The 70,931-nt window shown below is 44.9% G+C and overlaps 2 protein-coding genes across 3 annotated transcripts; both read left to right on the top strand.

Annotated features, from left to right (window-relative positions):
• The first annotated feature begins 794 nt into the window (after positions 1-794).
• Positions 795-6,665, top strand: RGS16 (regulator of G protein signaling 16). 2 transcript variants are annotated; one of them, XM_004767913.3, is made up of 5 exons: positions 795-980; positions 1,923-2,033; positions 2,833-2,894; positions 3,180-3,346; positions 4,754-6,665. In XM_004767913.3, exons 1-5 carry the CDS (start codon positions 937-939, stop codon positions 4,973-4,975), a joined length of 606 nt encoding a protein of 201 aa, XP_004767970.1. In that variant the 5' UTR covers positions 795-936; the 3' UTR covers positions 4,976-6,665. The 2 variants fall into 2 exon arrangements, with proteins under 2 accessions (XP_004767970.1, XP_004767969.1); XM_004767912.3 differs by having other exon boundaries at positions 2,830-2,894.
• Positions 6,666-13,406: 6,741 nt separating this feature from the next.
• On the top strand, positions 13,407-39,552 carry RNASEL (ribonuclease L). The gene is given in 8 exon segments (XM_004767910.3): positions 13,407-13,527; positions 16,609-16,821; positions 16,824-18,251; positions 30,716-30,801; positions 31,986-32,191; positions 33,262-33,394; positions 36,426-36,562; positions 37,229-39,552. Coding segments are annotated over 7 exon segments (2,178 nt in total). The 5' UTR covers positions 13,407-13,527; positions 16,609-16,778; the 3' UTR covers positions 37,374-39,552.
• The last annotated feature ends 31,379 nt before the right edge of the window (positions 39,553-70,931 follow it).

The raw sequence follows: 70,931 nt of genomic DNA, 5'->3' as shown, positions 1-70,931 counted from the left end.
CTGCTTAAACCCAGGATCATTCATCAGTTTACAGAGAAGTGGGGATTCTAATTTCGGCCGGGAGGGCAGTGGAAAAAGCGTAGTAAATTCGTATTTGAATTCTGGTTGCGTAACGCTGAGCAAATTATTTAACCTGACTCTTAGTAAAGATGCCTGGCGCACAGATGCTCAAGAAAGCGTCCAGCCCCGCCCCCACCCCACCCCCGGCCATTGATCTGCTAATTCCAACCCTCTGATCTTGGGTAGGTCTCTAACTTTCTGACTGCGTTTCTTCGTCTCCGAAACGGAGGAGAGGCGATGACGAGCTGCGGTAAAGGGCTTCCTTAGTCCCACGAGCGTGAAGGAGCACAGTAAAGGGGAGTAATCAGTGTAACCCCGACGCCGCCTTGCGCCGCTTGCGCCTCCCGCTCCTGTCCGCGCGGACCGGGCAGGTTCGGGCGCAGGCTGCGATCCCCGCGGTGCGTGCCTCCCCGGCTCGCCACCCCCTACGCAAATCCGCCCGCTGCCGCTGAGCGGGTTTTCTGCTTTTACTAGAGGCGGACGGGTTTTTTTCCTACTAAACTGAGTGGGCGCTTCTCGGGCCGTGTGACTTCCCCGCCGCTTTTCCTTCCGCACGCCGGCGCAGCCCGGAGGAGAGGGCAGCCGCGTGCGCCCAGCTGGGGGCAAGTTGCGGGCGCCCCGCCCCGTCGAGCTCCTGGGCCCCGCCTCCCTCATCCCCGCTCGCCGTCCCGCTCTCCGATTGGTCGGCAGCCCTCAGCCCCGCCCTGCTCCCTCCGAGGGAATAAAAGCCGCGGGGTAGCGGTGAGTCCGCGCGTGCAACCCGATAAAGCCAAGAAGCCTTGGATAGTGCCAGCCGCCGGCCCTGGTTCTCGTTCGCCGTGACCGCTGGAGCCCGTCACCATCCTCCCCGCGACGTGCTGCCCGGAACCCGCAGCCATGTGCCGGACCCTGGCCGCCTTCCCCACCACCTGCCTGGAGAGGTACGAGGAGCTTGTCCGTGGGTCTTCCAGCTGCCCGCAGCAAGTCCAAGTCCCACCAGTCCTTAGGGAGTGGAGGGACAGGCTTGGGGACCGGGCGGGCAGGAGAATGGGACTCTAGCGACTTGAGTGGAGAGGCAGAGGTCACCTTGGTTCCAGGTTTTCAGATGCCTCCTTTAGAGTCTTAGAGCAGCGACGGGCCGAGAGGAGGGAGAAGGAAGAACCGCGGGAAGCAAAGGAATCACTGCTCTGTCATTCCCCATCTTCTGAGGAGTGGCAGTCCTCAGCCGACCTGCGGAAGACGGGGCTGCAGAAGAGCTCAGTGGCACCGGCAGGCGGAACTCCCTTTTCTAGTTTCTTCAGCACTCGGTTTTCATTCTATTTGTGGGCTCTGAATCCCATTCACAGCCCAGGTCTAGGAGCGTGGTCTGTCTGGGCCCTGAGAAGGCAGGGAGGTGTTTTTTTTTTGGGGGGGGCGGGGGGACCCGGTGAGGAATGTGCCCACTTCCCAGGGAGCTACTGAACCACGTCTCGTCCTTGCTGGAGCTGGTGGCTGGGAAGGAAAAGATGAAGAAGGTGAAAGCAGGAATCAACTTCCGCACAGTTCCCAAAATATTCATAGAGGGTGCTGAACTGCCTTCTGCTCACCAACAGCCACAAAGATAGAGCAGTGTGGCTTAAGTGGGGAAAAGCCCACATGTGCTGTGCTCTAAACTCATAAAGTTTAAGCCCTACTGAGAAACAGCTAAAGGATTACTTTCATTGTTCTGGGTTGGTGATATTAAGAGCCAAGCAGAGTTTAAGCCCTGGGAACAGCTGAAGTTTCCCAGGGACCCTTGAGGCTGGAATGAGGGGACACCAGTCTAAACTCTTTGGGACCCCATAAACCTTTTTGCTTTGGCTGAATCAGTGTAGGACCCTACATGTTCCTGCTTTGTCTTTCAGAGCCAAAGAGTTCAAGACACGACTGGGGATCTTTCTTCACAAATCAGAGCTGGGCTCTGATACTGGGAGCGTTGGCAAGTTTGAGTGGAGCAGCAAACACATCAAAGAGGGGTAAGCCCCACTAGCCGGCCTAGGGCCCTGGAGGGGAGGGAGCCAGATTTAGGGAAAGAGCCACAAGAAAGAAAATACAAGGAGAAATTAGGACATGAATGGTGGGTCTTGGTGACCCCTTCCTGGAGATTTTAGTGAAGATTCCTGCTTGTCTGCCATGGGTGACTGGATAGGGGGCGCCTGGGTTCTGAGGTCACCGACAGACCAGGGCTGTCTAGTTACCAGACAGGGTTGGAATGTCTAGTTACCAGACCCCCCCACCTGGAGATGTCATTGTCCATGCAGCCAGGGCTAGGACAGGGTCTGTGAACACTTGAGGCTTTTCAGTCAATGACTCTTCCTCCATTAGCGTGCACTCTGCCTACAAGCCCTTTCACATGAACACCAGTGTTCAATTGCCAGGTACTGCTCTGGTCTCTGGCGCTATGGGTAGAGTTCATCTCTATCCCTGAGGTCCTGCTTTTCATGAGGGAAGTGTAGAAAACAAAGTTCAGAGTCAGAGGAAGAGAAAAAATTTTGGACAACGAAGAGACCATCTTAGGGTTATTTACTGAGGGGCAGAAGGTCCTTGAATTTGGTCTCTTGTTACTGAACTGTGCTCTAGAAAAACACCTATAGCCTCAATTAAGAGTTCGAGAAGTCAGCTCCAATAATCACCCAGCGATGTGAATCCTACAACTTCCATCAGAGTTCCAGCTAGGATTTATGCTATGCATTCCTGTGCTGTTTTTTGTTTTTTTTTTTTTTTTTTTCAAAATGAAAATCTTGGCTTTTCTTTTTTCTTTTTCTTTTTTAGCAGAAACTTCTCAGAAGATGTTCTGGGGTGGAAAGAGTCATTTGACTTGCTACTGAGCAGTAAAAGTGAGTAGGACCCTGTTGTGTCTGTCTGTGGATGGCACATGTGTACCCATGTGCTTTGGAGCCAGCCTGAGGGATGCTGAAAAGCGTGGGCAAAATAATAGTCGTAGTAATAATAATAATGATCCCCTAGTGTGCCAGCCTCTGTTCAGAACACAAAGGCAGGTCCTTGTTCAAGAAAATTACATCCTAAAAATAGAACCATTAACCACAATTGCCGTCTTTCTTCTTTTATTCCCTGCTGTCCCGCTGTCTGACCTGTCTCTCCCTCTCTCCCCTCAACCCTAGATGGAGTGGCCGCTTTCCACGCCTTCCTGAAGACGGAGTTCAGCGAGGAGAACCTGGAGTTCTGGCTGGCCTGCGAGGAGTTTAAGAAGCTCCGCTCGGCCACCAAGCTGGCCTCCCGGGCTCACAAGATCTTTGAGGAGTTCATCCGCAGCGAAGCTCCTAAGGAGGTCAGAGCCTCAGCAGGTTCCGGGGCTCCTCCAGACCCTGGCTGCCCCTTCCCCGCCGAGGATTGGGGCTGGGGGTGGTCTAGTCAGGGAAGGGTTGACTTTAGAGAGCGAGCGATCTTATGTGGCACAGGGCTGAATGGGCTTCTGTGGCCGGAGACTAGGAGAGCCAGGCGCCCTGGGACTCCGGGCTGCTGTCACCCTCAGACTCGCTGAGGGGGGCTGGAGGGCTTGGCAGGGAGGGGTTCTGGCTTCTGTTCATACCCACTTTTGCAAAGAGGCTCAAAACACACGAGCGGAGAGACGGGTCAACCTGGGGACCTCGTGTGACCCGGTTCCGTCTCCTGACTGACCTGCCTCGGGCTGACTGGTCCGTGGGTGGTGAATTTTTGCACTTCCCTCTGGTCTTGGCTCCCTGCCACCAGCGTTTGGCAAAGCGAGTGGGGCCACCTTGTGGAGAGAGAATAGTAACGCCTTGCTTTTGTAGCCTTCTCTGTATTTTTCTGAGCCCTTTAATTTTTTCCACATTATTCCATAAAGACTTATTGAGCACCAATTACATGCAAGGCACGGTTATAGTCACTGGGGACATAGCAGGGACAAGAAGTCTCTACTATTGAGAGAAGATGACAATAACCGATTAAATGAGTAAATAACGTGTCAGGGGACGGTGCGTGTTCTGACCCAAGCAAAGCAGGATTTGAAAGGGAGCCCTGGAGTACAGGCTGGCCGGATGTGAGGTCTTTTTGTTTTACAAAGGGAAGTGAGGGGTGGGTCACCCCTTTAGGTGACAAATGAACAGATGCACATAAGAAGGGAGGGAAGAACATTGCAACACTGGAAATGGCAAGTGCAAAAGCCAGCAGGAAGGGGGCCTGAGGAGCTCAGAGAGGGAGGGAGTCCGAATAGGAGAGGTCAGACCAGGGGGCAGGGGGCCAGATGTGGGCCCAGCACACACGCTGGCTTTTCCTCTGAGTGACACAGGAGGACAGCACTGCTGCTGGCAACCTGACTTGAGTTTTCCCAGGCTCACTCTAACCGCTGGCTAGGGAACCGGCCACAGGCGTGAGGGTGAAGGAGAGAGACCAGTTAGCAGGCTCTGGCGTTAACCTGAGGAGAGAGGCGACGGAGAACTGAACCAGGACTGTCCGAAGGCAGGGAGGAAAAGGCGTTAGATCTGTATACCTTCTTCATACATCCTTGATAACGTTGGGAGATCGGAGGGCAGATCCTGCGTCCAATTGCATGGACGGGCCCAGAGTTGAAAAGCCAGTTAATGGTCAGTTCAGGAGACCCCAGGTTCCTGGTTCAGGCCTGTCAGCCTCCCCCACCCCCACCAACCCCGTGGCCCTCTGGACCCCTTGCCTGGCCCACCCTCCCCTCACCCACGTGCTTGCCTTCCTTCCGCAGGTGAACATAGACCACGAGACCAGGGAGCTGACCAGGATGAACCTGCAGGCTGCCACGGCCACGTGCTTTGACGTGGCTCAGGGGAAGACTCGCACCCTGATGGAGAAGGACTCCTATCCACGCTTCCTGAAGTCCCCTGCTTACCGGGACCTGGTGGCTCAAGCCTCGGCTGCCTCTGCCTCTCTGGCCAGCAGCAGCCACGCAGAGCCCCTGCACACCTGAGCCTCGTGGCCGTGGCCGGGAGGGAGCCAGCCCGGGGGGAGAGGTGGAGTCACCCGTCCCTAAGGCAGATTCCACCAAGCAAGCGAGAGAGGACAGTGAAGAAAAAAGCCCTTTGGCAGCCTGTTTTGGAAGCGGCCTCTCCTCCAGATACTGTGGGACTGGGCTCCATGCACGAGAGGGCCCCCTCCACCCCCACTTCCAGGACCGGCGGATAAGGGCCGAAGATGAGGGTCTCGTGGGGCTCTCTGGGGAAAGGAAAGGCGGCGTAGGAGTTACCCTTGCTCTTGTCGTTCTCCACGGGGCAAGAACTATTCCAGGGTGGACTGGGAAACACCGATAAAGGAAACTTGAAAAGGAGAGCAGGACAGTCAGACCAGCTCTTCCTCCGGGGAGGAGCTGACTCCGGCTACATCCTGTTTTCCTAGTTGCCGGGTGCCCGGGCCCAGGAGGGAGCTGCGGATGCGGTGCCTTCCCACTCTGCCCTCCTCACCTGCCTCCGGGCTGCCTGGGGCTCCCTTAGCTTGCCCTTCCCCACATGTGTCCAGCCTCATGGTCTTTGCAAGGCCAGAGGACAATTTGACACTTGCCCAAAATGAGATTTTTTTTTTTTTTAATACATCGAAAACTGGCCTTTTGAGCCCCTTTCCACATCAGTAGAGAGCCTGGAAAAGGGGCCATTGTGCTCCTGTGAAATTAATCTTGGTGCTCTTGGTGACCTTTGTAGGCGGTCCCCGGCCCTGTGCTTGAAGCAAGGTCCATCTGTGAGTAGGGCCCCCCGAGGGCCTGATGTGGGGGGGGGGCGGTGTGCCCTCTCCTGGCCCCGTGCTGCCCTAGACCATAGGGCCCATGAGGCAGAAGGTGTGGGACCTCTCAGTGAGTGGCTAGTTCAGCTCTTAGGCTCTGCAGTATGGAATGAGGAAGAAAAGGATCCTAAGAAATCTCTTGGCAGTTCCCAAAAGTTCCGTTGAAATTAAGCCAGCATTTTTTCTGGGTGTGAGAACAGGGAAAGAAAGATGCCCAGAATGGAAGGGGAACCTTATGTTTCCTTCCTGTGGATGTGAGGTGCACTTACTGGAGTGTTGGGGGAAATTGGACCAGGGACCACGGTGGCCCTTGGAAGATGGAAGCCAGGGGTGCAGCTGGAGAGAGAGGCTGCTTGGAAGAACCTAACTGGGGTGGGGGCGGGGAATCAGGACCTGCTTGTCACCTCAGGGCAACCCCAAACACGCATTTTCCTCACGGAACTTTTGCGGGAGCCCAGGCCCAGGAACTGAATGAACCAGGCGACCCCTTCGACCCCAGGAGAAGCCACACTGTTCTCTCTACGCTCTGAGCTCCTCCAGGAGAAAATTATTTAAGTATAATGTGTTGTTGGTTTTGTGACAATTGTCATAGCATATTATTTTTATTACTGTTGTGTTTTTGGTGTTGTTATTTATTATTGTAATTTCAGTTTGCCTCTGCTGGAGAATCTCCGTGGGAGCTGGTAGCCTGTCTCCCTCTCCACCAGACTCTACCTCTGAACGTGCTGGGAACCTCTTCGCGCCTGTCAGGGACTCCTCACTGCTTAACTATTTATTTATTGTTGACAATGGAGCTGGTTTCCTAGATAAGAAGGATGTACTTTACCCCTGTTTCCCTGTTTTAGCATGTTATATTCTTGTAAAATAAAAATAAAACCCAAATACGAGATCCTGGCTGCAAGTTCTGTGCAGGTGGGAAGAGGGAGGGCAAGCCTGGGGCAGGAGCTGGCCTCCGGAGAGCCCTCCCCGCGCATGCCACAGCTCTCGGGTCAAGGCAGAGGCCCAGCGGGAAGACCCATGTTTGTCTGGTGACTGGCAGAGTTGATGAGAAGGGCCCAGGTGCTAAGGGGGGCCCCCGAGATTGGTAACTTCCTTTAGCCGATGATAGTCCCAACTTGCGTCGGGCAGTTGTGTTGTGTCAAAGGGACCCAGTCAGCCTGCTGTCATTGGAGAGCCCGTGTCATTCGCCCAGTAACCATTCCCAACTTGGCCTTTCACAGCACGAGGGGAGGCTCCCCTTGGTCCAGTAGCCGCAGGTGACAAGTTAGACAAGGTAGCTTTCAGGGCAACTCACTTTGGCCCATTTTTAATTTGCATTAGGATTTCATAGAAATTCAAAGCATTAGTATTTTGCAAATAATTTCATAGACAGGTTCTGAGATGAGCTGTGGGAAGCCGCTCTGTACCATGACACTGTTCCATCCCATGGGCTGAGGATGCCAGAGGGTTGAGCTGGGCTTGCACGGATCGTATCAATCCTTCCTTCGCCAATAGCCTATTCGTTCTCTCTCTTCTTACCCCTCTGGTCCTCTCCCCCACCCCATTACCACTATTTAGAAATTCCTTTTCTATCGAATTATCTGTCTGTACTCTCTGGTTTATCCACTTGCAGGTAGATGATATCTAGTTGACCATGTGGGACAGGGTGAGCCCAGGGTCTTCCTACTGTAATCCTCCCAAGCCCTTTCTTGAATTACCTGTTTATCCACAGATCTGGACCTTCTCTTGGCTTTTATTTCTCCCCTATTGTTCGTCTGAGTAAATGACCAGACTGCAGCCAGGAATGTGGGCTGGAAAACCAGGTGGATTCTCTCTCTAAGCCCAGGTCTAAGGGATGTTTCTGTGGGCATCTCCAGGAGGGACTCAGAATTGAGGGTCCCGAGAAGGAAGATACGGTCAGGGGCTATGGAGGGGCCCGATCTCAGGGAGTCTTTCCACCAGCTCCGTGAGGTTTGTTAGCCTGTGATTCGGGGAACTGGAGCTCATGGAGCAAGGAACGGACCCCTGGCAGCTGGCTGGAGAGAGCAGTGGGGTTGGATGGGAGTGATGGGAATCCAGTTACAGCATCAGGAGTCATCTGGTGTGCAAGAGATGGGTGTGGGAAGGTGATTGATGGGGGAAGAAGAGAGCTGGGTACCCAGGGAGGCAGGGAGGCATCCACATGTCCTCTTTTCCTTCCGTCTTTTCACCGTTTTACATGCCTTCGAGTGCATCCCATGTGCCTGGCAGAAAACCAAAAGCAGTAGCTACTTTTATTCAATAGTGGGCAGGGATCCTGAATATGGTGAGACAAGGGCACAGACGTGTGCTTTCTGAAACTATGTGGGCAGCCAGGAGGAGAAGGCAGGTGTAGTCAGTGAGTGATAGAGAAAAGAACCGGGATGACGGACAACCAGGGGCGGGGCGGGAGGTGTGTGCTAGCGGGCCACACAGTCCAGGGAGACCATCCTCAAGGGCCGTCCCCATCCCCCTAACCCTCCCTCTCACATAAAAAGTGGTCTTGGCATCCGTGCTGTGGCTGAAGGTAATAGGTCCACATTAGAGAGGAGAACAGTCCTTTGCTGACCTACATGTCCCAGGTGCCAGGTTCAAAGCAGTCCAGGTTATAATGCTTTACTGAGGGTTTAAGGGATTTCCTGAAGATCAAACTGTTAGCAAGTGGCTCTGATGTCATCAAACCTCTGCCCCCTCCCCAGGACCCTCTAGGCTTTGGCTCAGCAGGGAAAGCATTTCCTAAGGAGGCTGTGGCTGGCCTCTGAGACCTCACTTGCTACTCTCGACCCTGTCCCTTGAAAACAAATCTGTCCCTATTCCCAGATTCGCTGTTACTGTCTCACATTTCTTGGCTTTCTTGTCCTGGACCACCCCGCTGTCTCATTGCTGTCCTCTACCTCCTTAATCAGCTAAGGAGGCATCTTCCAAAAGCCATCAAGGGTCTTTCTGGGTAGACTTTCCTGAGCCTTTGGGTCTGATTACGGACCTCTCCATGTCCCACCGCTGCCAACGCTCACCTGAACTGGAGCACTTAGATTCCTGCTTTCTGCCTTTCTGTCCCTGTGGTGAGCTCCTGGGACTAGGCAGGTCTCTTTCTCCCCAGGGCCTTGCAAAAAAGCGTTCAGCAAATCTCTCTTAAGTTACTGATTGGTTTTAAATCCAGCAGGAGGAAAGTTCAGATTACAACTTTGAGCTTCAGACCTGTCCCACAGGTTCTTTACACATAACACATTTGAAACCAAGGTCACTGTCGTCCCCCGCAGATGCACACTGCTTCCCGTTTCTCTAACCCTGGTATGTACACAGAGGCACTGGCCACCCAAATTCAGGCTGCACCATCTCTTCTGCATGTCAGCTCATCCCGTTTTGGAAATGGGTCGTATCCAGCTTCTCTTCTCCGGGCCTAAAGACTTCGTTAGAGGAGCATTTTGTCCTCTCCGGTCTGAGGCATAAAGATAGCTTTCTACCTGGTCTCCCGCCCCTGGCCTCCCCCACCCATTGCCCATGCTGCCAATCTTTATCCCTAAAGCACAGATCTGACCACGTCGTGGCTGCCCTCAAACTCCTTCAATGGCTCCCCTTGACTCCAAAAGAAAGTCCGGATCTGACCACGGCATCTGAGGCTCACCCTGAGCGGACCCAAGTCCCTCTCCTGAGCTGTCTCCTGCCCAGATGGCCTCTATGCACATCCTGTTCTCTCTACTTGGAATGCCCTTTTCCTCTCTTATTTTTTTTGAACTGGGAGTGATGTGGAGGGGAATGCCCACCTCTAAATGCAACAAAAGCATCACCTCCTGTGTGAAGCCCTCCCAGATGTCTACTGCGCCAAGTGAATCTCCCCCACATCTGTGATTCTAGGACACACTCTTGACTTTGCTGCCCATTCTGCACGGAGCACTTCACATGTTTTCCTTCCCCTAAACTGGCCTCTTCAAGATCAGAAGCCATATTATTCACCTAGATAATATGTAGATTGCACCTACATCTGCAATATCACCATATTGCAGATGTAGAAATCAAGGCCTGGAAGGTTTAAGAAAATTGTCCAAATTCAAAAGACCGCAGCAAAGCAGTTCACAGGCCTGGCCATGGAATCATGATGGTCTGAATCCTGGCTCATTTGCTCTACGACCTTGGAAAGTTACTAGGGCCATTCCCTCATCAGTAAAATGAAGACAGAAGAGTCCCACGGAGGGCCGAGGGGACACTGAATGAAGTGAGTGTTTGGCACAATGTTGTCCCATGAATATTAGTTATTATTATGATCATCTGATTCCTAGTACTCAGCACAGTGCCTTGTATGCACAGGTATCTGACAGTCATCTTTTATTGACTTCTTGATTAGAATGCAAGAACCAGATTCCAAGTCTACGTTTCTTTCAAGAATAGTACAGCTGTTTTATATCGTGTATCATCTGACATGCAGAGCATCACATCAGATTTTTCAAATGAGGAAATTAAGGGTTCAGCCATTCATCAGCTCCTTCAAACCCGGGTCAGCCAGCACTTTCCAAATTCAGGCTGTGGCTCCCACCTGACAGGAAGGGCCCCCAACTCTGGCCCATCCCTCAGCCCTCTGCTGCCTCCCTGTGGCCATATCAGGCAATGCAAACGTTTTCCTTGGTATTGCTTGACTTTTGCCCTACTTTGTTTGGCTTCTTCCAGAGGAATGGTATCCAAGAGATATAATTTATAGTTTTGTTTACTGACGCATTTTAGTAAATATGTGAACGTTTAATATAGATGATAATAATTAGAATAACTGTTAAGAACCAGTGGGTACAAGGTTTAAAACAAGAGTTCTTTAGTCAATAGGGCAAAATTAACTTTAGAAACTGAAGTTTTTAGGTAAAGAGAGAAAGGTGTTCGGGGCGTATTAAGGGCTGATCTCAAGGTAATTCCCTTTCACTGAAACTTTTAAATTGGTCTAGCTCTTCAAATTGCTTTCGGGAAGAAAAGAAAGATTTGAAATTTAAATAGCGGAGAAGAAATCCCAAGGGTGAGGGATGTAATGCCGTCAGCGGCTAGATAATGAAGTTTGAATCTCCATCATTTAAAAACGATACCTCTTGACTTACAGTTTTGGTGATTCCCAAGCTTTGGTCACCAACCTAGACAAGGATTTGATTTAAACTTCGAGAAAAGCAATAATGTGTGGATTAATCCTTTATTTGGATTATAATTTGGGCCCCCAATTAAGAGAGAGTTCTGTGCTGGACAGTATCATTGCCTTAACTTACTCCGTCTTGCCAGTTCCCAGAGATGGTTCCACAGATAAGGTAGTATCAAGCTTTAGACAGCAGGCCCTGAATTCAGTCCCATATCTGCTCCTTACTAGCCAAATGATCTCAGCACATTATTGGATTTCTCAGAGACTCACTTTTTCCTGTAACCTGTGAATAAGAATAGGACTGGCTTCATAGGACTTTTGTGATGATTGAAGGAGGAAATTTATAGAAAATACTCAGCACAAATTGTAGCTATGTACGTGTGAAGGACACTATTCCAAGTGCCTCACGTAGGTCCATTTCTGCAATCTGTACCCTATTCCTGTAAGGTAAGTTATGTTATTGTTTAATATTGTTTAATATCACCATATTGCAGATGTAGAAATCAAGGCCTGGAAGGTTTAAGAAAATTGTCCACATTCAAAGAGTTAGCCGGTGGCTGTATGGTGAGCTATTGCTGCATGACAAGCCCTTCCACAACTCTGTGGCTTCAGATAATAAGCATTTATTATTCTCGTGACTCTGTGGGTCAGCTAGGCACCTCTGCTTATCTCGGCCAGGCTCAGCTGATCTCCACTGGCTTGTTCTTGTGTCTGTGACCGACTGGAGGGCTGGTGAGAGTTGACGGGAGTGGGCTGGTCTAGGATGGCCTTCGTCATATATTTAAGGAGGATGGTTGTTGGCTTGGGCAATGGTGGTGTCTGGGCCATGTATCTCCTATCACCCAGCAGGCTAGACCAGACTTCATTATATGGTGGCAGGGTCCCCAGCCCAGATTCAAAGAGGGGGAGTAATGAGAGTACTTAATGAGAAAAAGCATGAAATTAAATTGTGGAGGGCATGGATATAGAGAGGGTTGAAAAAATGTGGCTATTTTTTCTAATTATTCTATCATAGTGGGAGAGTCTAGATTTGAAGCAGGGTAGTCTGGTGCCAGAATCCTTGCTCTGAAGCACTCTGGAGACTTAATGCCTTGACCTCTGCTAGCAAGAGTCTCGCCATTTCCTGCTCCTGCCCATGGGCATGGAATGCCCTGTCAACAGCCTCATTGCACCGGCAAGTGCTGGAGAGTTTCTAGCTGTGCCAGCTGTTTTGCTTTGCCTACATTTCTTGCTACTCTTTTGTTTATTCCTTTGGAGTTCTGCTTTATGATCACTTGGGTCCTGAGCAATTCTGGTTTTGTTTGTTTTGTTTTGCTTGCAATTGTTAGTTTCCTATCTTAGCTGCACCTCTACTTCCTCATCTTTTTATTTTGAACGCGTCACAGAATACATAAGATGAATGTTTACTGCAGTCACAGGAAAGTGGGAAAATCTGGATTTAATTAGCAAAATTATGATGAAGCTGTGAGAACGTCAGTAATACGTCTGATCCAATTGGACCCCATTGTCTCCTGGCCAAGATTGAAGAAGAGCTTCTGGTGAGCCAAATGCTGTTTTCTTAGAGCACATCCTTGCAGCCTGAGGGATCTTTCTGGACCAAAGAAGGGGAGGGTGAGGACACTGTGTCCACATATCAACATGTTGTGTGTGGAAAGGGGACGCCAAAGGGATGGAGGGGGACAGCCTTACATTTATAACCTTGGCCTAGGCTTCTCTGCATGTTCTCCCCCTTGGTTTCCCACCGGCTCCTGGGCCTGCTTGCCTGCTTGCTTCTGCTGTTGGAGGTGGCTCCTTCTTCGGTCTGGAGCTCTGGACCCAGCCCTGTGGCTGGGGTCTCTGGGCATTCTCAAGTCTCGTCCTACCAGAACAGGTGTCCCTCCCCACATGTCTCTTGGGATTCTCCTGGCTCAAGATGGTCAGGAGTTGGTCTCCCCATCAAGACTGGCTATTCCTTGAGGACCGGAATATTTCCCACAGTGGCCTTCAGTACACAGTACGCATCTCCGTGCTAGGAAAGTGGCAAGAACAGAACTTCTAGACCAGAAGGAATGTTAAAAAACCATGTTGCATGAGAGACCCTGAGACTCCACATGGTTAAGCCATCCACCCACCTGAAGTCACTCCCCTGGAAGGCCACCGCGCTGGCTACAGGACCAACTCTCTAGACTGCCAGGCTGGTGGCCTTCTGGGCAGTGAGAGCGTTGTGTGTGCCCAGAGGAGTGAGCAAGCTTGGGCTCTGAGTTTATTGAGCTTCTCTGAGCCTCAGGGGTGTCATGATCAGGACTGTCAGGGGTCAATGGGGGTCATGTCACTTGCAAAGCAATGGGCAGGACATGTTTCTTTACTACTCATTTCCCTCAAGCAGGTAGGGGATTTGGAATAAGGTCCAGATGACGCGGGAAGCTGTGGCCTGGAAGCCTCAAGGGCGAGAAGGCGATGGGCTGGGAGCCGGACCCTCAGCTGGGCCCTCCGCCGTCCCGCCAAGGGTTAAATGCGCCCGGCTCCTTCCTCACTCACTCCCGCTCTCTCAACCCCGCCCCGCTGGCCGGGCACCGCCGGAGGAGGTGCTCTCCTGCGGGCCCCCGCCTTCGGCGACCGAGGGCTCTCCGCGGAAGAGCCGAGGGCCGCGCGTCCGAGTCCAGGAGGTAAGAGGGGCCCCGGGAGGGCAGCGGGGCGGCTCGCGAGGTGGTTCCCTCGGAGGGATTCCCTGGGGTCCGGGGCGGGCAGCGGGTGCGCGGCCCCCCACCGTGCAAGGTCGGGGTCGACACAAACCTCGACCCCAGGACCGTGAAACCATGATTTGAGCCACAGGTAGACGCTTCACAGACGGAGCACCCCGGGGAGTGCCGGGTTCGGCCGCGGCCCCCGCGGCGCCCAACCAGCGCCCCCCCCCCGGGAAACCCCGCTGCGGAAGCGAGAAAACGGAACCGGAAGCGGCCCCTTCCTCGAGGCGGGGTCTCCTCGCTCCCGCGGGGCGCGGGGAGGAAGCGGGGGCCGCGGCTTCCTGCCCTGCGCCGCTGGGTGATTCGCTCCTGCAGGCCTCACACCTGTGGTAGCGCAAACCCGCGTCCCAAGTTTTCATGGCCGGGTGATGGCGCTTCTGCAGCACCCTCGGTCTCGGGCTCTGCCGGCGAGGGCTCGGCGAGTGTCCCCGCGGCCGGGTGGCAGGAACGCGGGCGCTTCCGGGCTCCGGAGCCGGTGGAGTCGTACCGATCTGCGGGCAGCGGGGCGTGGGTGCTGACCGATGGCTGAACGGCCGCTCTGTGGCCCAACAAGGGACCGAGGGCGGCTGGGCTGCGCACCAGCAGCCGCTCCGTGTGAGCAGGGTGTGCGCGCGCTCGGAGGGCGAGAGAAGCAATCGCTGAATTTTGTGTTTCCCGAGGGGACGTGATTCAGTCTATCATTTAGCGAATGCCTCATTTTCGCCATACGTTATAGCAAGAGGGAGCGGAAAATTGAGAATAACCTAATGTGACAACAGTGAGGAAGTAACGGTCTGAAGTTAAATGAGCAGGGGTTCAGACTTCAGTCTTGGGAGGTTGGAGTCTAAGCTCTTTCCAGTTCTCTCTACTCTTTGAAAAGAAGCGCACCTGCCTGAAGAAGACAGGCCGGAGCCAGCACACGCGCTGAGAGCTCTAAGACAGGCAAATAGGTGTAAGAAATGCAAACGGACACAAAACACATTCCCTCCCCCCCCCATATATGAGGGTACTTTTTCTTTTAAGAGACCATCTATTTCTAGTGAGAGTATGTGAATATGGAAGATATTTATTAATATAGCCTGAGCATTTTTGAAACAATGATATTGTTTTGTTACCGGACATAGAATGGGTTCTAGACTCAGGTTTGGCTGTGGGTTGCTCACGAATCTGTACCGGGAGGCTGGTGATGGTGGGAAGGAAAGGCTGCTTTATTCAGGATGGTGGCAGCCTGGGAAGATGGCAGACTTATGTCTCCAAGGCCATCCTCCCAGGGCGCCTGGGTGGCTCAGTGGGTTGGGCTTCTTGCCTTCCGCTGGGGTCATGATCCCAGGGTCCTGGGGTTGAGCCCTGCATCGCATCAGGGTTCTCTGCTCAGCGGGGAGCCTGCTTCCCCCTTTCTCTCTGACTGTCCTTCTGCCTTCTTGTGCTCTCTGTCTCTTTCTCTCTGCCAAATAAATAAATAAAATCTTATAAAAAAAAAGAAAAAAGGCCATCCTCCCCATCCTAGGGGAAGCGGGAGGGCTTTAAAGGGCAAGGGATGGGAAAGAAAGATGGTGGGGGTGGGTGGAAGCTGTGAGCAGGAGTTGCAGGTGGCCAGTCAGTCCTGTCAGTATGACCCTAAACAGGTGGTCCGGCATCTCTGGCAGCTGTTCGGGAATGTAGTCAGGACTTATCTTCTGGGAAATTCTGGTCCTTCACTCCTCAAGGCCAGTGGTCTGCAAATCTCAAGGAAAGTACATTAGTTCTGCTACAGGTCAGGGAACTTAGGTCGGCAAGCAAAAAGCAGATAAGCTTGAAGTCAATTAACACTTCAGACCTGTTGGTGTGCTGTTACACTTTGGCCAGTCATTCAGTTCTTGGAAATCTATCATAAGAAATCTATGATAAGATTTAGCATAAGAAAACAAGCTTTAAAACATGAAATTTACTGCAACGTTATTTAGAATTGTTAAAAAATCCTAACTTTAAAAATCATGTTCAAAAAATGTTTTAAAAAACTGTTCAGTAATAGGGAAATGAAACAAGTGATTGGTGGCATATTGCAGAGCCATTAAAAGTGTTTGCAAAGACTTTGTGATAAATAGGAAATTATTTATACAATGGCATTAAATGAAAGAAAGCAGGATATTTATACAGTATCCTCACATAACGTGATCTCAGCTATTTTTTTTTAAAGATTTATTTATTTAGTTGACAGAGATTAGGTGGACAAGTAGGTGGAGAGGCAAGCAGAGAGAGAGAGGAGGAAGCAGGATCCCCCCTGAGCAGAGAGCCCAATGTGGGGCTCAATCTCAGGACCCTGGGATCATGACCCAAGCTGAAGGCAGAGGCTTTAACCCACTGAGCCACCCAGGACCCCGATCTCAACTATTTTTTAAAAATTTATAGAAATTTACTAAAATAGGGTGGTTCAGTTGGTTGGGTACCCGACTCTAGATACCGGTTCAGGTCATGATCTCAGGGTTGTGAGACTGAGCCCTGTGGCAGGCTCTATGCATACTGCAGAATCTACTTGAGATTCCCCCTCCCTCTCCCTCTGTTCCTCCCCTGCTTGCACACTATCTCTCTTTAAATAAATTTTAAAAATCTTTAAAAATAAAGAAATATACTAAAGCCTTAAAAAAAGTTTTTTTTTTTTTTTTTTTTTTTTTATGTCAGAGCACAAGCAGGGGGAGCAGTGGGCAGAGGGAGAAGCAGGCTCCCCACAGAGCAAGGACCCCCAACACAAGACTCAATCCCAGGACTCTGAAACCATGACTTGAGCCAAGGTAGACACTTAACTGACTGAGCCACCCAGGCATCCTCTGAAATCTTAACAATGCCTATTTCTGGGTGGTGGGACTACAGTGTCATAATTTTCTTGTTTTTAATTTATATATGTTCACAATATTCTATAGTAAAAAGTTCTATATAAATCAGTAGATGTATTTTGAAGAAGTCGCTAGTAAAATTAACTTTTCTGATTCAAATGCTTTCTCACTTTTATAAAATTACAAAATGGCTCATCTCCTGGTGGAATGTCAGAAGACTTCCAAGAATATTTCCTTCCTCATATTGCTGGTCCACAGCCAGATAGTCCCTATTTATCCTGATGGTTCAAAGAGCTCCATGTCTCTTTGATCAAGTCCCAAGGAGAGAAGTTTTCATTTTCTCAAAGAAAAGGCACAGAATCGTAGCCAGTGGTAATTACCGTCATGGAGACCAAGAGCTCTAACAGCCTTCAGGAGAGTTCCACACCTCCGGCACTGAGAGGACATCAGGGGATGGCATTCAGTTACTCAAAGCTGTTAAAGAAGGAAACATCGAGCTGCTCCAGCAATTGCTGGAAGGAGGGGCTGAGGTCAACTTCCAGGATGAATGGGGCTGGTCAGCTTTGCATAACGCCGTACAAGGTTGCCGGGAGGACATGGTGAATCTTCTGCTTCACTATGGTGCAGACCCTTGTCTAAAGAAGAAGAATGGGGCCACTCCCTTCATCATTGCTGGGATTGTGGGAAATGTGGAGCTGCTCAAACTTTTCCTTTCTAAAGGAGCAGATGTCAATGAGTGTGATGATAACGGCTTCACAGCTTTCATGGAAGCTGCTGAGCATGGGGAGGAGGAAGCCTTAAAATTCCTGTATGAGAATGGGGCAGAGGTGAATTTGAGTCGAAAGACAACGGAGAATCAGAAGAGGCTTAGAAAAGGAGGGGCCACAGCTCTAATGGATGCTGCTGAAAATGGACATGCAGACATCTTGAAGATCCTCCTTGATGAGATGGGGGCAGATATCAAAGCCCGTGACAATATGGGCAGAAATGCTTTGATCTATGCCTTTCGGAAGTCTGATAATGGAAACTTGGTGGACATCATTTCCCTTCTGCTGTACCACGGGGCTGATGTCAATGTGAGGGGAGAGAAAGGGAAGACACCCCTGATCCTGGCAGTGGAAAGGGGGCACTTGGGTTTAGTGCAGATGCTTCTGGAACAAGAACATATAGAGATTGATGACACAGACAGTGAGGGCAAAACAGCGCTTCTGTTGGCTGTCGAACTCAAACAGAAGAAAATTGCTCAACTCTTATGCAACAAAGGAGCCAGCACAGACTGTGGGGATCTTGTGATGATAGCGAGACGCAATTATGACGCTCCCCTTGTAAAGCTGCTTCTCTCTCATGGGGCCAGAGAAGATGGTTGCCCTCCTGTGGAAGACTGGAAGCCTCAGAGCTCACGCTGGGGGAAGGCCTTGGAACATCTCCGCAGAATATACCGCCCTATGATTGGCAATCTCAAGATCTTTATTGATGAAGAATATAAAATCGCTGACACTTCTGAAGGGGGCATCTACCTTGGGTTCTATGAAGGGCAGGAAGTAGCTGTGAAGCGATTCTCTGAAGGCAGCACACGCGGACAACAGGAAGTCTCCTGTCTGCAGAGCAGCCGAGTAAACAATGACTTGGTGACATTCTATGGGAGTGAGAGCTACAAGGACTGTCTGTATGTGTGTCTTGCCCTCTGTGAGCAGACCCTGGAGGAACACTTCGCCGCGTGCAGCGGGGAGGCTGTGGAAAATGAGGAAGATGTGTTTGCCCGAAATGTCCTCTCATCTGTATTTAAGGCTGTTGAGAAACTCCATCTGCTGTGTGGATACACACACCAGGATCTACGCCCACAAAACATCTTAATAGGTGAGTCCCCAGTCTTCTCTTAGAAATCGTGGGGTCTTTATTTACAGAAAGAAAGGAGATTCATTACAGGTCGGAAAGGAGTAGAGTAAATGTGGATCATTCAGTTTGAGGATTAACACAACGGATTCAGGATTATAGTGCTGTCTCTTCTGCTACCAGGTAGAAACTTACCCCACATGGAGGTCGCAGATGCCAATGATACCAGGCTAACTTCATATTTCCTTTGGCAAATACAAGTATGAAGGTTATGTCTTGGATGGAGTCAGCTTCAGAATTTTGAGTTCCTCAAGTAGCCGGCAAATCAGAGAATCCTGAAGGTGTATTCCTTCAGCTAAGATGGTAGCCACTGTGATTTTTTTTTTTTCTTTATTTATTTGTCAGAGAGTGAGAGAGGGCACATAAGCAGGGGAAGTGGCAGGCGGAGCAGGCAAAGGGAGAAGCAGGCTCCCCACTGAGCAAGGAGCCCAACATGGGACTCGATCCCAGGACCCTGGGATTATGACCGGAGCCAAAGGCAGATGCTTAACTAATTGAGCCACACAGGCACATTTAATGGCAAAACCAAGATCAAAATTGGGCATGCCAGGATAAGATACAGCAAGGGGGCAGACGAGTCAGCACCCACTGGCCTCAGCCAAAACCAAAATCAATGAAAGCAACATTAATGGAAAGAAGCAGAGCTGAGTGTCAGTCCCAGGCCATGTGGTGCAGCTGGAAGAGTCTTGGCTTGCTGCACCATGGGGTGCAGCAGAAAGTCTGGTCACGTGTAGGGAGGCTTGCAGCCTAGTCCTGCCGCTTTGTAGCTTTGCACCCTCCAACAAGTCACTTAGTTCTGTGAGCCTTAGTTTCCTCACTAAGATGGACCATATGTCTATCATAAGGTCGCTATGAGGTGCAACGTGTTAGACAAGTTACCTGTATGTTGTAGGTTAGGTACTCAGCAAAGGCTAGGTACTTGTCCAGGGGGCTAAGCTGAAACTGATACCTAATCTACAGGCATGCACTGAGATTTAAGGTAGGTATAAGGGAACAAGACAAAAAGAGGGTTCAGGTATTGAGAGCAGAGAACAGTATTTAATTAAGGTCCTGGATGAGACCTGGAAAGAAGTATGTGGACATCAGAATATAACTGGAATCTGGCTTTTAGTTTGAGGACAAGGGCTAGCGGCATTCCTTCCTGGTTTTAAGCAACTTTGCTGGGGAGACTGACGAAGGCCAGAAATATGTGCAGCTTTACAAAGTGAGGCAGAGTCCTCAAGATGCAGCCAAGGGCAGGGTCCTTTTCAGTTCTAACCGCTCATCTTGATACAGAAGAGTCACATATGTTCACATATCAAGTTCACAGCCACATATCACTACCTCTTCTTCGGCATTTCTGATACCACATCTTCTGTTCTTTTTTTTTTTTAAAGATTTTATTCATTTATTTGACAGAGATCACAAGGAGGCAGAGAGGCAGGCAGAGAGAGAGAGAGGAGGAAGCAGGCTCCCCGCTGAGCAGAAAGCCCGATACAGGGCTTGATCCCAGGACCCTGGGTTTATGACCTGAGCCGAAGGCAGAGGCTTTAACCCACTGAGTCACCCAGGCGCCCCCACCTCTTCTATTCTTAACCTTGAACAATAGAAAATTGAGAATTGATTATATTTCTGCCTCCAAGTGGTGAACCTAACACATACCACAATCTGTTCCTTATATTAAATCCCTAAAACGACAGGAGAAGATTGTTAAATGAATTCCTAGCTGGAGTCAAAATAACAAAAGAACTTTTACAGGACGAAATCTTTGAGGAATTGTAAAGAGACTGAACATGGTAGGATGGGAAGAGAGAAGGACACAGGAGCCCGCACAGATGCAGGGTGCCACAACTAAACATTGCTCCTGAAAGTGGGAGTAGTGCAAAGAAATGCCACTCGGGAGTAATGGAAGCCAGAAGCAGGAGAGGACACAAGACCAGCTAACAGGCAGGTTGCTGCATCAGTAAAAACTAGGAAGATCACACCCTGTGCATTCCCCACAGACCAAGCATCTGTGCCCAGCCTGTCTGTCTGTAGACTGGGCTACTACTTGAGACACTAGAGGTTGATGATTGCAAGAGAAACAAAGAGCAGTTAAATCCACAGGATTTCTGCCAAAATATCCTACTAAGTGGCACATCCTGCTTACCCCCCAAGTTTCACTGAGCAAAACGCAAAGCAGAAGTTCTGACAACTGCCTCCATCTCTGCCCTGTGTTGGGTGGCATTAACAGAAGCAGTTCAAATGGCATCAGGGATTCTCAGCTGCGAAGTAAGGCTTACGGTCAAAAATCACTGAAGATATTTATCATGTGCTGATAACCATAAAAGGGGTGCATGAAAAAGAAGAACTTAGACCCAAAGAAACAAAGCTAACTGAGTATGTTAGTTTCCTATGGCTGCTGGAATAGATTATCACAAACATGGTGGTTTAAAACAGTAGGAATTTATTCTCCATATCAGATACATGATTCATAATTTTTCCCCCATTCTATACATTGTCTTTTCATTTTGTTGATGGTTTCTTTTGCTGTGCAGAAGCTTTTAGTGTGATGTAGTCTTTTTTTTTTTTTTAATTTTAATAAATTTTTTTATTTTTTATAAACATATATTTTTATCCCCAGGGGTACAGGTCTGTGAATCACCAGGTTTACACACTTCACAGCACTCACCAAAACACATACCCTCCCCAATGTCCATAATACCACCCCCTTCTCCCAAACCCCTCCCCCCAACAACCCTCAGTTTGTTTTGTGAGATTAAGAGTCACTTATGGTTTGTCTCCCTCCCAATCCCATCTTCTTTCATTTATTCTTCTCGTACCCACTTAAGCCCCCATGTTGCATCACCACTTCCTCATATCAGGGAGATCATATGATAGTTGTCTTTCTCCGCCTGACTTATTTCGCTAAGCATGATACGCTCTAGTTCCATCCATGTTGTCGCAAATGGCAAGATTTCATTTCTTTTGATGGCTGCATAGTATTCCATTGTGTATATATACCACATCTTCTTGATCCATTCATCTGTTGATGGACATCTAGGTTCTTTCCATAGTTTGGCTATTGAGGACATTGCTGCTATAAACATTCGAGTACACGTGCCCCTTTGGATCACTACGTTTGTATCTTTAGGGTAAATGCCCAATAGTGCAATTGCTGGGTCATAGGGCAGTTCTATTTTCAACATTTTGAGGAACCTCCATGCTGTTTTCCAGAGAGGTTGCACCAGCTTGCATTCCTACCAACAGTGTAGGAGGGTTCCCCTTTCTCCGCATCCTCGCCAGCATCTGTCATTTCCTGACTTGTTGATTTTAGCCATTCTGACTGGTGTGAGGTGATATCTCATTGTGGTTTTGACTTGTATTTCCCTGATGCCGAGTGATATGGAGCACTTTTTCATGTGTCTGTTGGCCATCCGGATGTCTTCTTTGCAGAAATGTCTGCTCATGTCCTCTGCCCATTTCTTGATTGGATTATTTGTTCTTTGGGTGTTGAGTTTGCTAAGTTCTTTATAGATTCTGGACACTAGTCCTTTATCTGATATGTCGTTTGCAAATATCTTCTCCCCTTCTGTCAGTTGTCTTTTGATTTTGTGAACTGTTTCCTTTGCTGTGCAAAAGCTTTTGATCTTGATGAAATCCCAATAGTTCATTTTTGCCCTTGCTTCCCTTGCCTTTGCCGTTGTTCCTAGGAAAATGTTGCTGCGGCTGAGGTCAAAGAGGTTGCTGCCTGTGTTCTCCTCAAGGATTTTGATGGATTTCTTTCTCACATTGAGGTCCTTCATCCATTTTGAGTCTATTTTTGTGTGTGGTGTAAGGAAATGGTCCAATTTCATTTTTCTGCATGTGGCTGTCCAATTTTCCCAGCACCATTTATTGAAGAGGCTGTCTTTTTTCCACTGGACATTCTTTCCTGCTTTGTCGAAGATTAGTTGACCATAGAGTTGAGAGTCTATTTCTGGGCTCTCTATTCTGTTCCATTGATCTATGGGTCTGTTTTTGTGCCAGTACCATGCTGTTTTGATGATGACAGCTTTGTAATAGAGCTTGAGGTCCGGGATTGTGATGCCACCAACGTTGGCTTTCTTTTTCAATATCCCTTTAGCTATTCGAGGTCTTTTCTGGTTCCATATAAATTTTAGAATTATTTGTTCCATTTCTTTGAAAAAGATGGATGGTACTTTGATAGGAATTGCATTAAATGTGTAGATTGCTTTAGGTAGCATAGACATTTTCACAATATTTATTCTTCCAATCCAGGAGCATGGAACATTTTTCCATTTCTTTGTGTCTTCCTCAATTTCTTTCATGAGTACTTTATAGTTTTCTGAGTATAGATTCTGTGTCTCTTTGGTTAGGTTTATTCCTAGGTATCTTATGGTTTTGGGTGCAATTGTAAATGGGATTGACTCCTTAATTTCCCTTTCTTCTGTCTTGCTGTTGGTGTAGAGAAATGCAACTGATTTCTGTGCATTGATTTTATATCCTGACACTTTACTGAATTCCTGTATAAGTTCTAGCAGTTTTTGGAGTGGAGTCTTTTGGGTTTTCCACATATAGTATCATATCATCTGCGAAGAGTGATAATTTGACTTCTTCTTTGCCGATTTGGATGCCTTTAATTTCCTTTTGTTGTCTGATTGCTGAGGCTAGGACCTCTAGTACTATGTTGAATAGCAGTGGTGATAATGGACATCCCTGCCGTGTTCCTGACGTTAGTGGAAAAGCTTTCAGTTTTTCTCCATTGAGAATGATATTTGCGGTGGGTTTTTCATAGATGGCTTTGATGATATTGAGGTATGTGCCCTCTATCCCTACACTTTGAAGAGTTTTGATCAGGAAGGGATGCTGTACTTTGTCAAATGCTTTTTCAGCATCTATTGAGAGTATCATATGGTTCTTGTTCTTACTTTTATTGATGTGTTGTATCACATTGACTGATTTGCGGATGTTGAACCAACCTTGCAGCCCTGGAATAAATCCCACTTGGTCGTGGTGAATAATCTTTTTAATGTACTGTTGAATCCTATTGGCTAGTATTTTGTTGAGTATTTTCGCATCTGTGTTCATCAAGGATATTGGTCTTTAGCTCTCTTTTTTGGTGGGATCCTTGTCTGGTTTGGGGATCAAAATGAGTTTGGAAGTTTTCCTTCCATTTCTATTTTTTGGAACAGTTTTAGGAGAATAGGAATTAGTTCTTCTTTAAATGTTTGGTAGAATTCCCCCGGGAAGCCGTCTGGCCCTGGGCTTTTGTTTGTTTGGAGATTTTTAATGACTGTTTCAATCTCCTTACTGGTTATGGGTCTGTTCAGGCTTTCTATTTCTTCCTGGTTCAGTTGTGGTAGTTTATATGTTTCTAGGAATGCATCCATTTCTTCCAGATTGTCAAATTTATTGCCGTAGAGTTGCTCATAGTATGTTCTTATAATAGTTTGTATTTCTTTGGTGTTAGTTGTGATCTCTCCTCTTTCATTCATGATTTTATTTATTTGGGTCCTTTCTCTTTTCTTTTTGATAAGTCTGGCCAGGGGTTTATCAATTTTATTAATTCTTTCAAAGAACCAGCTCCTACTTTCGTTGATTTGTTCTATTGTTTTTTGGTTTCTATTTCATTGATTTCTGCTCTGATCTTTATGATTTCTCTTCTCCTGCTAGGCTTAGGGTTTCTTTCTTGTTCTTTCTCCAGCTCCTTTAGGTGTAGGGTTAGATTGTGTACCTGAGACCTTTCTTGTTTCTTGAGAAAGGCTTGTACCGCTATATATTTTCCTCTCAGGACTGCCTTTGTTGTGTCCCACAGGTTTTGAACCGTTGTGTTTTCATTATCATTTGTTTCCATGATTTTTTTCAATTCTTCTTTAATTTCCCGGTTGACCCATTCATTCTTTAGAAGGATACTGTTTAGTCTCCATGTATTTTGGTTCTTTTCAAACTTCCTTTTGTGGTTGAGTTCTAGCTTTAGAGCATTGTGGTCTGAAAATACGCAGGGAATGATCCCAATCTTTTGATACCGGTTGAGTCCTGATTTAGGACCCAGGATGTGATCTATTCTGGAGAATGTTCCATGTGCACTAGAAAAGAATGTGTATTCTGTTGCTTTGGGATGAAATGTTCTGAATATATCTGTAATGTCCATCTGGTCCAGTGTGTCGTTTAAGGCCTTTATTTCCTTGCTGATCTTTTGCTTGGATGATCTGTCCATTTCAGTGAGGGGAGTGTTAAAGTCCCCTACTATTATTGTATTATTGTTGATGTGTTTCTTTGATTTTATTATTAATTGGTTTATATAGTTGGCTGCTCTCACGTTGGGGGCATAGATATTTAAAATTGTTAAATCTTCTTGTTGGACAGAACCTTTGAGTATGATATAGTGTCCTTCCTCATCTCTTATTATAGTCTTTGGCTTAAAATCTAATTGATCTGATATAAGGATTGCCACTCCTGCTTTCTTCTGATGTCCATTAGCATGGTAAATTCTTTTCCACCCCCTCACTTTAAATCTGGAGGTGTCTTCGGGTTTAAAATGAGTTTCTTGGAGGCAACATATGGATGGGTTTTGTTTTTTTATCCATTCTGATACCCTGTGTCTTTTGACAGGGGCATTTAGCCCATTAACATTCAGGGTAACTATTGAGAGCTATGAATTTAGTGCCATTGTTTTGCCTGTAAGGTGACTGTTACTGTATATAGTCTCTGTTCCTTTCTGATCTACCACTTGTAGGCTCTCTCTTTGCTTAGAGGACCCCTTTCAATATTTCCTGTAGAGCTGGTTTGGTGTTTGCAAATTCTTTCAGTTGTTGTTTGTCCTGAAAGCTTTTAATCTCTCCTTCTATTTTCAATGATAGCCTAGCTGGATATAGTATTCTGGGCTGCATGTTTTTCTCATTTAGTGCTCTGAAAATATCATGCCAGCTCTTTCTGGCCTGCCAGGTCTCTGTGGATAAGTCAGCTGCCAATCTAATATTTTTACCATTGTATGTTACAGACTTCTTTTCCCGGGCTGCTTTCAGGATTTTCTCTTTGTCACTGAGACTTGTAAATTTTACTATTAGGTGACGGGGTGTGGGCCTATTCTTATTGATATTGAGGGGTGTTCTCTGAACCTCCTGAATTTTGATGCTCGTTCCCTTTGCCATATTGGGGAAATTCTCCCCAATAATTCTCTCTAGTATACCTTCTGCTCCCCTCTCTCTTTCTTCTTCTTCTGGAATCCCAATTATTCTAATGTTGTTTCGTCTTATGGTGTCACTTATCTCTCGAATTCTCCCCTCATGGTCCAGTATCTGTTTGTCCCTCTTTTGCTCAGCTTCTTTATTCTCTGTCATTTGGTCTTCTATATCACTAATTCTTTCTTCTGCCTCATTTATCCTAGCAGTGAGAGCCTCCATTTTTGATTGCACCTCATTAATAGCTTTTTTGATTTCAACTTGGTTAGATTTTAGTTCTTTTATTTCTCCAGAAAGGGCTTTTATATCTCTCGAGAGGGTTTCTCTAATATCTTCCATGCCTTTTTCGAGCCCGGCTAGAACCTTGAGAATTGTCATTCTGAAGTCTAGATCTGACATATTACCAATGTCTGTATTGATTAGGTCCCTAGCCTTCGGTACTGCCTCTTGTTCTTTTTTTTTGTGTTGAATTTTTCCGTCTTGTCATTTTGTCCAGAGAAGAGTATATGAGGGGGCAAGTAAAATACTAAAAGGGTGGCAACAACCCCAGGAAAATATGCTTTAACCAAATTAGAAGAGATCCCAAATCGTGAGGGGGGAGAAAGGGGATAAAAAGAGGTTCAAAAAGGAAGAAAGAAAAAAAGAAAAAAAAAAAGAAAAAAGAAAGAAAAAAAAGAAAAGAATTAAAAAAAAAAAAGAAAACACCTTTCAGAAAGTGGTTGTTTTCTGTTTCCAGAATTGCTGTTCTTCTTCTCTTCGATCTGCCGATGGATTTTCAGGTGTTTGCAATCTTTAGATAAGCTATCTAGCTGATCTCTGGCTAGCTGAAGTAGTCTGGGCCTGCTACTTCTCCGCCATCTTGACTCCTCCCCCTAGTGTGATGTAGTCTTACTGGTTTGTTTTTGCCTTTGTTGCTTGTGCTTTTGGTGTCATATCTAAAATATTGCCAAGAACAATATCAACGTGCTTTTCCCCTATGTTTTCTTCTAGGAGTTTTATGGTTTCAGGTTTTACATGTAAGTCTTTAATCCATTTCAAATTAGTTTTTGTGAATGGCATAAGATAGGGGTCTACTTTCATTCTTTTGCATGTAACTAGTTTATCCAACATCATTATTTGAAGAGATTTTCTTCTCCCCATTAAGCATTCTTGGCTCCCTTGTCAAATATTAGTTGACTGCATATGTGTGGTGGGTTTATTTTTGGGCTCTTTATTCTGTTTCACTCATCTGTGTGTCTGGTTTTATAGCAGTACTGTACTATTTTGATTACTAGGTCTATGTAATGTAGTTTAAAATCAGGAAGTGTGATGCCTCCAGTTCTTTTCTTTCTCAAAATTGCTTTGGATGGATTAGTGCCATTATAAAAAGAGCTAGCTAGTTGTCTTTTTACCATATGAGGATATAGCAAAGAAGGTGGCTGTCTATACACCAGTATGAGGGCCCTCACCATGAAGCCAATGCTGTTGACACCCTGAGCTCAGATTTCCAATGTTCAGAGCTGTGTGAAAGAAATTTCTGTTGTTTAAGCCACACCCATCTACTGTAATTTGTTATAGGATCCAGAATTGACTAAGACAACTATCAAATTATTATTGTTCACACGTGATTCAAAATAAATACAGTATTTTGATATTTTTAACATGCAGTGTTACATTAGTTTCAGGTATACAGTATAATGAGTCAACAATTCTATACACTGCCCAGTGTTCATCATGAAAAGTGTACTTTAATTCCCTTTACTTCTCCCATTCCCCCACTGACCTCCCCTCTGGAAACCACCCGTTCTCTGTATTTAAAAGTCTGGTTTTTTGGGGCACCTGGGTGGCTCAGTGAGTTAAAGCCTCTGCCTTTGGCTTAGGTCATGATCCCAGGGTCTTGGGATTGAGCCCTGCATCAGGCTGTCTGCTCCCCAGGGAGGCTGCTTCCTCCTCTCTCTCTGCCTACTTGTGATCTCTGTCTGTCAAATAAATAAATAAAATCTTAAAAAAAAAAAAGTCTGGTTTTTTGTTTGTCCTTTTCCCCCCCTTTGTTTGTTTATTGCTTAAATTCCACGTTATGAATGAAATTATATGGTGTTTGGCTTTCTCTAACCGACTACTACACTTAGCATTATACTCTTCAAGACCATCCATGTTATCACAAAAGGGAAGATCTTATTTTTTGATGGCTTAGTAATAGCCCATTATATATATATATATATATATGCCACATCTCTTTTACCCACTTATTAATCCATACTTGGGATACTTCCATATCTTGGTTATTGTAAATAATGCTGCAGCACATAAGGGTGTGTATAAATTAGTGGTTTTGTTTTCTTTGGGTAGATACCCAGTAGTGGGAATGGCTGGATCATAGGGTAGCTCTATTTTTAACTCTTTGGGGAGCATCCATACTGTTTTCCACAGTGGCTGCACCAAGTTACATTCCCACCAACAGTGTGCATAAAGGTTCCTTTCTCTCCACATTATTGCCAACACTTATTATTTCTTGTCTTTTTGATTCTAGTCTTTCTGACAAGTGTAAGGTGATATCTCTTCCTGGTTTTGATTTGCATTTCCCTGATGATGAATGGTGTCGAGAATCTTTTCATGTGTCTGTTGGCTGTTTGTATGTCTTCTTTGGAAAAATGTCTATTCAGGACTTCTGCCCATTTTTAATCAAATTGTTTGTTTGTTTGTTTTGGCGTTGAGTTGCATGTGTTCTTTATACATTTTTGATATTAACCTGTTATCAGATATGTCATTCACAAATATCTTCTCCCATTCAGTAGGCTGTCTTGTCGTTTTGCTGATAGTTTCCTTTGCTGTGTAGAAGCTTTTTATTTTGATTCAGTTTTGCTTTTGTTTCCTTGCCTAAGGAGACATATCTGGGAAAATGTTCCTATGGCCAATGTCAAAAGAATTACTGCCTGTTTTTTTTCCCGTTGGGGTTTTATGGTTTCAGGTCTCACATTTAGGTCTTTATTCCATTTTGAGTTTATTTTTGTGTATGGTGTAAGAAAGTGGTCCAGTTTCATTCTTTTGCCTGTAGCTGTCCAGTTTTCCTAAGCACCATTTGTTGTAATACATTTTTTTTTAAACATTTAAGGATCCAGGAAGACTTTCTACCTGCAGACTATATATGAAAGAACTGCTAGAGAATACGCATAAGGAAGGAGAGAAAGAGCCTGGAAGAAAACAGTGACTTATAAGCAGCGCAGAATAAACAAACAAATTAAAAAATTGTTTAAGTAACCTAATTATGTGTTATTTTAAAATTTTTTAAATAAAAATTATTTTTTAATTAACATTTTTGATGAAAAAATATCATCTTAGATGGTATCCCTCGGGTGGGAGTGAGGAGGAAGGGGTTCTCGATTCACTGACAGCGGGGTGGGGTATGCAAATCTTATCCTAACTCTGCCCATCAACTCCTAGCAGTCTGTGATTCTGTAAGTGCAGAAACTAAGTGTAAGAGTTAAAAATCTTTATAGCACTCTCACAGTCGATTGAATCTAAAAATTAAAAAAAAAAAACAAAGCTGGGGCTTGTTAAAACAATTAAGTGTTAGAAGAGATGTGAAGTGTTCCATTAGACACTTGAAATTTAAGTAAGAGAATTCAAAGTGGCTTAAACAGTGAAGGGGGTTTATCAGTTCCAGTAGCTGAAACCAGTCCCAGGTTTCCAACGTGCGCCCTCTACCCCTTGAACCTCACTGCAGGCTACTTCCAACTTCATCCCTCCTCTCCAGGCTCTTGGGCCTCCTTCCTGTCAGAGTGGAATTCCTCAGCTTCCTTTCTGCCTTAGGAAATGCTATCTAGAATTCTCTCTTCCCTGTTCCACTCATCCACGTGAATTCTACTGATCTGTGTCCGAGCATCATTCCTTAAGGAAACTTCTCTCCCACACAGCCATGTGGCTCTTGTTATACAGTTCCGAGCATTCTGCACTTTTGGCTAGCATTTTTATTATTATTTTTTAATTATTTATTTATTTTTTTAAAAATATTTTATTTATTTATTTGACAGACAGAGATCACAAGTAGGCAGAGAGGCAAACAGAGAGAGAGTAAGAAACAGGCTCCCCACTGAGCAGAGAGCCCAATGCGGGGCTCGATCCCAGGACCCTGGGATCATGACCTGAGCTGAAGGCAGACGCTTTAACCCACTGAGCCACCCAGGAGCCTTGGCTAGCATTTTTAAAGTTGCAATTGGGGCACGTGGGTGGCTCTGCCAGTTAAGGGTTTGCCTTTGGCTCAGGTGATGATCCTCGTCCTGGGATCGAGCCTTACATGGGGCTCTGTGCTTCTCATGCAGAGTCTGCTTGCCTCTCTCTGCCCTCTCCCTCCTTGCTCTCTCTCTCAGAAGTCAATAAATAAATCTTAAAAAAAAAAAAAAAAGTTGCAAGTAATTTTACATTCACTTGGCATTCGTCTCCTTGCTCAGAGACTCAGAACTCCAAAGGGCCTGTGCTGTGTTCTCCTTCACTGTCATTCTTCCCCCTCTCTGGACCCTTGTTGAATAATTTAATGGGTTTGTTTTCGCTAGACTGTGAGTTTCCACCCAACTTTGATATCTAAATTCAGAACCAAAGGGGTTGGAGAAGCACACAATTGTGCCAACCATCCTACCACCCAGAGTTACCCGGTAGCTTTCTTAGACACCTTCAAGCCAGAGCAGGAGCCCCTCCTTCAAGGACAGATCACTGACTTGCTCTCCTCTCGTCTGGTTCCCGACCTCGCCCATCCATGCATCCTTCTTCTGGAGGACTCAGCGGCTTCCTTCAAGGGAGAACGATTCTGAAGAGGGCTAATAAGCAGTGGCTCATTTCAAGCACATGGTTAATCCGTGGTAACTGATGACAGTGTCGCAAGGGCTGTGGTTGGTGGGCTTGACTGAGTGGGGGCCTGTGGCGAGCTGCTCTTGGATTTGGAGTCTCGTTGGTTAGTTGTTATTTAGCTTCAGGAAGTCAGCCGTATCTCCGGCCAGCAGTTCCTTTATAAATCTGTGCTTACTGCCCCCAGGAATTGCCCTAGCAGGAACGGGTTAAATTTAAATTTATCCTTGACCTTCCCCACCCCCAGGTCTAGAAATAAAAGAAATTTAAATCTTGCCCGTGGCAGTTACCTAACAGGTCAAATGACACAGTGCACATGACTCTTCTGAAGCGTAAACAGCCATGCAGATATAAGCTTTATTATTGCCTTCTTCAGAGAGGATAGCGCATCGTGGTACATATTTATTTAAGTTAATTACAAGGTGAAGAGAGAGGATATTCATGGCATCTCTACAAACTGTCCCTTAGATTCCAAGAATGCTATTTGCCTGGCAGATTTTGATGAAAGCGTCAAGTGGGCTGGAGAGCCGCAGGAAATCGAGAGAGATCTACAGGTAGTTTCTACAATTGCTTTACTTTCCCATCTCTCTGCTTCCTTATTTGGTCTGTTCCTTCCCTTATTTCCTATGGTCAATTAGACATCATTTCTATTTTAACTCTTCTAACTGACTTTCAAGGCGTTCCCTCAGGGCTCACTGCCTTCATGCCCTTGCAGACAATGGCCTCTCTCTGGCCTGCAGAGGCTCCTTTCTGTATCTATTTGGTTCCCTCTCTTCCTCTACCGGGAGAGAGTAAATGAATTGAGCATGCCACACGGCTTCTAAAATTACCTCCAGGAGATATGTCCAGATGACCTCCAGAGTTCCTGCAGGAGGTATTTCCTGCCTGAAGACAAAGCAAATGGGATTTTTCCTCCGCACTCCTTTGACCTCGTATGCTGACCTCCTAGGAGGACCAGATATGAAGGCCTTCTGAAACCCTGTGAGGGATGGGATAGATCCCCTGCTTGAGAGAGACTAATCTTGGCCACAGAGGTGAAGAGCCTGAAATAGCTGTTTTTCCTGGGAGGAGACAGCAGAAACAGAGCCTGACCCCTGGGGTCCAAAGCTCCCAGATTGACTCTGACCTGTCCAGGCAACTCGGTCCTGGGGGCTTCTCCAGGACGCAGAACGTTCAACCCTGGGGCAAGAGCTCTCCAGTCACCTCTGGCCCTTGCTGCTAAAAGGATTTTAGCTCCTGCCTTCTCTGCTATAGGAAGTGCCAATGCTGGCCCCTCCTTGGCCTTTTTGCCCTGTCATGGCCCAACTCTTGGGGCTGTCATCCTGTCCCATGGACCTGGACTGGCTCCTTTTTCTGGCACTTGACATAGTCCCAACCCAAAGTCCCAGTTTCCAGCCAGAGTCCTGGCATTTCCCTTGTTGAAAACAGTTTTCCTCTCCTCTGTTTATTGACATTCGATCCAAACTTTAAGGTCCAGCTCAAATTCCTCTTCCTCTAAGCAGTTTTTCCCTGACCACTCTGACCTAGGATTATCTTTTGCTCCTTATAATCCTAAACCGTGGGGACTATATACTGTCTTGAAGGGTTCTCCATGCTGAACCTGTGTCTTCTCTCCCTACCAAGCCTGTGGACTCTTGGAGATTTCTCTCACTTTCCATTTGGTCATAACCTGCATCACACCCCCATACAAAGTGATGGTTCACAGATAACTTTGACTTGATTTGTGGCTTTCCTGCAGGCCCTCGGATGGCTGGTCCTGTATGTGGTGAGGAAGGGAGAAGTCCCTTTTGAGACACTGAAGACTAAAAGTAATGAAGAGGTGATTCGACTTTCTCCAGATGAGGAAACTCGGGACCTCATTCGTTGCCTGTTTAACGCAGGAGACGACGTGCAGGGGCACCTGAACGGCCTGCTGGGTCATCCCTTCTTTTGGAGTTGGGAGAAGTAAGTAAAAGTTTATTGCATATTCCAGGCCTCCTCCAGAAGGGAGACAGTGAGTGTATGAGTCATGATATCTATCTATCTATATCCAAATGATAAATATAAATATAGATTTATTTAAAAATATTTTATTTATTTACTTATTTAGAAAGTCATAAGTAGATGCTGTGCTGAGGAGGGAGCCTGATGTGGGGTGCTGTCTCAGGACACTGAGATCATGACCTGAGCTGAAATCAAGAGTCAGGCCCTTTAATCAACTGAGCCACTCAGGTGTGTGTATGTGTGTGTGTGTATATATATACATATACATATATATATGTATATATATATATATATATATAAATTTTTTTTTTAATAAAGAAATGGCTCATGCACTATGAAGGCTGAGAATTCTCACCATCTGCCTCTGTAAGCTGGAGACCCAGGAGAGCCCACAGTGTAACTGAGTCCAAATCCAAAGGCCTGAGGGTCAGGGGCACTGAATGTGGGTTCCAGGAAGAGTTTGAAGGCCTGAGAGCTGGAAGGGCTGAGGCCAGGAGAAGACTAATGGCCCAGCTGAAGAAATCAGATAAGCAGAGGTCAATTCCATCTTTTGTGGGTTGGATGAGGCCCATTCACATTGGGGATGGTGATCTGCCTTACCGAGTTCAGCAGTTCAGATGTGAATCTCATCTAGAAACAGCTCACAGATACACCTAGAATAGTATTTAATCTGTGGCCCGACAATTTAACACTAGTATTAACCATAGTGGTAGGGTGGTCCGGGGAGGAGTCAGGCTGGGAGTCAACAGACCCAGGCTCCCCTCTCAACTTGGCCTTTTGTAGCTGTGTATCTTTGGAACAGAGACTTAACCTCTCTGAATTCTGGTTTTGTTTTCTGAAGAAGCAAAGAAGAGAGGGAAAGAGAGAAAGAGGGAGAAATATGCCCGCCTGCCTCTCCCATCACGCAGAATTTTTAGAGAATTTTTAAAGAATGGTTTTACTACTTTCATCAAACACCAAAATGTAACATTGTTTTCTTTCTGAAAAGAGAGGGTAGAACGGAATGACCATGATAATTCTGTCTTCCTCAGCCGCTATAGGACCCTGAGAGATGTGGGAAATGAATCTGACATTAAAAAGGGTGTGTTTAAAAGCGAGATTGTCCAACTACTGCAACCTGAAAAATCTGAATGTTCCAGAAGTTTTGCCAGGTGGACTTCTAAGGTATGAACCGTTCCTATGGTCTGGAATAAGTATCTGTGTAATGCGTTATGTTAGTTTTTCTAACTTTTTTTTTATATTGTAGGCCTGGCTCAACCAAGGGGTGGAAAAGGGGACTTCCCTGCCTTCCTCTCCAGCCCGGTCCCCCGCTGCCCTGTTGGGTCAGAGGCCAGGCCTTCCTGACAGACAGACTCTCACCTGGACTCCGCCTTAGGATTCCCTTATCCCAGGCCAGGAGACTTTTTCCTTTCTTAGGGCTCTTTCCCTCCAGCGCTGGTTCTGAGAGGGGCCTGGCTAATGATCCTATTACCGTTGGGACAAGAGTAGCTGATTAAATGAGGTTATCCCTGAGGAGCTGCCACACCATGGGGCTCCTCATCCAGGGAGAGCCTGGCGGCCGCTGCTATATACAGCCCAGTTCTGAGCAGCTGCACACACCTCGCTTCCGCCTGAGAAAACACACCATGAAGAAAAGGGGATCTTTCAAATTCCTCCTCTTCAGGAAAAGGTCCATCTAATGAACTAAATACAGTAAAACATAAAAAATAAGTCACCATCTCGATCTAGTCAGTGCTATCAGAACTTTAATTTTTTTTTTAAATTTATTTATTTATTTACTTGACAGGCAGAGATCACAAGCAGGCAGAGAGACAGCCAGAGAGAGGGGCTGGGGGAGCACGCTCCCCGCGGAGCAGAGAGCCTGATGCGGGACTCGATCCCAGGACCCCGGGACCATGACCTGAGCCAAAGGCAGAGGCTCCAGCCCACTGAGCCACCCAGGCGTCCCTCATTTTTTTTTTTTTTTTTAAGATTTACTTATTTATTTTCAGAGAGAGAGAGAGAGAGTGTGTGTGTGTGGGTGTGTGAGAGAGAGAGAGAGAGAGTGAGAGAGCGAGAGAGCAGGGAGGTAGGAGGGGGAGAGGGAGATGGAGAGAGAGAGAGAGAGAGAGAATCTTAAGCAGACTCTATGCTGAGCATGGAGCCCAAGGCAGGGCTGCATCTCTGAGATCAGGACCTGAGCCAAAACCAAGAGTTGGATGCTTAACCAACTGTGTCACCCAGGCACCCCCGAGAACTTTCATTATTATTACTTAGCAGACATCTATCAAGTACCAGTTACTTGCTGAACCTATGCGAGCCCATGGGCATGTGAAGCAGAATACAGCATAGTCCATGGGGGGCTGAGAGACCCACAGAAGCACTGCCTGTGTGATGCACGCTGGGGAGCTCAGAGACTGTGCAAAGCACTATGGGAAAATCCATAATCCTCAGGTCTTTGACTGAGACCCACAGCTCTATCCTATGCCTGATCTAGGACGGCTTCTCCCACACCTCTTTGTTTCTGGGTCTCATTTTGCTTTCCTTCTCTCACTTACCTCTAGATGATACATCACACTCATAATTGCTGCCTTGGCGTCCATCTTTCGGGCTCCCCTTTAAATTCCACAAGGGAAGAGACTATCCATTGTCTTGTCCACTGCTGAATTCCTAGCATGGAGTAAGAGTGCCATAACTCTGGTAATGAATGTCTATAAAACTTCAGCTAAGGGGTGACTAAGTGGCTCAGTCAGTTAAGCATCTGCTTTCAGCTTAGTTCCGGATCCCAGAGTCCTGGGATTGAGCCCCATGTGGGGGCTTCCTGCTCAGTAGAGAGTCTGCTTCACCCTCTCCCTCTGCCCCTTCCCCCTGCTTTCTCTCTCTCTCTCTCTCTCTCTCTCGCTCTCGCTCTCACTCTCAAATAAATAAATAAATAAATAAATTTTTTTTTTTTTTTTTTAAAGAAAAACTTCAGCTGGAATGTAAACTTGTAGGAACAGAGATGTTGGAAACCAAAGTAAATAACAATAACAGCTGACAATTCTCTGGTGCTGACTATATGGTGGTTATAGTTCCCAGGACTTTCTGAGAGTTTCCAGTTAATCCTTATAACAGCCTTTGAGCTAATTACCTTCATGTCACAGGTGGGCCCACGGAGGCACAGACAAAGCATTTTTCCAAAGGTCAAGAACCAGCCCTAGGATCTGCTGCCAGGCTGTCTGGCTGCTGAGGCCGTGTGCTAAAGCTGCTCACTGCAGGAAGCTGTGATGCCATCAAGTCCACCAATGCATTTCACGGCTGAGCTCATGGAGACTCAGACGTGTGACCTGAAGTAGGCAGGGCTGGAGAGGTGGAGGTTGGCACAATCGGGATGGAAAACCCATTCTTTCTTTTCCCAATTCATCAGTTTTTTCCCCTAAGCTTCACCGACTTAACGTTGAATTCTGAGGTCTTCAAGTCTTATCTCTTAGTTCCCCTGTGAGATTTTGATTTTCTGTTGCTTTTTGTGACTTGCCCATTTTCATGGTCGGTTGTTCAGTTTTGCGACCGCATGGAGAAGCCAAGTTTTCCCGTGTTTGCTGCTGCCTCCTCTCCACAGGCCGCCCCATCCTGCCACACAGACACGCTTTCTAAGTATGACAGCTATCGACACGGGTGCATGCACAAAGAGAGAGGCAGTGACTTGAGAGAAGCTGCTCTGGGACACTTAGAGGCAAGGAGAAACATGACACCTTCGGAAATAGAATTCAAAACAAAGTCAAACAAAAACAAGGACACTCGTTTTGGCAATGGCTGCCAGGTTTGATGTTAGTCTGAACGAATCCTCTTCAAAGGGGAAACATAACCAATTACCAACTCGGGTGGGTGGCCACAAGGATAAAAACTGCGTAATATGATGAACAAATGTCTCAGTATAGTAGCCAAAGAATTCCTAAACCATGTTTGAATACATTTAATTTCTCATGGAAAATAGTTCGCTTGGAAAATAGAGACTGGTATGTAGAATTACTTATGATCCTTCATCCAGACAGAACTATGGATAGCATTTTGGTGTATGGTATTTACTTTCATTTGTTTCTTTCTATTAATTTGCATTATTAGTTAGTGGTAATTTGGGCATATACCCAAATTTGCAATTTGCCTCTTTGTATTAATGTCCCGTGAGGATTTATTCTGTGGTGCTAACCACATTTTTGTGTAATGTTTTGTGTTTTAGATTGACACATCTGTTATGCATAAAATGAATAGGTTTTATATAACTAAAAAAAAGCCTGCTTATAAGGACACTCTGAGTGATCTGTTAAAGTTCATCCGGAATTTGGGAGAACATATTAATGAAGACAAAAATAAAGAGTGAGTATTATTTCTGTTCCTGGAAGTCATATATGACACGACGATGATTAAAAAATCCCATTCTAAATTGATATCTGCTATTTGTTAGAAGGAAGAAAATTTATTTTGATGAAATGAAAAGTAATTCCTTTCCCCTATTTGGAAAAGGGCCAACACAAGGGTCTCACAATGAATGGACGTGCCCGGCAAGCTCTCCTCTTCCTTCTTAGCTTTTGCTGAGCCCTCTTGAACAGAAGGGTGGTAACTCCCTTGTGGGGAGCAATGTTGGGGGCCGGGCCGCTGGGTAAGGTGAATGTAGTACTGTAAACATCTAAAAAGTAGACCCGTGTTAGTGAAATCAGATTTTGCGACCCAAAATGTTAGCTGCAAACTCACGAAAAAACCTTGCAGTTTTTATGGCTCTTTTGGATTTTGGAACTGTAGGTAAGAGATTGTAGAACTGTATCATCTTCATGTTCTGGATGATAAAACTGGGATTCACAAAAATTAAGTTGCTAGTTAGCTGAAGAGTTGTTAGGACATGAATCTTGTTCTGTCGGATTCCAAAATCCTTACTTGCTCTGCTCTAGAAATGGAGGGAGCAAAGAAATCTCCGGGCCCAGATGTTATAAAGGGGGAAGACAATCTGGGAGGCAATCACGTGAATACATTTATGTTTCATTTCAGCATGAAGTCGAGAATTGGAGAACCCTTCTCGTATTTGCAAAAGAGATTTCCTGATCTGGTCATGTATGTCTATAAAAAACTACAGAACACGGAATACAGAAAGCATTTCCCCAAAAACTCACAATCCGAAAAAGCACTGGCGTGATGCAGGTCAACCCCAAGTGGTGGCTGAGGCTTTCGACTTCAGGGAGGTCCTTATTTAGCTGTGTGATCCTGGGCACATCACAATTCTCTGGGCCTCTTAATTAACCTGATTGCTGGTGAGGATGTGACAGGTCCTGGCACAGTGTTCAGTATTCCCCACATGTTTATGACTAGACAAGAATATGCTCAAACTACCGTCCGGGACCTTCTCACAGCTTAAGCTTACTGGCAGGAGCTGGGGGGTGGGGTACCCCGCTGAGACTTCTTTTGTCAGTGGCACCAATGGAACCAGTGCCTAGACCTCTAGGGCTGGATTATCTCCTTCCGTTCTCCCAATGACCTTGCAAACTAGGGTTTGTCATCTCCACTGAAGAACTAACACACCTGGGGCACCTGGCTGGCTCAGTCAGTAGAGCATGTGACTCTTGGTCTTGGGGTTGTGAGTTTGAGCCCCATGTTGGGTGTGGAGATTACTTAAAAAATAAAATTTAAAAAAAACCCAAAAAACCCACAAGAACTGGCAGACCTGAGACTCTGAGAATTGGACCTACTTGCCCAAGATCATACAATGTGCACAGAGCACTATATAAACGCATGTTGTGTTATTGTTATCTCTCACGTGGGTACTTTTGAACTTAATTACTAGCCCAGGAATCTTTTGGATGGATCCCAAAAGGAATATGTCAAGGGGCTTCCAGGAAGCTCATTCATTCACTGAGTCCACTTATTCATTCATTCACTCTTTGTTGATCACCGAGAATAAGCCTAGGAACTGATTGTATGAACTGCATTCCTTCTAGAACCACCTACACTGGTTTTCCACAACCTTATGGCAGTAGTTCTCAACTGCCCCTCAACTGGGGGCAGTTTTGCCCCTGAGGGGCCATTTGGCAGTGTCCGGGGATGCTTTTGGTTTCAAATCTGGGAGATAAGGGGGTGTTACTGGCATCTGGTAGGTGGAGGTCAGGGATAATGCCAAATATTCTACGATGCGCAGGATAGCCCCCCACACAATGGAATTATTCAGCCTAAAATATCAGTGGTGCCAAGACTGAGAAACTCTGCCTTAAGGGATTGGGACACCTTTGAACTGACTTGGGGCCCAGGACCATGGATTATGTGGACCACCTCACAGAGGAGTGACTTGGATTTGTTTTCTTGCTTCTGAATTTGTAGTGAAACAATTCCAGTGTCACCTCCCAAGAAGTCTCCTGAACACCCTCACTTTCCACACCCCAGTCCAGGGGCTCTCTCTGGCTCCCTAGCACCCATAGCCACACCAGAGCATGCTTCTCTCCACCTTCGCACGCTTCTTCCCTACTGGAATGTAAGATCTTAAGGGCCCATATAGCAGATATATATCAATATCAATATCAATATATAGATAGATAGATATTAATATATAGATTGATATAGATATATCAGTATATAGATAGCTATATAGATATATAGATATAGAAAATGAGACAGATATCTATAATTTATTTGTATCATTAATGCCTAGCAAAAAGTCTGCCACATACATATTCATTGAAAAATGAATGAGCCATCTTCATACATGAATAATAATGCTACCTGACATTTTAATGGTGCTTGATAATTTATAAATTACACCCACATATTTTCTCTCTTAGTTTTCAAAACAATCCTGGGAGGTAGGTCCTGTTATCCTCGTTTTGCAAGTAAGGATGGAGACCTGTTGATTTACTCTAATACATAGCTAGGAAGTACCAGTGTCTTGATTTGAGCATATTTTTGGCATTAAGTCTGATGTATTTTCCACTCATTCTTGTTTGTGGTGGTCAAGGTGGAGCTTTGTAATGGGAAGGTCAAGGAAAACAAAATGAAACAAACACGGTATCATAGGTTCTTTCTAAAGAGATGGTGGCCTGAACCAGACTTCATTTAAAGTCGAGAAGTGTTGGAGTTCAAGTAAACAAAATTGACGTTGATGTCTTCCGCTCTCACCGGTAACTGTATGGATCATTCTCTCCTTGCTTAAAAAAAGGGAAGTACTGGAAGAAAGAAATTTTAGGCTGTTCTATAAGGTTTTAGGAACAGGGATATTGCTTTGGGTTTTAAAATTACGTTTTGGTTTTCTAATTTGTTGTAAATCTCTGGATATGTCAATCAAAATGCCCATTTGTAAAGCATATTCAATAAAACTTGGAATCATCTAATTAAGTCTGATTTTCTCAATGTGATATTTTCACTATAAAGAGTAGTGATAGCTATAATAGAAAATGTTCAATGAGTAACGCCTGGGTAAGTTTTAAGAAAGGGCATCTTGCTCTTTAGTAATGGGAAAAGGAGCCTATTTTCAGCCCTCCAGTAATTCTGTAACAATAGGCAGCTTGGGTGTCTTTGTAGAAAGGGAAGGAAGGAACTCAATGTTTTAACCTCTGCTTTAATTCTCTGAAGGTTTCTGTGGGCACTCTGTAAATATTTCTCATGCAGTCGTCATTATCACAAACATTTAGTTGAGTGTGTGGCTCGGGTTCGGTGCTGTGTTAGGCAAGGTGATTCTATGCCTGAGCTTGTCAGGCAGAAGCGTAAGTTACATAGAGTTGAGGGGAGGCTACCTGCTGGAACGTACTGGACAAGCCCCCTCGGAGAGCCTGTCGTGCAGGCTCTCCTCCTCCCACCCTGACTTTATCTCTGTTCTTCAAGAATGCTGACACCGTTGCTTTCTCAAAGGCCCTGGCTTTTGTGGTTCCCTCTGCCTGGAGTTTTATCCTGCTGATCTTGGCGTGGGAATTCCTTTTCATCTGCTAGGCCTCAGCTGCTGTCTTCTAACAGGACTTCCTTCTCCAGACTTGTTCACAACTGTCATTATTTTTGAAGACCTAGCAACCAATCATTACTGGAAATTATCAAACATATTTGTTCACACTTAGAAAACAACTTCTTCCATATCGTGAAGGAAATCAGGAAGATCTTATCAGGAAATAACCTGGCATCTACCAAATTCCATAGCTTAACCTACACAAGTGGGCATATTTCCCCGGAAAGGGACAGCTGAGCGTGTTTGGACTTCTTACCAAGGTGGGCAGGGTTGGGTTGCTGGTCTACGTGCAAGCAGGAGACACCAGGGAGCCCCGGTTGCTGAAGCTTGGGACTGCATCAGGTAGGAAGTCCAAACGAAGGCTGGGGGTTGGTGTACTAGTTCACCGGTTAAAAGTCAGCACCTAGGAATGATTTCTCTGGGCAGGGCTCTCTGAGGCCCCTCGTGCTTGGGGTGAGTCCTGAGTTCCACAGGCCTGGAGTGCCCCCTGCAGGCTAAAACTGGCTCATAGCCCGCGACGGCACAGGACTTCGCTTTGCGGATGGGGAATAATCAGGCACCCATATCCAGGCAAGGTCAGAGAGGCACGGTCACAGGAGGGGCCTATTAGGAGTACAAAGCATCTGCCTAATTCTAAGCCTTAACCTACACACACGCGCATCGTACCCTGAAGGCGGAGGCCTGACTGCTTTACCCGGGCTAGATCTGGCGGGCTGGCTGGGGTAGCCTCCAATAAGAGACTCCTGGAGAACTGATGGCACCAGAAGTTGGGACCCTATCAGGTCAATAGTTCACCTGGGGCCTGATTGTTGCCCACTTCAGCGGCCGCCTCAGAGCAGTTTGGCGGGGGAAGGGCAGAGGGGTGGGCTCCCTCCACCCTTAAGGCAGTGCAGGTGTTTGGGGGATGAGCCCCAGTTTCAAAGGCCTGAGCGTCCCAGCGGCCCAAGTGCAGCTGATGGGGGAAACACACACACACACACGTGTGTGTGTGTGTACGTATATGTACATCTATGTATTTATATATGGCACGTGGGAGGCGCAGTGAGGCTCGCCAGGGACCGGGAACAGGGCAAGCATCAGGACAGGCTTGGGACCAGCAGAGAGCTGCTGGAGGTCCGAAACGTGGGCCTAATCTCAAGGGCAGTCTAACAATGTGGAATATTTACTCTAATGCAAAGCAGGAGGTTTTTCAACGGCCTTGTGAGGGAGGGGCCAGGCAGGCATGAAAGGGCATCCTGGTTTTGGAGACACCTGGGAGTCCTCATTCCCGGAGAAGCCCTGGACTCCATCCGACAAGCAAGTCCACACGGAGTCAGGCACCCATATGCAGCTGCTGTCTCAGGGCGATTTTCAGAATGTTGGTTCCCTCCATGCCTGAGGCTCTGCTGGTGGTTACGGCCTGGAGCTGGAGCTGGAGCTTCGGATTGGCCTGACGCTGGCTCATGGGCATCTACTGCGCATGTGTGGGCGTTGCCGGCCCTGCGAGCCAAGCTGCTGCAGAGCGCCAGCCTCCAGAGCCACCGGGTCCCCGGAGCGGGCTTTCGGGGTTCAAGGCAACGCCCTGGTGATGAGCTTCACCTACCTAAGTGTGTATATTCCCGCCAAAGGCCAAGCCAGAATCATCAGGACTGCCTCGCCAGGGCTGGATCCCATGGGCTGGCTGGGTATCGTGAATAAGAGACACCTGGGAGCCCTGATTGCTGCAGAAGCCTGAGACCCCAGCACGCAGTAAGTCCACACGGGACTAGGGTGGGCCCTAGCTGTATGGGCTGGAGGGCCTCCGCCTCCCGAGGGCGGCTGATGGGCTATGAAATACACAGGTGAGAGATACATTGCTCCGGGAGCCTGGAGAGAGGGAGAGAAGCTAGGTGAGAAGGGCAGGCTCTTGGAAGTACCAGGCATCTGCCTGATTCTAACCTTCACCTGCAGGAATGGGCACGTTCCAGCTGAGGGCAGAGTGGGAGGATCTGGGCTGCTTTGCCATTAAGGGCTGGGAAGACTGTCTGGGAAGGTATCCTTCAGTAAGAGACCCCTGGGAGACTTGACTGCTGGAGAAGCCAGGGACTCCATCAGGCCTGGAGTCCCAGTGGGGACTGCCTATTGCCAGTTTCAACCTGCCACCTCAGAAGGATTTGGGGCAGTGGGCTCCCACCATCCTGAGGCCATTCAAGTGGTCAGCTTCTGGCCGACAGTATGCAGACTTGGAGCACCCCTGCAGCCCGAGTGTAGCTGACAGTGGGCCGACTGCAGGTTCGGGCAGCCAGGCTTCTGGAGCAGGTAAGGCCGGGTTACTGTAGGGGGCTATTGGCTACCGGTCCACATGGGGACTAACTATCACCCGTTTGCAGCTCTGGGCTCAGAGTGATTTTTGGAAGCCTGCATGCTGGAGGCCGTAGGTGGTTGGGGCCCTGCCAGTTTCAAAGACTTGGATGGCCCTGACTCCCCAAGGCCTGTCTGCGGGCATGTGCGGGCCTCCCAGGTCAGGGTAGTCAGAAACCTGTCAGAAGGAAGGTGGCAGGAGTGGGCTCTTGTCCTTACAAGGCATCGGCCTAATTGCAAGCAGGTGCCTACACAAATGGACATATTCATGCTGAAGGCAGAGCTGGAGGAGTCTGGACTGCCTTGCCTAGGGTATGCGCCAGTAAGGGACAGCTGAAGACTTAAAAGCCCAGGACACCAGCAGAAAGCTGGTCAGTTGGTCCACGCCTGGACTGACAGTCACCAGTTTAAAGCTGCCACTTCAGAATGATTTCTCCATGTGGGCTCTTTACCCTGAGCTCCTTAGGCCAGGAGGACCTCGGCTCAACAAGTCTGGGGCACAGGGTGCATAATGTTCATGCAAGGGATTTATATCTTGTAACAGCCAGGGACGTGCACCTGGGCAAAACTGGGGGATTCAGTTCTCATGAGTGGGCTCTTTGCGGGGGGGGGGTGGTCCATGGCATCGTCCTAACTTTAAGCCTTAATGTACACAAATTCACACGAAGTTAGTAAAAGCTGGAATCATCTGGATAGCCTTGCCGAAACGGGGGCAGGTGGCCTCTCCGGGGCTATCCTCATTCTGAAACACCTGGGAGTCTTGATTATTGGTAATCCTGGGACCCCATCAGGCAGCCGGTCCAAATGGGGGCTGGTTCTTTCTAGAATGTCTTAGAAATTATTCTCAGGGGGCGTGCACTCTCCACCCTAGAGGATATGCAGGTGGCTGAGGACTAGCCAGAGGTGCAGAGGCCTGTAGTCTCCTGGCTGCCCAGGGCTGATTGAGGGATGATGGAGTGCCTTCTGTGCATTCTGGGATTGAACATTTAGGATAGCCGGGGCCTCGCTGCAGGGGAAGTGTCAGGAGAAGCCTGGTCACAAGGGGTGGCTGGTGGGGTATAAAGCACCTGCATAGTCAAAGCTCTAACCTACACAAATGTGCGTGTACCCACAGAAGGCAAGGCTGCAGGAAACCACACTGCCTTGCCAGTGTCAAATGTTTTTTGGTAAATCTAAATTTGGCCTTATTAAATGATTTGTGAATTGGGCAGCAACCCATCTAGGAAGCAGAGGAGAGCTCCATTGAGCTAAACAAGAAAAAGGCTTTTAAAGGCAGAGAGAAGGCATTAAAAAAAGAGAGAGAAAGGAATTTATTAGCAAGGAATGCTATGTTTAGGTAAGGTTGCCTTCCTGTAGGGAGTGGAAAAGGTTTATGGGTAAATTTTCTGATATTGACAAGGAAATTCCATGTTGGCTGGTTTAAGGCCACATTCCTGGGTGGGGGTGGGGGGTTGGAGCTGCAATTAGGTTGCCTATTAAGTCTTGGTTTACTGACTTGGTGCCTTGACCCAGGTGATGGTATTTTGGGCCTGCGGTTTTCTTTTTAATAATTTTCCCCTTTTGATCAGCCCCAGGTTAACTGAGAGCTGTGATGAAAATTTATTAGTGCTGCTCTCAGCCTCAGCCCTACAGTTCTCGATGTTTCTGTGGTTCCTTTGCGTGGTATGCATAGGTCATGACTTTCTGGCTTCAACTCTGATATTCACAGGTTAAGACTCGAGGTTTACTTTTTTTTTTTTTTTTTTAAAGATTTTATTTATTTATTTGACAGACAGAGATCACAAGTAGGCAGAGAGGCAGGCAGAGAGAGGAGGAAGCAGGCTCCCCGCTGAGCAGAGCACCCGACCCTGGGATCATGACCTGAGCCGAAGGCAGAGGCTTTAACCCACTGAGCCACCCAGGCCCCCTGAGGTTTACTTTCTTCAACTTGGCCACCTTCTTCTTCCTTTTTTTTGACATTCCAGGTTTAGGGTGATCGTTTGCTTGGTGGTTAGTGGCTCTACAGATGTATTTAAAGCTTTTGATGGGGTATTAGGATTACTATAACCATAATTCCCAGTGTTTGGAGAGCAGTTTGAAGCCATGGTACCCAAGACCCAAACCAGGTAAAATTAAACAAGTCAAAGTAAAACCCCTTGTGGAAGGAGTCCCCTCCTGAAGCCAAGTGGCTTGTTTTGTGATGATGTCATTGGGTTTTCACTTCTCCAGCAGTGTTAATGCAGGCAGGCCTAGCAGGTGTTGTTGGCCACAACACAGACACCTGCTTGCTCGTTTGAAAATAATCAAGATCCATCCTATTATCAAGGACAACTTTGGCCAATCTAAAGGTCTTTGTTGAGCAGCTTTATTTATTTGCAGTTTCTGCAATAATTTTAAGAATTGAGAAATTTTTTTTTTTTTAATTTTAGCCTCATTTATATTTATCCCTAACCAGGAAGGTGGGAACCTGCCCAAAGGAGTGAATCCTGTGAAAACCTCCTGCTTGGTCTTTGTAACTCAACAAAGTAAAGTCAGGGGAGTTGGCCAATGAGAAGTCTTATTTTGCTTTTTTCCTAGCTTGAAATAAAAAGTTTTATTAAATTCCAGAGGTTACTCCCTTTAGCATGCGCCTGGGGGATAAAGACGAGGGTATCACCTTTCCAGGCTAATGCCAGAGTTAAGGGAAGAAGGAGGAGAAAGGGTTTTATGTTCAGTTAAAGTATGAAATTTTGATTCGTTGTCTTGGGTAGAAAGAGTCTGCCTCAATGTCAGCGACATTTCTTCCTCATTCATTTGATCTGGAGGTCTCTAGTGTCTGTACAGGACCAGGAGGCAGTTGGAGCCTTTTTGGGGGCATGTGATGTGTAACCAAGGCTCAATACCATCTAATTTGGCCACAGCATCAGCGATCAGGAGCACTTGCTAAAGTCCTTTCCTATGGGGCTCAAGAGCTCTTTTTTCCTCTGTTGAACTTTATAAAATATCGAATCACCACGCTCTAAACTGTGGCCAATGAAATTCACTGAGTTGGAATCTGCAAGGTTTCTTTAGCCTGTGGATGATAGGTGTGAACCTAACACGTGAGAGACTTCAGGAGCTGGTCATACTAGCACGGGATAATTCTACGTTTGTAAGGTTTTGTGAAGGCTTGTGTGATTTGCCCAGTGAAGTTGCTGCCTCAGTGACTGGAGATTAAAGATACGTATACACTAAATGGGAAACCTATTTTTGCACCGTTTACCACCCCTACCCCCACCCCCGCCCCGCCCCACGTAAGGCATTAGCCTTATGGCCAGGAAGGACTTTAACCCCTCCGGAAAAACATACACACAATATAAAAAATATATTAGTAATGCAAACTAAATGGCAGTTGAAAGAAGTCTAGATGTAGATGTACAAAGGGTCCAGAGGGAGGAAGTCTGATGCTTCCTGGAGACAAAAGCTGTTTTTCCCAGGATTATGGACCTGAGCAGTCAGACGTTGTTTGTAGAATGTTTTTGTGTTTTATAGAAGTTTCTCCACTAATGTGTATTTATAATTTGAGTCCTCTTAAGTGCACTTAAAGGGGTGAAAGGATCTAAACACCAAACAATGGGGTTTGTTAGGGAGCTGGGAAGAACCAGGTGACTGTCTTGGTTTTTCCACAGGCCTGACTTGTCATTTAATTTACAGCCATTTTTTATTTTTTAAAGATTTTATTTATTTATTTGACAGAGAGAAATTACAAGTACACTGAGAGGCAGGCAGAGAGAGAGAGAAGGAAGCAGGCTCCCCGCTGAGCAGAGAGCCCGACGCGGGACTCGATCCCTGGACCCTGAGATCATGACCCGAGCCGAAGGCAGCGGCTCAACCCACTGAGCCACCCAGGCGCCCCTAATTTACAGACATTTTTAATGCACCTTAATTTCTCTGATTGAGGAGCACAGTGTTGCCATGTTGTAAGGATGGCAAAAGTCTGGCAGTGAGGGGCCGTTTTTTTTTTTTCTAGATGCAGAGTGGACTTTAAATATTCACAGTCTTTATAGATGCTGTTTTTGCTGTCTTTACGTGAAAACCAGCTGATGACATATTAACTTTTCTTTTTAAAGATTTATTTTCCACAAAACTTTTATAACTTTCTTTTTTACATTCTGATTTTGTTCTTTTTTAAAAAATGACAAGCCTCCCTCTGGAACAAAATTCCACTCTTACGCTTACAAAAAAAGTGCATCTCCATTTCCACCATACAGTACATACAGTTTTTGATGTAGTGTTCCATGATTCATAGTTTGCGTTTAACACCCAGTGCTCCATGCAATCCGTGCCCTCCTTAATACCCATCACTGGGCTAACCCATTCCTATACCCCTCTCCCCTCTAAAACCTCATTTTGACTTCCAGAGTCCATAGTCTCTCATGGTTCATCTCCCCACTCTGATTTCCCTTGCTTCATTCTTCTGTTCCTTTTCCTAATGTCCTCCATGCTATTCCTTATATTCTACGCATAAGTGAAACCATCTCTCTCTGCTTGAATTTCTCTGCTTGATTTATTTCACTCAGTCTAATCTCTTCCAGTTCTGTCCATGTTGATGTAAAATTTGGGTATTCTTCCATTCTAATGGCTGAGTAATATTCCATTGTATATATGGACCACATCTTCTTTATCCATTCATCTGTTGAAGGGCATCTTGGCTCTTTCCACAGTTTGGCTCTTGTGGACATTGCTGCTATGAACATTGGGGTGCATGGGGCTCCTTTTTTCACTGTATCTTTGGGGTAAATGCCCAGTGGTGCAATTGCAGGGTCATAGGGTAGCTCTATTTTTAACATTTTGAGGAAACTCCACACTGTTTTCCAAAGTGGCTGTACCACCTTGCATTCCCATCAACAGTGCAAGAGGGTTCCCCTTTCTCCACAACCTCTCCAGCATTTGTTGTTTCTTGCCTTGTCAGTTTTTGCCATTCTGACTGGTGTAAGATGGTATCTCAGTGTAGTTTTGATTTGAATTTCCCTGATGGCTAATGATGATGAACATTTTTTTTTATGTGTCTTTTAGCCATTTGTATGTCTTCTTTGTAGAAGTGTCTGCTTGTGTCTTCTGTCCATTTTTTGACTTGATTAATTGTTTTTTTGGGTATCGAGTTTGAGAGTTCTTTAGATCTTGGATACCAGCCCTTTATCTGTAGTGTCATTTGCAAATAACTTCTCCCATTCCGTGCATTGCCTCTTTGTTTTGCATCTCCATTTCTTATATCTTCTGGTACTGAAAACACATGGTACTTTCCTGGCACATGGAGATGTTTCCCTTATTATTTTTAGTAGTTTTAGTTATGTACATCAATTGGAGTTTTTAACCGTTAGAAGCCTTAACTCAGTAAAACCGAGTAGTAAGCAATTGTGAACTGTTACACCAGTATTCTTTAGATTCATAAATTTATGTACACATTTTATAATTTCTAGAAACATCCTTCTTCATAGAACAATCTTTCAATAAGTCACAAAATATGTTTACTAATAGACTCAAATTTATTTTTAGTTTCTCTGTAATGGAAGCCAAAAGTACATAAACCTATGTTCATTAATTAATGTATAATAGCTTATCTTATGTGGACATAATTCTAGTTATTTAGTGAATTTAACTCATCAGTTAATTTAGTAAAACTTCGATTCAGGTTACCACAAAGATTTGGGGAAACCGTTTTTGACTGCATATACCATAAGATGTAATAGTTGAAAAAATATATCCATAGTGGTGCCTGGGTGGCTCAGTCATTAAGCGCTGCCTTGGGCTCAGGTTGTGATCCTGGGGTTCTGGGATTGAGCCCCATGTTGGGCTCCCTCCTAGGAGGGAGGCCTGCTTCTCCCTCTCCCACTCCCCTGCTTGTGCTCCCTCTCTTGCTGTCTCTCTCTCTCTGCCAAATAAATAAATAAAATCTTAAAAACATGTATCCATAAACTCTTGTTTTACTTATGTGTAAATCATTTGCTCTCAATAATTATGTTTCAATTACCCATGAAAATTTTATGAGCTATCAGACAATGTCAACCATTCTTCCAAGCTATTCTTTTTTTTGTTGTTGACAGATCTTATAAGAGGTAACATAAACTTATTTGGCTAGTAAGCTCAAGAATAAGAGTGTCAGATTTAATATTGATAAATCTAAAGACCTGTTTAAGCCAACAACATTAAATTAGCCTTAATATCAAATATTTTCCCAAAGTATACTTGAAAAACATTTGTAGCTGTTTACTTAACACCATTTATTGAAGAGATTTTTTCCCCCCACTGTATATTTTTGCCTCCTTTGTCATTTATTAATTGACCGTGTAAGTCTGGGTTTATTCTGGACTGTCCTATCCCATTGCTCTATGTTTTTAAAAAAATATATTTCATCTATTTATTTGAGAGAGAGAATGTGCATGTGACAGAGTACGAGCATGAATGGAGGGAGGGATGGAGGGACAAGTAGACTTCCTGCTGAGTGGGGAGCCCAATGCAGGGCTCAATCCCAGGACCCTGATATCATAACCTAAGCAGAAGTCAGACATTTAACCAACTGAGCTGCCCAGGTGCCCCTCCATTGATCTATGTTTTAATTTTTGTGCAAGTACCATGCTGTAGCTTTGTAGTATGTCTTGAAATCTGGGATTGTGATACTGCTAGCTTTGTTCTTCTTTCTCAAGATTTCTTTGGCTATTTGTGTTTTTTTGGATTTCATACAAATGTTAAGATTATTTATTCTAGCTCTGTGAATAATACTGTTGGTATTTTGAGAAGGATTACACTGAATCTGTGTATTCTTTGCCCTTCTAACAATATTAATTCTTCCAATCCATGAACATGGTATGTCTTTCCATCTGTATCATCTTCAGTGTCTTTCATCAATAGTTTGTTTTCAGAGTACAGATCTTTTACCTCTTTGATTTATTCTTAGGTATTTTATTCATTTTGATGCAATTGTAAATTACATTGCTTTCCTAATTTTTCTTTCAGGTACTTTGTTATTAGTTTATAGGATCACAACAGATTTTTGCATATTAATTTTAGATCCTGGAACTTTACTGAATTAATTTATTACTTCTAATAGTTTTTGGTGGAATCTTAAGGGTTTTCTATGTATAGTATTATGTCATATGCAAATAGTGACAGTTTTACTACTTTCTCACCAATTTGGATACCATTTATTTAGTTAGTCTGATTGGTATGGCTAGGATTTTCAGCACTATGTTGAATAAAAGGGAAGAGAGTGGATCTTCCTTTCCTGTTTCTCAACTTAGAGGGAAAGCTCTGAGTTTGTCACCACCAAATACAATGTTATATGTGGGTTTGCTATATATGGCCTTTATTATGTTGAAGTATGTTCCCTCTAAACTCCTTTGAGGAGAGTTTTTAATCATAAATGGTTGTTAAATTATGTCAAATGCTTTTTCTGCATGTATTGAGATGATCTTATGATTTTTATCTTTCCTTTTGTTAATGTATCACATGGATTGATTTGTAAATATCAAACCATCCTTGCATCCCTGGAATAAATTCCTAACTTGATCATGGTGAATGAGGCTTTTAGGATATTGTGGAATGAGGTTTGCTAATATTTTTTTAAAAGATTTTATTTATTTATTTGACAGAGATCACAAGTAGGCAGAGAGGCAGGCAGAGAGAGAGGAGGAAGCAGGCTCCCCGCTGAGCAGAGAGCCCAATGCGGGGCTCGATTCCAGGACCCTGGGATCATGACCTGAGCTGAAGGCAGAGGCCTTAACCCACTGAGCCACGCAGGCTCCCTGAGGTTTGCCAATATTTTGTGAGGATTCTTACCTCAATGTTTCTCAGGGCTATCGAGATGTAGGTTTTTATTTGTTTTTGTTTTTTTGTACAGTCTTTGGTTTAGGTATCAAGGAAATACAAGCCTCATAGAATGTATGTAGAAGTTTTTCTTCCTCTTATATTTTTTGGAATAGTTTGAGAATAAGTATTAACTCTTCTTTATATATTTGGTAGAATTCACCTGATCCTGGCCTTTTGTTTGTTGGGAGTTTTTTTTTTTCTTTTAAATATTTTATTTATTTATTTGACAGACAGAGATCATAAGCAGGCAGAGAGGCATACAGAGAGAGAGAGGAGGAAGCAGGCTCCCTGCCGAGCAGAGAGCCAGACGTGGAGCTTGATCCCAGGACCCCGGGACCATGACCCGAGCCGAAGGCAGAGGCTCCAACCCACAGATTCAATTCTGTTACTAGTAATTAGTCTGTTGAGGTTTTCTATTCTGGACTCATTTTTTGAACATTGTATGTTTCTAGAAATTCTTCTGTTTCTTCTGTGTTGACCATTTGTTGGGATATAATTTTTCACAGTAGTATGTTATACTACTTTGTATTTCTATGGTATCTGTTATTTCTCCTTTCATTTCTGATGTTATTTATTTGGCTCCTCTGTCTTTTTTTTTTTTTTAATGAGTCTTGCCAAAGTTTATTTTATTTTATTTATTTATTTTAAAGTAATCTCTACACCCAATGTGGGGCTTGAACTTATAACCCTGAAGAGTTGCATCTTCTTCCTACTGAGCCAGCTAGATTCTCTAAGTCTGGCTAAAGTTTTACCGTTTTTGTTTATCTTTTTAAAGAATTAGCTCTTGGTTTCCTTGTATTTTGTTTTTTGTTTTTTTTTTTAAGTCTCTATTTCATTTATTGCTACTCTGGCCTTTATTATTTCCTCCATTCTATGAGCTTTAGGTTTTGTTCTTCTTTTTCTAGTTCCATTAGCTGTAAGGTTAAATTGCTTACTTGAGATTTTTCTTGTTTTTTTTTTGAGGTAGACCTATATCCCTATAAACTTCCCTCTTTGAACTACTTTTGCTGTATCTCCAGTTTTTGGACCATTGTGTTTTCATTTTTGTCTTTTTTTCCCCCTTTTCTTTAACTTCCTTTTTGATTTCTCGGTTGACTCATTTGTTGTTTAGTAGTATGTAGTTTAGCTTCTGTGCATCTGTGTTGTATTCAGTATTTTTTTCCTTGTAATTGATTTCTAGTTTTATACTGTTGTGGCCAGAAAAGATGCATGATATGATCTTCAGTCTTCTTAAATTTATCAAGACTTGTTTTGTGGCTTAACAGGCAATCTACCCTGGAGAATGTTTTATGTGCTCTTGAAAAGAATGTGTATTTTGCTGTGTTTGAATGCAATGCTCTGTATATATCTGTTAAGTCCTTCTGGTCTAATGTGTGATACAAAGACACTGTTTTCTTGTTGATTTTCTGCCTGGGGATCTTTCCATTAATGTATGTGAGGTGTTAAAGTCTCCTACTATTATTGTGTTACTGTCAAGTTCTCCCTTTATTTTTATTTATTTATTTATTTTTAAAGATTTTATTTATTTATTTGACAGAGAGAGATCACAAGTAGGCAGAGAGGCAGGCAGAGACAGAGAGAGAGGAGGAAGCAGGCTCCCTGCCGAGCAGAGAGCCCGATGTGGGGCTCGATCCCAGGACCCTGAGATCATGACCTGAGCTGAAGGCAGAGGCTTAACCCACTGAGCCACCCAGGCGCTCCAAATTCTCCCTTTATGTCAGTTAATATTTGCTTTATGTATTTAGGTGCTCTAATGTTGGGTGCATAGATATTTAAAATTTTTACATTCTCTTGTTGGATTGACCCATTTCTCATTATGTAATGCCCTTCTTTGTCTTTTATTACAGTCTTTGCTTTAAAATTTATTTTGTCTGATATAAGTATTGCTATCCCAGTTTATTTTTTTGCTTTCACTTATGTGGGATATTTTACTTTTAGTATGTATCTTTAGGTCTGAAGTGAGTCTTTTGTTTTAATCTTTTTATCCATTCAACTACCCTGTGTCTTTTGATCAGAACATTTAGAGCATCTCCGTTTAAAGCAATTATTGGTAAGTATGTATGTAGTGCCATTTTAATTGTTTTCCATTTGTGTTTGTAGTTCTCTGTTCCTTTCTTCTTCTTGTAATCTCCTTCCTTGTGATTGAAGACTTTTTTTACTGTTATGCTTGAATTTTTTTTTCTTTTTCTTTTTTGTGTATCTATTGTAGGTATTGTAGGTTTTTTGTTTGTGGTTACCATGAAGTTATATATAACATCCTCAGTATATGGCAGTCCATATTAAGTTGATGATCACCTAATTTCAAATACATTCTAGAAGAACTTCATTTTTACTCCATGTTTGATGTGTATGTTTTCATATTTTATTTCTTTTTTTGAGTCCCCTTACCTAATTTAAAGATATAATTGATTTTACTACTTATGCCTTTTAACCTTCATAGTAGTTGAACAAATAATTGCTCTACTACCTTTACTAGATGTTTGCTTTTACTCATGATTTTTTTTTCCTTTTATAACTTCCTTCTAATTATGGACTTTTCTTTTCCACTTGGAAAAATTCTTTTAACATTTCTTGTAAGGCCAGTTTAATGATGATGAACTCTAACTCTTGTTTGTCTGGGAAACTATCTTTCCTATTCTGAATGGGAATAGACAGAGATCACAAGTAGGCAGAGAGGCAGGCAGAGAGAGAGAGGAGAAAGCAGGTTTCCTGCTGAGCAGAGAGCCCAACGTGGGGTTCAATCCCAGGACCCTGGGATCATGACCTGAGCCAAAGGCAGATGCTTCAACCCACTGAGCCACCCAGGCGCCCCATGGGTAGAGTATTTTTTGTTGTAGGTTTTTTCTTTTCAATACTTTGAATATATCATGCCACTCCCTTCTGACCTGCAAACTTTTTGCTGAAAAATCAGCTGATAGACTTATGGGGTTTCTTCTGTACATTACTAGTTGCTTCTTGATGCTTTTAAAAATTCTGTCCTTATCTTTAATCTTTGACATTTTTATTATGTGTCTGTGGTGTGGCTTTTCTTGCATTCATGGTTTTTGGAACTCTCTGTGCTTCCTGAGCCTTGATATCTGTTTCCTTTTCCAGGTTAGGGAAATTTTCAAGTATTATTTCTTCAACTAAGTTTTTTGCTCCTTTCTCTCTCTCACTTCTCCTTTTGGGACCCTTATAATGCAAATGGTTGTCTGCTTAATGTTGACCAAGGATCCCTTAAGCTATCTTCCTTTTGTTTTATTCTGTGTGTGTGTGTGTGTGTGTGTGTGTGTGTGTGTGTGTTTTCCCTGCTGTTCAGCGTGGGTGTTCACATTACCAGTCCTCCAGGTCACTGATCTATTTGGCATCCTCTAATCTGCTGTTGATTCCTACTAGTGTATTTTTCATTCAGTTATTGTTTTCTTCAATTTAAATTTCTTTAAATTTTCTATCTTTTTGTTGAAGTCCTAAATTCATCTCTTCCTCTCTCCAGCACAGTAAATATCTTTATGACCATTAATTTTAACTCTTTATCAGGAAAATTGGTTATCTCTGTTTCATTTAGTTCTTTTTCTGAGATTTTTGGCTTGTTCTTTTGCTTGGATCATATTTCTCTATCTCCTAATTTAGCTTGACTTTCTGTGTTTATTTCTAAGAATTCAGCAGAACACCTGCTTCTCCTAAACCTGAAAGAATGGTCTTGTGTATGTTCATTTCCTGTGTAGTCTGTGTGTGGCTGGTGGCTTTGGCTGGCTGGCTGGAACTGTGTTTGGGTAGACTGGGGGTCCTGGTGTACTACATGCTGGAGTTGCCCTGATGCAATGGCCAGAGCATGGGCTGGGATGGTCTCGGGACTTTCCATGCATACGGTACACTGGCTGGACAGCTGAATCTGAAATGGGTGTGGGCTGGGGTCATCCTGTGGCTTTCTATACAGAGGGATCCCAAGCAGTACAGCTAAAGCTAAAGTAGGTGCAAGCCAGTGCATCCTGTGTACTCCATAGATGAGGTACCTGGGTGGGGAGGTTGAAACCAAGGCAGTCATGGGCCAGATGTACCAGTTGCTTTGGAGGGGTGATGGGAGCCAAAGTGGGCATGAGCTGAGAGGTCCCAGAGTGCTCTCTGCTGGGGTGCCCTACTAAGCTGTCTGGTGCTGAAGTGGTATAGGCCTAGAGTATACTGGGGTGCTTTGCACTTGTGTCATTCCTGGAGCTGTAGTGAATGCTGAACAGAGGTGTCTCCTTGTGTGCTGTGTTGGCGCTTCATTGGTGGGAGAGCTTGGGTGGGTGTAACCTAGGGGCCCAGAGTTCTTGGTGGCACTAGGTCAGCTAGAATAGGACCCTGCTCCTATCCATGCTGTCAAGGTGAAGGGGGAACATAAATTGTGCCCACCAGGCTCTATGACCTGGAAATCATTCTAGTAGCTCCCCTGCCATTTGGTGAAGTTCTAGGGTTGGGTCTTTTTATATTCTAGCTGTTCGGATCCCCCCGCGCTTTACCCAGGGTGTCCATGCTGGCTTCAGCAATGGAACTTGTTCCTGTCTAGCAGTTTGTATTTTAAAGAGGCTTCTTTTCTTTTTTACCCTTTTAGTCGCAGGTGACTGTGGGCTGTGTTTACATTCCAGTGGCATGATAAGATGTATAACTTCAACAGAGAGGGAAAGAATGTAAGTTCTAAGAAGGACTTTGGTTTTCTAAGGCCAAAAATTTACAAGCCTTTTGAGATAAACAGTTTTGTGATTGGTAAGGGAATAGGTGAAGTTTGAATTGGCTCCAGAACTGACTTTTGTTTTGCAAAAGATTTGTAAGAAAAGGACATTTGCTCTCAATTTCTCAAACTTGAGTTGTAACTTAAATTATATCATAAGTTGATCCCCCTATATAGCTACATTATTGTTTTTTTTCTTTTACAGTCTTTTAAAAAATTTTTATTTTATTAACATATAATGTATTATTTGCTTCAGGGGTACAGATCTGTGAATCATTAGCCTTACACAATTCATAGCACTCACCATAGCACATACCCTCCCCAAGGTCCATAACCCAGCCACCCTCTCCCTCCCCTTCTACCCTCCAGCAAACCTCAGTTTGTTTCCTGAGATTAAGTCTCTTATGATTTGTCTCCATCCCCGGTCCCATCTTGTTTCATTTTTCCCCTCCCTTCCCCCCATGACCCCCCCAACCCTGCTTCTCAAAGTCCTCATATCAGAGGTATCATATGATAATTGTCTTTCTCTGATTTATTTATTTTGCTTAGCATAATACCCTCTAGTTCCATCCACGTAGTTGCAAATAGCAAGATTTTGGTTTTTTTTGATAGCTGCATAATATTCCATTCTCTATATATACCACATCTTCTTTATCCATTCATCTGTTGATGGACATCTAGGTTCTTTCCATAGTTTGGCTATTGTGGGCATTGCTGCTATAAACATTGGGGTGCAGGTACCCCTTTGGATCACTACATTTATATCTTTAGGGTAAATACCCAGTTGTGCAATTGCTGGGTTAGCTCTATTTTCAACTTTCTGAGGAACCTCCATACTGTTTTCCTAACTACATTATTCTTAATGTACTTCTTTCTAAAAAATTTTTGACAATATTGAATAACTGCCCCTACCTTGGGTTAGGATGGGTCCCTACCAAAGGTGCAAAAGATATTACCTTCCCAAGCTCCAGAATGCCAGCCAAAAGAAAGAACCAACAACTTTTACATACAGGCAGGATTATAATTAACCAGTGGATTTGGATTTGGAAAGGAAAGGGCAGTGTAAACTTTTATTTTTACCTCTTGCCTGGGGGCTACAGACAGAGATTCAGAAGAATTGATTCTGGTAAGAATTTCTACCGTTTGCTGGCTTCTGTCCGTTTTTCTAGGATCCCCACTGTAGGCTCTGTTATCTACCAGAGTTGCCTCTTGGCTATTTAAGGAATCATGTAATAGTTTACCAAAAAATCCCTCAGTGTCATCAATTCTGGCCATATGAGGACTCTCCTTGAAGGTAAATATGGGGTTCTCTGTAAGGGCATTAACTTTGAAGACATTTGTTTATGGCTGTGTAGTCTTTCAGAATGGACAAAAGATTAGACTAGAGTGAGCACTCAAAAGAAGAGAGAGAGGGGGCACTTGGGTGGCTCAGTGGATTGAGTCTCTGCCTTGGGCTCAGGTCGTGGGCTCAGGGTCCTGGGATCAAGCCCCGAATTGGGCTCTCTCCTATGCGGGGAGCTTGCTCCCCAACCTCCCCCCCCCCCCCGCCCCCGACCTGCCTCTCTGCCTACTTGTGATATCTCTCTGTCAGGTAAATAAATCTTTTAAAAAAAGAGAAAGGAAAGAGAGGAGTCATACATCTCTTTTGCCAGAGCAGGGCCAAGTGGGCCTGCTGGGGTGCTTATGAATATATCTAATAAGTCTGGTTGATGGAGAATTCCAGGACTCCTTTAGGCAGTAAGTCCAAACCAGGTCTGATGGGGGCCAACCTGTAGCTTCAGGGTGATTTGGGGGAGTGGTCCTCCTCCACACCACAGTTCATGCAAGCTTTTCCGGCCAGGCCCTGTCCCACCAGCTGTGAGGGACTGTGAGGCCTCAGGCCAGCTGAAGGGGTGCTAACCATTCCTGGTCGGAGCAGTTCAGGGTAGCTAGGAATCTGAAAAAAGGCACAGATCCAGGGAGGTTGAATCCTGGAACGAGGATGCCTTTGGGACAAAAGGCATCTGCCTCAATTCAAGCTCTAACCTATGCATTTGTCCATACTCGCTTTGACGACAGAACTGGAGGATACTGGTCTGCTTTGCTGGGGCAGGGCGGGCATGCTGGCTGGGGTCATCCGGTAAGTGACATTTGGGATCCTGGCTGCTAGAGAAGCCCCAACGACTCTGTCAGGGAGCAAGTCCAAATTGGGACAAAAGTAGCCAATTTGCAGCCGTAGGTGCATGGTGATTTTTGGTGGTGCGCTCTAGCCCGTGCTGGGCTTCCAACTATGCGAACCCTGGCAGTGCATTTCTGCATGAACAGGAAGTTGGGACTGCTCAGGACATGGGAGAAACTAGATCTCAACAGTGGAATATTCGGGGAGCCCAGCATGTGCTCAAGTTCAAGGCCTAACCTATGCAAATACACTCCTGTCTTCTGAAGGCAGAGCTGGAGGAATCGGGACCTACTGGCCAGGGTATCCTTCAGTAAGCCTGGGATATCAGCCACAGTAAGTCCACAGGGGGACTGACTGTCACCTGTTTCAAGTGCTGCCTCAGAGTGATTTTTGGAGTGTGTGGGCTCCTTCTAACTTTGAAGCAATGCAGGTGACTGGGGACGGGCTCCAGCTCCACAGGTTGGGAGGGCAGCCCAAGGTGGCTGGGGCAGTACTTATTGCCCATGCCTGGGCAGTGAGGTCAGGTTAGTCAGGGACCTGGAACAGGGCAAGGATTGGGAGAGGCCATGTCAGTGGTGTGGGCTCCTGGTGGTACGCATATGGACCCATTATGTAATACTCTCCCTAAAGGCAGAGCTGAAGGTTTTTCAGCTGCTTTGTCAAGGAGAGGTAGGGTGAGGACAGGGTTATCCCTCCATGAGGAGACACCTGGGAGTCCTGATTCCTTGTTCAGGCTACGACCCGCTCCGGCAGCAAACCCACAAGATGACGAACTGTTGCACATTCCTCAGAGCTCTTTCCAGTAGGTGGGCTCCCTCTACCCTAGAGGATCTGTAGGTGGTTGGGGCCTGGCTAGAGATCCCTAAGTTTGGAGGGATGGGCCTGCACAGGGATGGCTTCTGGGTACGTACACGTGCAGTCCACACAGGCAGCATAACCTGGGACTATTATAGGAAAAACATCAGCAGAAGCTCGCAGGGTGGTGCTAGGCAGAGTGGTAGGGTGGCCTCCTGTAAGAGACACTTGGGAGCCTTGATTGCTGGAGAAGCCCAGGATATCACGGGCCAGCCAGTCCAAGTGTGGTCTGACTCTGACCTGTGCGAAGCTGCCACCCTGGGAAAGGGAAGGAATCCCTCCCCGAAGGAGGCTATGCAAGTACTTAGGTACTGGCTTGAACTGGAGGGCCCTAGCTGCCTGTGGCCAGCTGATGGGGTACACATGATGCTTGTGTGGGCCATGTGGGTCAGTGTAGCCAGGGAACAGGGCAAGTGTCCAGAGAGGCTGTATCCTTGGTGAAGGCTTTTGTGGGTCAAAAGTATCTGCCTCATTTCTCCTCTCCATCTCCCAGTGTCCTTCGTGTTATTCCTTATGCTCCACAAGAAGTGAATTGGGGGAATCGGAGGGGGAGACAAGCCATGAGAGACTGTGGACTCTGAGAAACAAACTGAGGGTTTTGGAGGGCAGGGGAATGGGGGTTTGGGTGAGCCTGGTGGTGGGTATTGTGGAGGGCACATATTGCATGGAGCACTGGGTGTGGTGCATAAACAATGAATCCTGGAACACTGAAAAGAAATAAAATAAAATGGTGGGGGGAGAGGCATTTAACCCAGAAAAAAAACCTGCCTAATTCCAAGCCTAACCTTTACAAATACACACATTTCCCCTGAAGTCAGGGCTGGAGGAAATGGGATGCCTTGCCAGGGGAGGGCTGCTCAGGTGGGCAGGGGTATCTTTCAGGACGAGACACCTGGGACACCTGGTTGCTTAGTAAGTCCAGGACCACATCAGGCAGCCAGTCACATGGGGACTGAAAATTCCAAGTTTAAAGTTGATGCCTCAGATTTTGGGAGTAGGCTCCTTCTACCCTGGAAGGTACATCGTGTTGCCAACTGGCTTAAGCTACACAGGTCTGGAGGGCCCTAGCTGCCAAAGTCTGGCTGTCCTGGTGTGGGCTGCCCAGCTCTGGGAAATCAGGGACCTGGAACTGCACAGTGTCTGGAGAATCCATGTCTCAAGTGTAGTCGCCTGGGGCTCATGGCATCTGCCTTGTTCCAAGTCCTAACCGATAAAGATGCACCCATGGGGGCCAGGGATAGGTTACTCTAACATGTGCCACTTTGGTATATCATTTTGAATTGAACATTACTTAAGAAGCAGCCAGTACAAGAAGGTCACCCAGACTGCCCTTTGTCTCCAAAAGGCAGGAAATAAGTCTCACGTGTGAAAGGTACCCTCCCTGAACCAAGATCTAAGAGAACATCCTTATCACCAGAGGTGGGGAATTCAGAGTTGAGAAGGCTGTATACACAAATCTTGTTACTTTTACAAATTTACTACCTCAGCCCAAATTCTGTTTAGAACTCCTTGCTAATTGAAGGTCCCAGACATAAGTATTCTTTGTTCTGTCAACTTCTCACAGATCTATAGTTTCGTCTAAAAAGTATAAAAGCTGCCTGCCTTCGTTATTTCTTTGAGTCTCAATTTTATTGTGTGCTGTGAAAATTTGTTTTCTTCTCCTGTGAACCTGCCTCCTGTCACTTTAATTCTTATTTAACTTAGAGGAACTTTGAGGGTGGAGGAAAATTTTTCCTCCTCAACAGCTGGCATAGTCAGTGGGATAAACTTCTGTGGCTGGACATTGTTTGCTTTGAGGCTGCCACAGCTGAGAAATCCTGGAACATCTGAGAAGCCACTGGCAGAGGTAGCCCCTGGCTCTCTGCCTGCTGGGTCTAATGGAGTGAGAGGGGGAAGAGTCCATTTTCTCTCACCTTCTAAATCTAGATTAGTAAGATAAATCTTTGTGGAACTAGTTTCTTGGGCTTAGTTGACTGGCAAATTTGGTAGAGTCCTCCTGGTGTGACTGGTCTATTTCCATAGATGGTTACTATTTTCTTTGTCTGTCGTATCATTTGTCATCAAAAGGAATTACCACAGGGAAAGAACACAGGTCAGAGCCCTTATAAGCCTGCTGTCCAAGCCAGCCTCACGGACAGGGGAGTTCATAGTTCTCAGAAGACTAGTGTCTAAACAAACTTAGCTGTGGGTCTTCTCTGTAAAAATGAGATTAAGTTTCCCTTTCATTTTGTTCTGTGTCCTAAGTGCTTGGCTTTGTGACCAGTGAGAATATCCTCTCTGGTCTCTGTCTTCTCTGGTATACTTACTGGGCTGTGCCAGGTGACCAGTGGCATAGAGTGCAGTTCTGGAACACAAGGCTGCCAGCAGCACCCTCTGTCTAGCCATGCTGGCTGTCAGTGGAGTTTGTTAGAAGAGGTCCCAGCCCTTAAGCAACGTTTGTCTCTCAACCTTACTTGCTTGTTAAAGCTGGAAAGTCCCATTCTAGTAGTGCCTGCCTGGTATCACAGATTAGAGGTCTGTGACTGGAAGTGTCTCACATTTTCATGAGAGAACAGAGACGCTGTTCACCAGCCATCCTTACTGCCTGTGTAATGAACACCTTTGCTTTGGGAGTAAACTTTTGGATCATGGGGTTACACCACGGATACCCTCTCTAAGCATGCCTCTTGCACACATGGTTTAAGCCTGGAACATTGACTTTGGATCTTTCCATTAAAATGTGTGTTAGTTTGAGTAGCCATGGAAACTAATAACCTCCTACTTGTTCATGGTTAGACGATGGATCCTTTAAATATTTTATATTTGAAAGAAAATAAAATTCTTTGTAGAGAGCTCTCAGTTGTCTTATTAGTATTTATAGCTGGCCTTAGGGACTCCCTTGATAAGACGAAAGAACAGAAATTATTCTTAAGACCAAATCTGGGGGCGCCTGGGCAGCTCAGTGGGTTAAGCCTCTGCCTTCGGCTCAGGTCATGATCCCAGGGTCTTGGTATCGAGCCCCGCATCGGGCTCTCTCTTTGGCAGGGATCCTGCTTCCCCCTCTCTCTCTGCATGCCTCTCTGTCTTCTTATGATCTCTCTCTGTCAAATAAATAAATAAAATCTTAAAAAAAACCCAAAAAGACAAAATCTGATGTCCACATCCAACTTAAATCCCTCTTCTCACAATCTGGCACCATCTATCTGTTTTAATGTCCTTTTCTCTATATAACTTACAGAGAGCATTCTGGCCTAATCTCTAGGTTCAAAGTACACAGATTACTCATGTAAAGGCTGAGAGCTAGGAAATGAATTTCATACAAGCTCCAAGACTGGCAGTAAGTTGGTCTGTGCTCCTACTCTCCAGGGCTCTGTAATTGGGCATTGCCAGCTTCGGGCATTCCTTTGCAGATGGATCCTAGACCACCACCACCAAAAGGAAATTCTTGTCCCCTGAACAGCAGCAGGTCTTTTTAGTCATAAAGCCCCTTTACCTTCATTTTCAGAAGATCTTCCCAAATTTAGGGAGAAATTAGATCAGTGGCCATTCACAACACCACCTCACGGAGAAAACAGGTGGCCAGTATATCTCCAAGACCTACCTACAAATGTTCAGCAGAAGACTGATGTTCAGAGATTAACAGAAGCCAGTGTTGAATTGCATACTCAGAATTGAGTCTTTGTTCAAATGCTTTATACAGACTTTACAAAGGTGTAAGTCTTTTGATTCTTACTCAAGTTAAAATCTCCCAGATATAAAGTTGCAAGTTTAATTAAAAAGCTGGGTCAGTCCCTTAATACTTAGGCTGTAATCCAGTTATCCAAGTTCGTTGGGGGGCATGAAAAACAACTGCCTTTGCCTTGCAAAAATCTCCAGAAATGCAACTCCAGAAAGAAGTGAAAGCCCACCTATCTTTACTAACCTCCAAATCTCCCCTGTTCCTCTCAGAATGCTTATAGGTAAAGATCAAGATATTGGGAAAAAATTGTCCTGTACTTAAAAAGGGTCCATTACAATGACCCCATATCTCTTAGGGAAGAAATTTGCATTTTTCCCCTGTTCCTTAAAGTTATAAATCTGGGGCGCCTGAACGGCCTAGTTGGTTAAGCACAGACTCTTGGTTTTGACTCAGGTCATGATCTAGGGGTCCTGGGATCCAGCCCTGTGTTGTCATCAGGCTCCGTGCTCAGTGGGGGTGTCTCTTTGGGGATTCCCTCCCCCTGTTCCTGCTCAAACTAGTGTGTGTGTGGACACACCCATACTCTCTCTCTCTCAAATAAATAGATCTTTAAAAAAAAAAAAACAAAACCCAAAGTTATAAATCTTATCATGTCTTTGAAATATAAACACAGCCCACAGTAACCTGAGACTAAAGAAAAAAAGAAAAAAGGAAAGATGCATTTTAAGAATACAAACTGCTAAAATGAGTCTTGTGCCCATACACCAGCACAGCCTCCTTAAGGTTGCTGCTAGGGAAGGAGGCAAATTGCAGAGATCTTTCCCGCAGGTAGCAAAAAAGACTTTAGTCATCTGAGTAAATAATTTATTCCAGCTCTTATGTATAAACTAGTGAGTTTTATGGTGTTTTAAAACGGAAGCTGCAAGACCTCTGTGTTTGTTTCTATATATGTGTATATATGTACATTACAGGTGTCGACCTCAAAAATGGTTATTTTATCAGCAAAATGAGTTTATTCGGGAATAGCAGCAGAACTGTAATTCAGGACAAATCAACCATGGAAATACCTGGGCAAGTCTAAAAAGACAAAGGGAAGGTTAGCTTTTATTAGGTTTTTAAAAGGAAACGGGGAGGCATTGAACAGAAGTTTGTTGGAATAGAAAAGGAGTTTGAGGTTAAGGCAGTGTCTCCTTGGTGGCCGGCGGCATTGTTGCTGGGGCAGGGAGAGAGCCCCCTCCTTTTCCTTAAGTGTGGGGATCAATTTTATGTGAAAAGGGTCCCTTGTCAATAATCAACTTCCTTCTTTGTCTGGGTTAGGCGGGCCAAATGAGAAGCAAGTGCTTTCCTTTTGGGGCTCTGACTCCATTTTATTGTCTTATTTTTATTTTTTAAAGATTTTATTTATTTATCTGAGAGAGGGAGAGAGAGCGAGTGCTCTAGTGGGGGGGAGCACAGGGAGAGGGAGAAGCAGGGAGCCTGATAAGGGGCTGGATCCTGGGACTCCACCTGGGACTCTAGGATTATGTCCTGAGTTGAAGGCAGACCCTTACCCAGCCACCCAGGCACCCCTTCTGACTCCATTTTAAATGGGGTTTTCTTTACTCATTTCCATATTATGCCCTTTCATCTAGAACGTTCCTCAAAAGCATTCTTGATCAAGAGTCAGGCTTTCTGCATTCGGTGGTTTTGTCCCTCAGTGCCAAGAGGGTTCTTTCCTGGTTGTCATGTCCCATGTTGGAGACAACGTGTACCAGATAGGAAACCATCAAAGCCACATTTGAGTAAAAAGGAAGGGTAGGAAGGAGAACTCTCTGACATCTTCCACCCAAAGTCTATGCCTTCTCTGGGTTGTAAGCATTGGACACCATCTTGGAAGCAAGAGCCTGCCTCATCCTATTTGGTGAGTCCCTTCTGCAGAGATGTGACAGGCAATGAACAAGTATGAAGTTTAAAATTGATTATACAAAACAAGACAAGGAACAGAATAATGATCTCAGTTTGTACAATAGTCCTAAACCAAGAGCCCCTACCTGGAAACAACCAGCAAATAGATAATGGATCATGAATCACTGGGTAGAATTTCTGTAGGTAATGTGCTTGCTCTCTGATTTTTGTAATTGGGTTTCTACTTATCCAGAGGAATTCACACCGTGTGTAACAGGTGGTGTTTGGTATCACATAAATGTCTTATAGTCCAGCAAGTAGATAATCAAGGGCTATACAATTATTATTTAGCCAGTGAATCAAGTGATCATTTTGGGGCTGTTTTGCTTCAGTTGTGGAGCTGGCTAGCTCTTGGAATGTTGGAGATTTTGGATCGCCCGTTTCTGGTTCGTTGGCATTTATTCCAGTCCATGAGAGAAATGCTCTCCCCATGGAGGCAAACCCAGAATCGTTTACGTCTCCTGGAAGTTCCCGTGTAAGGCATCAACAGAGACTCAATAGTGGGGATCAAGGGGGGGGGCTCCTGATTTATTATGGATATTGATAGGGTAGTTAAACATCCCTATAGGCATTGCCCCCTAACTTAGCAGCTGTCTAAATACTCACATATCCATGGGGAGTGCCATCCACTGCAGACAAAAATTAAAGCAGGTGGAGCACAGACTCCTGCTAAGGTCTGGTTGTTGACATTAGCTGGTAGACGGTCTGATACTGATATTGGATCGATGCTGAAATTAGCTGGAATTTTCTGTTGACCCATTCAAGCCGCGGGTCAGAAGAGTTGGCAGGACATTTTCTGAGAAGCTATCCCTTCCTAGAGGGTCTTTCCTAAAATCCTTGTAAAGAGCTATAAACCCATTTCTGTTTCCCTTGGGTGCAGGGGAGCAGATGGCATTTAGGAAAGAAAAAGAACGTGTGGGAACAAGGGTCATACAGCTGACAAAGCTGGAGGTGTCTAGTTCAGCCAATAGGGTGACGGGGGGAAGGTCGAAATAAGTTATGGGAATACCTGCTCATAAAAACCTAACCTGATAGGTAACATCCATAGGCATATATAAATATATATACAAAAAATATATATATGTGTGTGTGCGTGTGTGTGCATGTGTGTATGTTTTTTTTTGTTTGTTTGTTGTTTTTTCCCCCAGATGTGGCATTTGGGACTATAGAGAAATTAGTTACAAGACCAAGGGTTCTCTGACATTGTGAATAAATTGGAGTTTCTGGTGATAGATCTAGCACTCAGATTTTTCCCTTTTTGCAACAGACTAAGAAATGTAGAGAAGGGTATTAATCTCTCAAAGTGAAAGAGGAGGGAAAAATCAGGTAAGAAGGAGTGATAAGAAAACATACAGGGGCACCTGGGTGACTCAGTTGGTTAAGGAGCTGCTTTTGGCTCAGGTCATGATCTCAGTGTCCTGAGATCGAGACCCGCATCAGGCTGTCCTCTCAGCGGCGAGTCTGCTTCTCCCTCTGCCTCTGTGATATCTCTCCCTCTGTGTGTGATAGCTTTCGTTCTCTCTCTCAAATAAATAAAATCTTAAAAGAAAAAAAAGCACATACAGGCTTGTTCTGATCATCCTGGGAAAACTCTGCTTCAGTTCCTGGAGATCTTTACTTTATGTCACCAGCTGGTGTGTAGGTGTAGTCAGAGTTTGGTGCTTTCTTTAGGTGTGGCACATGAATCCAGGAGTCTAGTCTTGGTGAGTTTGGTGGCACAAGGGCTGGTTTAACAGTACCTGATGAAAGTCTTGCAAATGGGGTTGGGGAGAGTTTCTGGAGATGTCTTCTCTAACAGATGAAGTCTTTGGGTTGCAAGGCGAGGTGTTTAAGATCTTCATCTCCCTGGAGCATGCCGTGAAAAGATTGCTCTACTAAAGTATGATTGACATTTGTTTCCTAGTAAATTTGTTTTCCAGTAAGATGTGAGTCTGTTTTGTTGTTGTTGTTGTTTTGGTTTAGGCAATGGTTTGTTATACCTTTTTTTTAAAATTTAAATTTTGTGTGTGTTCCAAAATTCATGGTTTATGCACCTCACCTAGTGCTCCATGCAATGCATACCCTCCTTAATACCGAGTCTTAATATAATTGAAATAACCCTACAGTGAATTAAGACAGCAAGGTACTGTGTAAGAATAGGAATAAATTTGTTAGGATACCTCTTTTCAATTGAGTTCAGTACTACGATCAGTTACTTTAGAAAACTTATGCTTCTAGGGACACCTGGGTGGCTCAGTCATTAAGCGTCTGCCTTTGGCTCAGGTCCTGATCCCAGGGTCTGGGATCGAGCCCCTCATCGGGCTCCCTGCTCTGTGAGAAGCCTGCTTCTCCCTCTCCTACTTCCTGTGCTTGTGTTCCTCTCTTGGGCTCTCTCTCTCTCTATCAAATAAATAAATAAAAGCTTAAAAAAAAAGAAAGAAAACTCAAGCTTCTAAGCCCTTTGTGGAATTATAGTCCAGTCTTCCTGAGGAACTAACTTCTTATGAGTAGCATTAATCCAGCTGCTTGTTTGTTTTGGTTTGTTTTTTCCTTTGGACCGATCATCCAAAAAGTTTTAAAAAGTTAAAAAAAAAAAAAAAAAGAAAAGAAAAGAAAGAAAAAGCCCTATGGGTTGTAGAGGCTGCTTTTAGGCAAACGGCCTTGAGCAATGGAATGCAGAAGGGCCACAGTGACCCCCTGGCTGAATACCGGTGGGCCTATAAGACGACCCACCTCAAAATAGCTATAAGTCCTAACTAACCAATGGTAGTTAGGTAGCCTAACCTACTAGGTAGTAGTAGCCTCCCTACTAGGCACAGTTCCCAAAAAAGGGAAAATTCCACGTGTTGGCACACCTCCTCATCGGCACACCTCCTCATCCTCTCGCTTTCAAAGCAGACCCCACACACTGTCTCCCTGCAGTCACCCTCTTCTCTGCTGTCCTGACCCTGCCCGTGTAGGGTCACTTGTGGTGTAGTTAATAAACTTCTAGCTACTTTAAAAAAAAAAAAAAAAAGGCTTGATTATTTTTTAACAAAGAGCAACTGGGCTTTTTATAAAATTAAAGTATATTTCCTGGAATCAAAGTATATCTTACCAAGTTGTTGACAGCTTAAGAGAAAAGATTTCCTTAAATCTGGAAAAACAAAAGATTAAAAACCAACACCACTTTGGATAACAAGTCAAAAATTATAATTCTCTTCATCCATTCATTTAGTCCTAGGCAATTAATACCTGTTCTGCATCTGTCTGGTTTTATTACCATCTGTTTTGTTGACCTTACCCGAGGACTGACAAGGATATTTTTCGGAAGTTCGTAAGGTTTTCATTAAGGCTCGTATAATTTTCCCAGTGAAGTGGGTGCCTGGATAACTGGAAGTTGTGGGAGTTAAGCCTCAGATGGGAAACACATTTAAGCATAATTAGAATACTGTGAGCACCCAGAGTATAGAGCAGTTGAATGAAGTCCAGTGTTCAAAGTGTCCAGAGGGACAAGTTCTGAGGTCTCTGGGGACACAAAGAGTTTTTCTTAAATGCACTAAGGTAGGTGAAGGAAGGCAGAAACAGAAAATGGGGTTTGTCAGGGAGATGGAAAGAACCAATCAGCTGTCTTGGGGTTCTCGTAGCTCCAAACAATTTGTTTTATTTATAGCCCTCGTTGACCATCTTAATTTCATGGATTCCGGAACAGAAGGTTGCTTTGTTACCAGGGTGTTAGAATGGCAGAGTTTGGCAAGGGGTGCCTGGGTGGTGCAGTCGGTTAAGCATCAGCTCTTGGTTTTGGTTCAGGTTATGAGCTCAGGGTCGTGAGATCAAGCCCCATGTTGAGGCTGCATCAGGCTCCGCACTCAGCATGAAGTCTGCTTGAGATTCTCTCTCCCTCTCCTTCTGTCCCTCCTGCTCAGCTCATGCTCTCCCTCTAGATAAATAATGAATACATATATGTAAAAAAAGAATGGCAAAATTTGGCAATAAGTTTGGCCATTTTTTGTAGAAGTGGAGTAGACGCTATCCAGAGATTCTATTGCCTTTGCACAGAAGGCAGCTGGGGTGTTTTTCTGATTCTCAAGCCTTTGTCTTTTCAATGTGAGCCTCCGTTTTGAAGACTGCAATTGCAGAATTTCCCATAGTTTTTAGAACACTTATATACCTGTCTGTATAAGTAACAACATAAAGAACGCTTAGCATTCTTTTTTTTTTTTTTTTTTTTTTTGACAGAGAGATCACAAGTAGGCAGAGGCAGGCAGAGAGAGAGGGGGAAGCAGGCTCCCTGCTGAGCAGAGAGCCCGATGCTGGGCTCAATCCCAGGACCCTGAGATCATGACCTGAGCTGAAAGTAGAAGCTTAACCCACTGAACCACCCAGGCACCCCCTCACATCTTTTTGACTTCAAATCATTGAGTACTAAAACTGCCCTCACCCACCCTAGCCCCTGCAAATTGAATGTGAATGCGTTGGTGTACACTTCAGGGAAATCCCCACAATAGCTCACTTATGGACAGTCTTCATGCCTGTCATGCTGGGCCACTCAGTAAGATCACCAGAGACAAGCTGCCAAGCCGGACAGTCTCTCAGATTGTTCCCGCCTGCCCTCATACTCTCTGAAGATGGTTTGAACCTTACATCTCTGCAGGAGATTGTGAAGAGCCCCAGGTCCACAGGCCTGGCGGGCCCCAGCAAACTGCGTGTGTATTGCACTTGCTTGAGTCATGCAGGTCAAGCTAAGCAGAGACCTGGAACCAGGCAAGTGCTGGGAGAGTCTGGGTCATGGGAATAGGGTCTTGGAGGTCCATGAAGTTCTTGTTTAAGACGGTCATGGAGGCTCAATGGCTATACCAGTGGGAGGCCACTGATCTGTTATGGGTGGTGACAGGGACACTTATGTCCCAATATGCAGTGACCTCCCATTCACTGGCTATCTAAGCGTGCATATGCCCATGGGAAGTGCTGTCTACTGTGGATGAAGATGAAGCCAGGTGGAAAGTAAGGGCCCTAGCTAAGGTTGGCCTGATTGGTCCTTCCCAGACATCAGTCAGAGCAGCTGGAATGCTTTTCTGTGAGACGCTATTCCTTCCCAGAAGGGTCTTTTCTAAAGTTCTTGCAAGTAGGTGTAAACCTGTTTCTATTTCCCTTGGGTGGAGGGGACCTGGGGGAACAAGGCTGTATGATTGACAATAGGGAGGTGTTTAGTTGAGCTAGTGTGATTATGACTGGGGAAAGGCGGAACAAGCTATCAGAACACCTCGCTCTAACAACTTGACCTGACAGGTCATACCCACAGGCTTGCAGGTAACCGGTAGTGGCATGTGGGACTAGAGGGAAGTTAGTTACAGGAAAGACCAGGGGGTCTCCAGCATCAGGAACAGATCAGAGTTTCTGGTGACAGATCTAATACTCAGAGAGGTTCCCCCTTTTGCAAGAGACTGAGAAATACAGATGAGCGTATTGTCTTTTCAAACAAAAGAGGGGGCAGAAAGCAGCAGTGAGAAAAGGGTTGCCAGCCTATTCTGATCGTCTTGGGGAAGTTCTCTCCTTCATCTGTCTGCTTCCGTTCCTGGAGATCTGTGCTTGGTCACCAGCTGAAGTGCAGGTCTAGTCAGGGTTTGGTGCTTTCTTTAGATGTGACACATGAATCCAAGAGTCTAGTCTTTAGAGTTTGGTGGCACAGGGTTGGTACAACAGTAACTGATTAAGGGCTTTCCAGTGGGATTGAAGAGACTCTTTCCGGAGATGTCTTTTCCAATAGATAAAAGTCACCAGTTTATAAAGGTCATGTTTTAGGTTTCTGTCTTCCAGGGTGTGCTGTGGAATGATTGCTCTATAAAAGCATGATTATTTTTAATAAGAGCAATTAGACTTTTATAATATTGAGGTATGTCTCCTTTTATCAACTGCAGGTCAAAGCAGGGGTTAGGAGTATCGGGTATCCTGTTTCAAAGAGAACAGATTCTTACCGAGAATTATGTAACTTATGGAAATGCATACATTGTCATAAAAATAAGAATACTTAAGTGTTTCATAATAATTAATCATTAATATTAAATAAGAATTTGATAAGGGTTTGAGGATGCTGGAGGGACCAGGTAGGGAGAAAAAGTTAAATGCTTTAATTTTAATTTAAAGATATACTTTACCAAATTGCTGTGAATTATAGATAGCTTACAGAAGAAATAAAACAGAGATCCTTAAAATCTTGAAAATGACACATTAAAGCAATCTAGTTTCCATTAGTTTTAGAAATTCTTACCCAGTTCAGTGTTATCATCTTAAATTTATTAAAACCTGTCAAATCTTTCTCATAAATCTCCTTGAAGATGAAGTACTTAAAACAATAACTGTAAATGACATAAGATTTAAAAATAGCAATGGTTAGAGATCTCATGGGAGTTTATTATGATGTAACTGGCAAGGAAGTTTGGTTATTTCTGTGACATACTTTAAGATAATAGCATAAAAGGACATATCAGATTTTTAGGAGTTTCACATGATTTATAGAACACTTATTTTAAGACGTATCTATACAAATATAATTAAAGTTTAGCATACACTACTTGTCATGTTTAACATATTAGATAAGCCTATTTAGTATAGTGTAACATTTCCCATTTTATAACGAGAGGAAACCTTTTGAGAGCTTCTACTCATAGTTACTTTTGGTAAAAAGACCTTATGTATAATTTAATTTTGGGAAGTTAGTCAAAAACATCAAAAGGTGTTGGATGATTGCCCAAATAAGAGTATAGATCATTATGAAGCAAGATTTAGTTATCTATTTGACCAAAGTGACAATAAAGGACTTCAGAGGCAAATACAAAGAGTCACAAAAAGTTGTAAGAAAAACTTAGCTCTCTTAATATCCAGAAGAATTGGTTTTCTTGAGTACTCAAAGACCTGATGAAGACACAGTATATAATCTTTGTTTTCTATACAGCTTACATTAAGGTAAATAAAACCTTTGTATACAACTTATTACTGAGAAGAGACCTGTAAGAAAACTTTGTTCTTTTAACTGAAGGAAAATTCTGATTATGTACCAGTGTATTTTTGATATTAAAACTCTTTTTTAACTTAAATAAAATCCATTCTGATTTTAGGTTGACTACATATAGAATTCCTTCCTCATTATTTCTTTTCCATAAATGTACACAACTTTATATTTAAAATTTTAAAAAAATTTAAAAAATTCTGGAGCAATCATTTTATTTTAGAACAAAATTACTTTCTCTTCTTTAACTTTACTACTACCACTACCACCAACAAACCTCATGTCCTTCATACCTTTCCTTATCTAAAACATGCAATCTACTTTTTTAAACCTGCTTTTCATATACAATCATTTTCTTTCACTTTTATTATTTCTAGTAGTTTTAT

This window comes from Mustela putorius, unplaced genomic scaffold (genome assembly GCF_011764305.1).
Source record: "Mustela putorius furo isolate JIRA1106 unplaced genomic scaffold, ASM1176430v1.1 tig00537335_pilon_pilon_pilon, whole genome shotgun sequence".
NCBI classification, from domain to species: Eukaryota; Metazoa; Chordata; class Mammalia; order Carnivora; family Mustelidae; genus Mustela; species Mustela putorius.
Note: the sequence above shows the minus strand (reverse complement) of the source record. Positions and strands in the feature narration are given on the sequence as shown.

Coding starts and splice junctions, on each gene's coding strand:
- RGS16 (XM_004767912.3), top strand. CDS start 937: ATGTGCCGGACCCTGGCCGCCTTCCCCACCACCTGCCTGGAGAG. Junction 2,034..2,829: donor AGCAAACACATCAAAGAGGG/GTAAGCCCCACT, acceptor TTTCTTTTTTAG/CAGAAACTTCTCAGAAGATG. Junction 2,895..3,179: donor CTTGCTACTGAGCAGTAAAA/GTGAGTAGGACC, acceptor CCTCAACCCTAG/ATGGAGTGGCCGCTTTCCAC.